This window comes from Helianthus annuus, chromosome 15 (assembly GCF_002127325.2).
Source record: "Helianthus annuus cultivar XRQ/B chromosome 15, HanXRQr2.0-SUNRISE, whole genome shotgun sequence".
NCBI classification, from domain to species: domain Eukaryota; kingdom Viridiplantae; phylum Streptophyta; class Magnoliopsida; order Asterales; family Asteraceae; genus Helianthus; species Helianthus annuus.
In genome coordinates this window covers 71,888,126-71,960,214 of record NC_035447.2, presented here as the reverse complement: position 1 = coordinate 71,960,214, position 72,089 = coordinate 71,888,126, and the positions used below count along the sequence as shown (strand labels likewise).

At 38.6% G+C, this 72,089-nt stretch overlaps 1 protein-coding gene across 2 annotated transcripts; it reads right to left on the bottom strand.

Annotated features, from left to right (window-relative positions):
- Nucleotides 1-51,817: 51,817 nt before the first annotated feature.
- On the bottom strand, nucleotides 51,818-67,005 carry LOC110911868 (receptor-like serine/threonine-protein kinase SD1-8). 2 transcript variants are annotated; one of them, XM_022156518.2, is made up of 8 exons: nucleotides 65,560-67,005; nucleotides 60,569-60,736; nucleotides 60,130-60,323; nucleotides 59,543-59,753; nucleotides 59,094-59,331; nucleotides 58,859-59,009; nucleotides 58,483-58,773; nucleotides 51,818-51,987 (listed from the first exon to the last, which is right to left on the bottom strand). In XM_022156518.2, the coding sequence occupies exons 1-8, from the start codon at nucleotides 66,860-66,862 to the stop codon at nucleotides 51,970-51,972; spliced, it is 2,574 nt and encodes an 857-aa protein (XP_022012210.1). In that variant the 5' UTR covers nucleotides 66,863-67,005; the 3' UTR covers nucleotides 51,818-51,969. The 2 variants fall into 2 exon arrangements, with proteins under 2 accessions (XP_022012210.1, XP_035839789.1); XM_035983896.1 differs by lacking the exon at nucleotides 51,818-51,987 and having other exon boundaries at nucleotides 58,411-58,773.
- Between the last annotated feature and the right edge of the window lie 5,084 nt (nucleotides 67,006-72,089).

The following is a 72,089-nucleotide window of genomic DNA, read 5'->3' as shown; positions in this document are numbered from 1 at the left end:
GCTAGTCAAGCTTTCTCTATTGATCTCATTCCCATAGTTTTGGGTAGTTTCGACGTCGTGATTGGGATGGATTGGTTATCCCAACACCAGGCAGAAATTCTATGCAGTGAGAAGATCATTCGTATTCCACGTTCTGGTCAGGAACCTCTCGAAGTTCAAGGCGACAAGAGTGGTGCAGTGGTTGGCATCATCTCTTTCTTGAAGGCTCAGAAATGCTTACGTAAGGGGCACACAGCCATTTTGGCTCTTGTTACAGACGCATCAGCAAAGGAAAAGAAATTGGAAGACATTCCAGTCGTACGTGATTTTCCTCAGGTGTTTCCTGAAGATTTACCTGGCTTACCGCCTCATCGTCAGGTTGAATTTCAGATCGAGCTCGCTCCAGGAGCAGCACCCATAGCTCGCGCACCATATCGTCTAGCTCCATCGGAATTGGAGGAACTGTCAAAGCAACTGCAGGAACTCTTGGAAAAGGGTTTCATACGACCAAGCTCTTCGCCTTGGGGAGCTCCAGTACTCTTTGTGAAGAAGAAAGACGGTACGTTCAGGATGTGCATCGACTACCGTGAACTCAACAAGGTAACGGTGAAGAACCGTTATCCTCTTCCGCGCATCGACGACTTATTCGACCAGTTGCAAGGGTCGTGCTACTATTCGAAGATAGACTTGAGGTCGGGGTACCATCAGTTGAGAGTCCGGGATGAGGACGTCTCCAAGACAGCCTTCAGAACTCGTTACGGTCACTACGAGTTTCTTGTCATGCCGTTCGGGTTAACGAACGCGCCTGCTGTATTTATGGATCTTATGAACAGGGTGTGCAAACCCTATCTCGACAAGTTCGTCATAGTTTTCATCGACGACATTCTGATTTACTCCAAGAGTCAGGAGGAACACGAGCAGCATCTTCGTCTGATATTGGAACTCCTTCGAAAAGAACAGTTGTACGCCAAGCTTTCTAAATGCGACTTCTGGCTTCGTGAAGTCCACTTCTTAGGCCATGTGGTAAACAGGGATGGGATCCATGTCGATCCATCCAAGGTAGATTCGATCAGAAACTGGCCTGCACCGCGTACACCGACAGAAATACGCCAATTCTTGGGTCTGGCAGGTTACTACAGACGGTTTATTAGAGACTTTTCGAAGATTGCTCAGCCGCTTACGCTACTGACACAGAAGGGTGTTACCTATCGCTGGGGAGAGCCCCAGGAGACTGCTTTTCAGCACTTAAAGGATAGGCTTTGCAGCGCACCTATTCTTTCACTGCCAGAGGGCACAGAAGACTTCGTAGTATATTGTGATGCATCCATTCGGGGACTGGGATGTGTGTTAATGCAGCGCGACAAGGTTATCGCTTACGCCTCTCGCCAACTCAAGGTTCACGAACGAAACTACACGACGCACGATCTAGAGCTGGGAGCTGTTGTTTTCGCGCTTAAGATATGGCGACACTACCTGTACGGCACCAGGTGCACGATTTACACCGATCACAGGAGTCTCGAGCATATCCTTAAGCAGAAGGATTTGAACATGCGTCAACGACGATGGGTCGAGTTACTTAACGATTATGAATGCGCTATCAAGTATCATCCAGGCAAAGCCAATGTTGTGGCTGATGCCCTCAGTCGGAAAGACACTCTACCTCGGCGCGTGCGAGCGCTACAGCTTACGATTCAGTCTAGCCTTCCTGCACAGATACGAGATGCTCAGATAGAAGCATTGAAGCCCGAAAATGTCAAGGCTGAAGCCTTACGCGGCTCACGACAGCAAATGGAACAAAAGGCAGACGGCGCCTACTATGTAACGGGGCGTATTTGGGTCCCACTTTATGGCGGTTTACGCGAACTTGTAATGGATGAAGCTCACAAGTCTCGCTACTCGGTACATCCAGGGTCGGATAAAATGTACCACGACATCAGCACTACATATTGGTGGCCTAGTATGAAGGCCCATATCGCTACGTACGTTGGAAAGTGCTTGACTTGTGCGAGAGTCAAGGTTGAATATCAGAAGCCAGCAGGGCTACTTCAGCAGCCTAAGATACCTCAGTGGAAATGGGAAGAAATTTCCATGGATTTCGTTACAGGCCTACCTAGATCCCAGCGTGGGAATGATACTATATGGGTCATAGTTGATCGACTCACCAAGTCTGCACACTTCCTGCCTATTAAGGAAACGGATAAGTTCTCCACTCTCGCAGACGTATATCTTAAAGAAGTTGTCTCGAGGCACGGGGTGCCCACGTCCATCATTTCGGATCGCGACGCACGATTCACGTCAGAACTTTGGCAAGCGATGCATAAATCCTTTGGCTCACGACTAGACATGAGCACAGCATACCACCCTCAGACGGATGGGCAGTCGGAGCGTACGATTCAAACACTTGAAGACATGCTTCGGGCATGCGTTATCGATTTCGGCAACGGCTGGGAAAAGCATCTCCCTTTGGTGGAGTTCTCGTATAATAATAGTTATCACACCAGCATTCAAGCCGCTCCATTCGAGGCATTGTACGGGCGTAAATGCCGGTCACCTCTCTGTTGGGCAGAGGTGGGGGATAGTCAGATTACGGGTCCAGAGATTGTAGTGGACGCCACAGAAAAGATCGCACTGATACGACAACGCATGGCGGCAGCACGCGACCGTCAGAAAGCCTACGCGGACAAGCGTAGAAAGCCATTGGAATTTGAGGTCGGGGACCGGGTTTTATTGAAAGTTTCACCCTGGAAGGGTGTGGTTCGTTTTGGTAAACGGGGCAAACTGAATCCGCGGTACGTCGGACCATTCGATATTATAGAAAAGATTGGCAAGGTAGCCTACAAGTTGAATTTACCAGCTGAACTCGGGGCAGTTCACAATGTTTTTCATGTATCGAACTTAAAGAAGTGCCTATCAGATGAAAACCTCATCATTCCTTTTAAGGAACTCACTATTGACGAGCGGTTGCAGTTCGTCGAGGAACCAGTTGAAATCACGGACCGGGATGTGAAGGTCCTCAAACACAAGAGAATCCCTCTTGTCCGAGTTCGTTGGAACTCCAAACGTGGTCCAGAGTACACCTGGGAACGCGAAGACAGGATGACAGAAAAGTACCCCCAGTTATTCGAAACCAATGCTACCACTACTGAGGCTGAAGCTACTACTTCGGAATTTCGGGACGAAATTCCAGATCAACGGGGGGAGGATGTGACACCCCAGGAAAATCAGTGAACAATACAGTTTACCTAGCTTCCTCAGTGAGTGCATACCAAATTTCGGGACGAAATTTCCAATTAGTTGGGGATAATGTGACAACTCGAACTTTAGACCTATCATTGTGTAACATACGTGAACGTTACAACTTTAGACCTATCATAATGTGACAACTCGAACTTTAGACCTATCAACGTGTTATGATTTTACAAACCGGTCACACAAGCCCTTTGGGCCACACTTTGAAATCGGACCCCATGAGGTAACCGAGTTGGGCTCGGCCCACTCCCCATTCGCAAACACAAAACCACTTGTGAGGGTTTGATTTTGATTGTTTTGCAAAAACATCACACACACACAAACCCTAGCTAGTTTTCTCTCTCTCTCTCGGTTTGTTTGGAACCCGACGGCATAACATCTCTATTCGGATCACCCTCTTCTCCTCTTTCACTCGGTTAGTATTTGATTATGTTCTTGTGATTGAATGATGTTATTGATACATGCTTTGATTAGAATGATGAGGACTGATTGTTATGATAAACAAAATGAACCGAATATAGATGGTCTTGAAGTTTGTATTGCATGATAATATTCTTGATGATCGATTACATGATGATGCTGATCCACTGTGATGTTCTGATTTCCGGATTGGTAACTTGTTAGTGTTTATTGAATCGGTTCTCATGTAGGATCACATAAATCAGATTCGTATGACATAATTAAGTTAAGTGTAGGTTGTTAATCGGCTGATATGTTATGCAATGCGAATGGTTAACTTGATTGATTAGTTTGTGTATAGGTTGTTGTTGATAACCGGATGCTTGTTTATGCAAATCGATAAGTTGGTGGTTCATACTTTGTTAGGGTTCATATGGATTTAGGAGCGATTTGCACTATTTGATCGATATCATGCTAATGATTTGTTGAAAATTATGTTAATTGATCTGGTTACCGAACTGACCAAACTGTTAGCTGAAATCACGGGGTTTAATTGACTAAAATTATGGAAACCAGTTACACACACGGTTGCGACTCGGTATCACTCGTTGCGAGTCGGAACCCCACTCGAGACCACAAACAGCACAAGCCGAGACAACGGTTGCGAGTCCCGTTGCGACTCGTAACCAGACCGTGATGAGTCGAGATCACCATTGCGACCCGCAACCAGCTGTTGCGACTCGTAATCTCCGGCTGTGACTCGTAACCGGGCCATGATGAACCGAGACCACCGGTTGCGACTCGAGATCGCTGGTTGCGACTCGAGGCCTTCTTTGCACGTACACTGTTTTGGGCCTACACTGTCACGGGCCCAATCCTATGACTGTTATATTGTTGGACTGATTGTTATTGGACTGCTTATATTATTTGGGCCGAGACCTCTATGTGGGACTTGTATAATTCTGGGCCGGGTGTAGTCTGGGATTAGACATTCAATTCACAAGTGATGTTTACGACATGTTGACTGTTTACGTGCATTACATGCTACTATGATTACTTGAACCGAACCTGACTTGTGTGGTAACCCTATTAGGACGTGGTTGACCACTATTAGTTCAAGAACCCTCTTTCCTTTGTGTATCTGCCGAGCAAACCAAGGTGAGTTCACACAGCCAAGGCATGGGATTCCCGGGTTGGGAATTGGGTTGGATATGTTATTGTAAAAGGAGTTACTCGTACTTACGCATATACCAGACTATAGACCATCGTCCTCAGGTTAGTCAGGACACGTTACGTAAAGCCTACGTAACCCAGTTTATTTGCCATTTGTCTTTCGGGTCGGGAGGACACGTTACGTAAAACCTACGTAACCCAATACCATCTACTGGCTTCCAGGTCGGAAGGCCACGCTGCGTAAAGCCTACGTAGCCCCCACGCGTACCACTGTCCTCGGGGAAGGGCACGTCACGTAAAGCCTACGTGACCCTGTACGTTTTCCTGTTCTCGGTAAAGAAGAACACATGGTCGGAAGTTAGTCTAGTAAGTACCGTTAATGAGAAGCCCTCATTAGCCAGGATAAACATGGGAAGCCCCCACCTTTAGTACTCACTAGTATGGGAAGCCCCCACTAGCTATACTTATGCATTATGTTATGAACTTACCTTCTGTGAACTCGCTCAACTAGTTTGTTGATTATTTGCTGCATGCCTTGCAGGACCTTAGGTACATTATGGAGCTTGCACAGGGAGGAGCAGGTCGTTGTGGGATTTGGATCATGAACGATGTTTGAACTTATAATTAATTGAGATTACATACTATGCTTCCGCTACTTAAACGATGTTTGGTTTTGAAACATCAATCATGTCATGAGGATTTACATTAATTACTTTTATTATTAATTGCTATGTTTGATATGATTGATGGCTTGATCCTGGTCAGTCACGCTCCCAAGCGGTGGTACTCCGCGGGTGGATTTTGGGGGTGTGACAAATTCCACGCATCGGAGTCGTCACGGCGCTGCTACTGTTCGACAAAGATTTGGGATTTGGGTATTTTGTATAGATTTGGGAATTTTGTATGGATTTAGGGTTAAAGGATTTTGGGTAGGTGGTGTGGCAACAGGTGGATTTGGGGGAAAAAGGTTGATTATGGTTACGAGATGGAGGTACGATGCTGCAGCCATGGTTTTAGAGGTTGAAGGTGGAGAGGGGTTGTGGTGGGTTTCAGATCGGGGGTGACGGTGGTTTTGGGTTTGATGAGCCCGGGGCCAAGGATCCGAACAAGAGGGACATGAACCTGGAAGAGAAATAGAAATTGTGGTCAGGGCTGCAAAGTATGCCACTAGAGAAGATGCCACAGTTGTTGCAGATCATACATAAGAGGAACGATCAGTTGGCACAAGAGGGCGATGAAATCGAGCTTGACATTGAGGCTTTCGACACAGAAACGCTCTGAGAGCTCGATCGGTTTGTCACCAACCAGAAGAAACTAGTGAGCAAGACGAAAAGGCAAGCGCTTTTAGTAAACAACGCAAGACAGTCGCCGGAGTTGGTGGTGGCCGGAGTTGGCGGTGGGTTTATTTGGTGTGACTTCTTAATACCATAGCAACAATCATAACAATGCTATATGAAGATAAAACACATGATAGTCATCCATTCATTAAGTTTTAAAAGTTACCACAACATCATTGTTTTGAAAGTCGACACATAAAACAAAATACAACCATGACATAATTAAAACATGTTCATATGACACAACTAAAGACTTTAATAAAATCACGGTTTAAGACTTGTAACCCGTCCAGGCAAGGGTCACACCTCCAAAACCTGGATGACATCATTATTGTAACACCCCGTGTTTTCGAATGTCAAAGTCAAAGTCAAAGTCCAAGTCAAGTTTGACTTCTTTGACTGTAGTTAATCTATTTTACATTTTATTATTTGTATTTTGTGGAGTAAGTGTTGTTTATCAAAGGAATCGAAGTAATCGAATGTTTAATCGACGCGAAACGCTTTACGACTGTGAATAGTAGGAAGTAACAATGCGATAAAGTCAATCAAACAATAATAATCAAGCTACTCGAATCATCAATCTAACTCGAAACTCGAATTATGCGAATTTGGTGTTATATTACGTGTGTGTGTGCCTTACGTGTTACCTATGCGTGTTTACTTTATCTGTGGTGATCAATCGAATCGAAACTCGAAACTCAATCAAACTCAATCGAATCGAATTATGATGAATGGTAGCGAAAGGATAGTGTGAAATACAGATGCTTGTATGTAGATATAATGGTTGGGATTAAAAGTAATTTGAATAGGAAACTCTATCGTATTCATATCGTCTTCAATCGAAATCGAAATATCAGAAATCGTCGCACCGAACACTCAGAGCAGGCTGTGAATCGATCAGGCTCCTAGCCGATCGAACAGCCCAGCCAATCGGACGGACTGTCCGATCGAGCAGGCTGTCCGATCGGGATGCCTGGCCGATCGGCTAGCTCTTTCCCCTTTTGAAAGCCTATAAATAGGCCTGTCATTGTCATTCTTTCCACTTTTGGAAACCCTCTGACCGACCAGCTCGTGTTCTTCACTATTTCTCAGATTTCTCTCAATTTTGGTAAGATTTCATCCTAAATCTTGTACGTTTTTTTATCTATGCACACTCCTACACCTTTCTATCTTTCAAATCTTGGTTTCTAACCGTGAAATCATCAAGATCTAAGTATTCTAGGATGATGTCATCATGGTGTTCTTCAAGAACATCATGTTTTGGCCTCAATCCACCAAGAATCACTTGGATCTGGCCGATTTCCACATAAACAAACTAAGATCTATCACAGATCTGAACATTTACATGGTGTGAAGGATTGAAAGAAGGATTTCCAACTTTCTTTCAACTCTTTTACACTCAATGCTCGTAAACCGGTAGAAACGGAGCTTGAGCCAACTCACTAATCATTCAAATAGCTGTGTGGTGCAAGATTCGGATTCTATCTACGAGGTTCACCGATTACGGGTTAAACTATAAACTCTGTTCCGAACCGTTCACCGGCCGGACTTGGGTGGTTCCTGTCCGAGCAGGAGAAACAAGTAAGAACGAAGGTTCCATGGTTCAGCTCGTTGTCAAAATACCTGGATATAACGTCAATCAATCAGAACAGCCAAGTGTTAGACGAACAGGCCGACCAGGTCAGAATGCTGGCCGATCGAACAGGTTGTTCGAACGAACAGCCCAACCGATCGGACATGTCAGCCGATCGACCAGGCCAGCCGATCGGCTAGCACATGGCCCCACACTTTGACAATTTCATGAAGTATGGTATTGAACGAAGTGATGATTCGATCGAACTACAGTTTGGGTTGAATTACTCTTCGGATCATGAGATACTATGTTTCAACCCTTCATCGATTTTTCAACTTGTTCGACGTATTGGAGTGCCACCCGATCGAACATGCTGTCCGATCAGGTGACATCCAGCTGAGGACTTACTACCGAAGTGTCTAACCGATCGGTTAAGCCGGCCGATCGAACGGCCCGTTCGATCGATCGACCTGAAAGGTAAGAACACTTCAATGTTCTCAAATACTACAACGAAAACTTCAAAAGAACAAGCCATCATACACAAACACATTCTACTAAAAAAGGAAGGAACAATCCACTCGAACAGTCCGACCGACCGAGCCTACCGGCCAATCGAACAGGCTGACCAAACGGACTGTCCAACCGAACGAACAACCCGTTCGATCGAACCTCCAGTTCGATCGACCAGGCTGTTCGACCCATCAGCACTTGTTCCCATTTTACGCGTTACTCATCATTATGCTATCAAACTATTCAGGCTAACCCTACTCTCAAGTGCTCCCTTCAATCCATTAATCAATCGCTGTGAGTATACTTGAACCCTTTTTGCTTTAGCACTTTTGGGTGTTACATACGTTACTTATCTAAAATCACAATCGAACACACTACTCAATTATTTAAACGCTAACCGTTCTACATGTATTACGTGACTAAATGAATGCTTGTTGTTATGTTTACAAGTGGAATGTTGTCTACCTGCCTTAACGACGTAGTACTATAGTTTGGACTCAACACCCGTTCACACGGGGGCTGTTAAGGACAATTACTTGCATGGATTACGGTGGTAATCATGTATTGCGAACTGTCTCTGACAGTCAACCCGCAGTCATTGGTATCGATAGATCCATGTCGATAATTAACATGCTTCGTTTTCCTCTGTGTACATGCTGGTTACGCGTAAACTATTTCGAACCCTATATGCTATTATCAAACTTGTATGCTCACCTTTACATTTTATGTATTGACTTTATTTTAACGTATGTGACAGGCAATTAGGATGCTCATCTGCTAGGAAGGTAAGCTTAGAATAAGCGTCTAGAGCATAGTTATCTGTAGATCTTGCAGATCAAGTCTCTAGAAGCATTTGAACAATTATATTATTTATATTTGAATCTGAGTTGTCGGAACAGAACATTTTACTAGTTGTTATCTGTAATAATTTGTTTTACTATTTGGGATACGGTATGGGACGTATTAATTAAACTAAATAGTAATGATAGTTGTTGTGGAAACTTCTGGACAATCTGTTTCGCTCAGTGCCATGCCCCGATGATCCCGCCATCGGTTGGGGTGTGACAGATTGGTATCAGAGCCATAACTATAGGGAATTAGGCAAGACACAACCTAGTTCGGGTCGCTGTCTTAGAGGCCTAAACTATAGTTAGGAACCAACAGACCAAGCTTATGTGCTATATCCTGTGTAACGCCCTGCGTTTTCATAACTTCTATATTTGGAAACTTTTGTTTATAATCCTATTCTTGGAAACTTTGTGTTCTTGTAATCGTCATTTCGATGTAACCTTTGTGGAATCCGAGACTAGAATCACAATGAAATTCTCGTTTGAATGAAATATTATTCAAGGATTCTTTACTTATCGACACTTGATACTCGTTAAACTGGTTAAAACTCCTAAAACAATGAGACTCGGAACCTTCGTGAAATGAATAAACGTTTAAAGATTTTATTCGTTATAAATATGATAATTATTCAAATGATTTAAATTAATTAAAATAATTACAATTATTTAAATTAATTAATTTTGTTATTTAAAAGTTTATTTTTATTAATAAACTAGTTAATATCGTTAGATATTAAAGTTAGTAAACTAACTTAGTTATTATAAAACTAAAATGTTAGCTTTCTTTTAATATAACTCGGTTAATTAAAGTCAAGGGTTATTTGTGCACTTTCGCTAAACTAAACCTCAGGGGCTGATTATGTAATTGTCGAAAGTAATATTTTAAAGCACAAAAACTGTCAAAAATAAAACTGCAGACCACGGGACTCGAACCCGGGTCTAAAATCTCACAAACACACGCGCACACCAACTGAGCTGGGAGTCCTTATTGTTTAAACTTGGCACCGTTAATTCCTTAAGCACTCGTCCAAATGCGCTGAAACGTGATCAGACCCATTTCAGCTTGATTGTTAGCGCGAATTTGGGACTTTTTTTGAGTTTTAAACCATTTTTAACATTAATTACATAACCACAACCTACCCTAACCCTTCCCTATAAATACCAAGTCATTCCCAAGCTCTAATCACTTTACAAACTCATCCAAATCACCCTCAAAACATCAAAAACGCAGCTGCAAATTGGTGTTCGAGCAGATTCATCCTACTTCACAAAAGTGAGCATATCTCACTCGTTTCTTGTCCGTTTTTGCTCATTCTTTTTCCTATGTGTTTGGTTTGACCTTAGCTTCGATTCCATGGGTTTTTCACAGTAAATAAATCCATGGAACTCTGGCAAAAAGGCGTTTTTGTTTTCATGAAATCTTTGTTAAACTTAACCAAACTTGAGTTTTCTCATCTCAAACCTATGTCCTAATGCTCATAATCAAATAAATGGTTAGTTGGGCTTAAAAACAAGGTTGAGACACTTAAAATCAGAGGATTAAACATCATAAACTTTCTGTTTTAGTTAGGGTTCTACCCACAAGAAGTGTTTAAGCTTGAAGCTTGGTAAAAGTGTGATGGTTAGACTAGCTTGGGCTATCTTTCATGAATATCCACTCACTTCTTGATGTTTTCTCATAGAATAGTTGTTCATTTCATTTCTTATGTAAGTTCAAGACCCTCCTTGAATGTTTTTACATCAAGTGTAGTGGTGAACATTGGAGGTGCCTAAATGGGAGCTTGTTCTTCTTACCTCATGTATGATTTCTATGACACTTTGAGGTGCCTAAATGAAGACCTTAGTCTTCTACCTCATGCTTGACTTATATGATATACTATACTCAATATAATACTTATGTAATATTCGAACAAATCGAACTCTTGGTGATGAACTAATGGACATTCGTCAAGCTAGTAGATTGTATCATCTTAGGCCTTGACAACTTGTCACGATTCTAATGGAACCTTGTTCCATGAAAACATTTAAACTCTTTTAGAGTTTCATAGTGTCATGAACAAGTGTCATATGTGTTAGATGATTATTTTCATATGGTTATTTTCATGTTATTTAAACTCCAAATCCCTAGAACCATATGTAAACACCCCTTGAACTCCAAATCGAACACATTCAACTTTCTAGTCTCAACAACTTTGTCACCTTGGATAATCGGAAAGCATATGCAATTTTGTGAGTATACTTGAACCCATTTTAGTTTTTAAATACTTTTGGGTGCAACATGTATTCTATGTAAAAACACTAAACACTTGAAACTTTTTGAATCATATTATATCCACATGTAAACATGTTCACCTCCCGCTAGTCTATTGGGAGTTAGTCTATGAACGATTTGATGCTTGTTAATCTCATATGCTATGTAAACTATTAGTGTCTATATGCTCATTAACTTCGTACAAGCCCACCTTAACAATTATAGCGCTACAGGAGTAATGCACCACCCATTAGACTTGGGGTATTGTTAAATTAAACATGTTATCACCCGCTAAACTCTTGGGATTAGGCTCTTTTAACGCATTGTATTCTCGGGTTTGAACATATAGTGACACAATTTCAGCGTATTAATAACTTGCATCATGTTATTTATGTTGGATATGAGCACGTCAAACATTGTTTTTTATTCTATTCTATGCTATGTAACAAAACTTGTATACTCGCCAACTTTTTGTTGATTATTTTAATACATGTTGCAGGATGATAGACAAGATGATGCTAAGTGAAGAAACAAAATTTAAGTGGACTTAGAAACACACCTAGATATAACTATTTTGTTGTTGTATAATCGAAACAATGTTGTTTATGTTGAATTCTTGTATTATACTTTAGCAATTTATGAAATTCAATTTAATTTATATTGTCACATAGTGTTATGATGTTTTGAGCAATTTGTTCGTCTCATCCCGATGTTTCCGCCATCGGTTGGGGTGTGACAGATTGGTATCAGAGCCATAACTATAGGGAATTAGGAAAAGTAGGAATGCTTTTACCTAGTCTATAGTTTTAGAGCCTTATTTTTACGTTTTGCTCGAAACTACTTGCATGCTACTTTAATTACTTCTTATTTATCATCTTTTTATCTTTTAAACATATGTGCCACTTATGTGTTGATACTTGATATGCCATTCTTATGTGTTAATACTTGTTTCATTATGTGTTAATATTTGTTTTAATATTCCATTCTTTATGTGCTATTCTTGACATGTTTATACTCGTTTGTCAAATCTTTAACATACGCTTTTCCTCTTACATTTTACTCGACTATTCTAAATCCGCAAACACTCATATCATACAAACGAGACAACTTCACCAAAATAGGCGTGAAACCCACAATTTGGTGAACGACTCTCAATCTACCTTTTATTTTTACACGAGATTCGTCACCAAGTTAGGAGTGAAGTCCTCATCTTGATGAAGTAATTCAATTTCAAATTCTAGTGGACCCTCGTCAACCTGTCGAAATTAAATTTTGACCCGACGAGTATCAACCACACTTAGGGCACGAAATCGTCAAGTTAGGAGTGAAACCCGCATCTTGTCGACTAGTCCCACTCCTTGATTTTCATAAATCCCGCCAAGTCTCGAATTTTCGATTGAATTGGGACATGTAGTAACCGGAAGGGTGAATACCGTTAACCTACGTGTCGGCCAGAGTATACCACCTATTAGGCCAAAGCATGCTCCTTAAATTCAAAAGACCTTTCGACCACTTTGGTTAGTCAACGTTCCGTTTTGGAACCGTCCAAGTTTTAATTGAATTTACGTTCTATTATTCTCAATCATTTATGATACAATCCCGTCATTTCGAGTTCGAATTATTTTCGAGATTTCACTTTTATGCATATATCGCACTAATACTTTTTTATACATTTATAGATTATTCACATACATGATTTCACATAATTTTATTTATATCCCTCGTAACAATAAATGGAGGCGTGTCATCAAGATAGGAGTGATTTCCTTACCTTGACGACTAACTCCGTTTCTTTTCTTACCTTACAACGACCTCACCAACGAGTTAGGGATGATTCCCTTACTTAGGTGATCGTTACCAAGACTTTATTTTAATAGAATTTATTATGTACAAACTATCATGTTTATACTCAAATTGATTATTATTAGTCAAGTTCTTATTCATCTCAACATGCATTATTTAAACTTACTTCTTATACTACAACCTATTTTCACATTCACCTACATACACGAAATTCTTAATCATACCATAAACGTTTTGTTACCCGATTTTCAAAACTTTATGAAATGCTACCTATCGACATAATCGGTCTGATAAATCTCATGCCCACGAACTTTATACCCAACCTAATCGCTAAAAATTCATTGTTAATTGTTCATTGTTCATTGATTGTTCATTGTTCATTGTTCATTGATTGTTCATTGATTGTTCATTGTTCATTACTTATATTCTAGTACCACGAACTTCATACTCGACGTAATCACTAAAACACACTCACATTATATCATTGTACTAAAGACATTTGTTCTCAATCGAAAACCAAACCAACTTTTCTTACATGCTTATAAAACCTTGTAGGCGTTATAAGATCATTTTGCTAAAACCCACTTTTCAAAATCCATAAATCATTTTGCCAAAAACTCTTTCCAAAGTCACTAAGTTCAAGTTTGCTAAAATCTTTTTCAAGGACTAAAGCTTTCGCAAATGCCTCTAAAATACAACTCTTCATATTGTGATACAAAATACTTTAATAATGCGAACTTGTCGTTTTCAAAAACCTTTTTCATACACCGCTCAATACACAATTTCACATTCAAAACACGTGGGCAAGAAAACTTCATAGGGACCGACAATCTTCAACCTATGTAAATTATTTTTTTTTTCAAGAATAGCATTTTCATTCTTTTACAAAGTACCATTTCATGCAACCAATAGATATTGTATATTCTCTACAACTTCACAACCTAGACACCACATTCCAAATCGACTCAATCTATTTTGACTCCATTTTGCTCAAATGACTAAACATACATACCATCTTACACGTTTCAGTCAATACATCACAACAATCGCACGCATACGATTTGTTTTCTTTTTTTTCCTACCTAAAACTTCGTGTTTAAATTCGTATATTACGATTAATATTGTAAACAAGAATCATTATTACTTACACTCATACTTATGCTTTTTTGTCTACACTTATATACATACTTACACATTTATGTTATAACCCAAAATTTATACATTTTACGTTTACACCCATACTCACAATTATACATTTACTTCATACTTATATTCACGTTTATATTCGTATCCATGTTCATACATTTTACGTTTATATTCACACTTACACACTTTTCACACTTAAACGTATTTTACACTTATATTCATATTCACATTCATCTCATACATTTCACTTACACCTACGTTTATACAAATTATGTTTGCACTAATATTCACAACCATGTTTATACTCATACCTCCTACTTATACTCATACTTATTCAATTATGCTTACACTTATCTTCATGTTCATACACTTTGTTCACACTTATACAATTATTCTCAAACTTATATTTACACTCATACATTTTATTCATACTCGAACCTTCATGTTTTTCACTTATGCTCACATGTATATTCATGCTCATGCACCTTATGTTCATACGTATACTTATACTCGTATTCATACTCACACGATTTGTATTTAGTACTCATCACAACACATTTTATACTCATATTTGTACTCATATTTACACTCACATTTTTACAATTTATGTTGTACTCGTACTTGAATATATACTCTCGTTTATATGATTTATGATTGTGCTCACGTTCTTTCGTTATGCTCAAATTTGTACTCACATTTATACTCGCTTTTCATATACGCTATATTTGTGCTCATACTCTTAACATGTGTTTTGTGTTTATGCTCGTATACACGTTCATATTTAAGCTTATACTATGCTCATGCATTTTACTAAAAATTCATACACTCGCACCTATACGCAAGCGAAACCCGAGGGATTCGCTTACATTGGCCTTTTGATATTTGGAGCACAAACATGCTTATATGCTACATTGCTATATGCACGCGATCTTATTTTCAGAATTTATGTATACCTTAATTCATACGCAACTAGTACAGGCTATGTGTATCATGCGGCAATCAATATAATCGTGGGTGCACACGGGATTATAATGATAGGCGTACGAGAACCATAGAGTGTACTACTGCGAATGGTAAAACACGGAATGTAACATTGCACCGACTAACGAAACGGATGTAACATGGTGGATACGCCGCTGGTACATCATATATATAAGTGTGTCCATCGTATTACTAAACTTTCGTAGAACATGCCATGAGTAATTCAGTGCTTTGCAAACCTTTGGACCTAATTCAACTTTAAACAACTCACAAATGCATTATATCCGATTATCCACAACGAGACTTCATTCTTAAGCACGCTACTTCCGTCTATCCAGCACTTATGCTATTTCTGACACTCACATGCATGTATTCAACATCAATCGTTCACTTTTATACTCTCATTATTCTCCCTTCTTCCTTGTCCTCTTATACGAACCTCGTTCACCATCACATCGGTTTAAACATTCAAATCCTAACTTATCTCTTTACCTTTAAAACCATCTTCCTATTCTTTACTCTTGTGTAAACATACTTAGTAGACCGATATCACTCTATTTAAAGTACCCAAACTTCTCGTTCCTCTTAATAAACATTTTTTTTTCAAATATGTGATTTCATACAATCCATAAAACTTTCTACGCAAACTACCCCACTTTCATCAAATACAAACCGTTATGATTCAAAGATCTCCTTCGGGAATACAATACGCTTTTTAATCAACTCCAAATTTTGTTATTCAAAAACTTGTTTAACTTGTTTTACCTATACACGTTTCACTCATGCTTATGACTCAAAACCATTTTAGCCAAACAAATTCTCCCACAAACCTAATTTGTTGTTCTCCAAAATTCCTCATTTTTCAAACATTTCAAAATTTCCAAGTCTCATTTTTCGCCTTTTACCAAAAACGTTTTCAAGTCTTCCCCTGAAAATAAATTTCGAGACGAAATTTCCTAAAGGAGGGGAGACTGTAACGCCCTGCGTTTTCATACCTTCTATATTTGGAAACTTTTGTTTATAATCCTATTCTTGGAAACTTTGCGTTCTTGTAATCGCCGTTTCGATGTAACCTTTGTGGAATCCGAGACTAAAATCACAATGAAATTCACGTTTGAGCGAAATATTATTCAAGGATTCTTTACTTATCGACACTTGATACTCGTTAAACTGGTTAAAACTCCTAAAACAATGAGACTCGGAACCTTCGTGAAATGAATAAACGTTTAAAGATTTTATTCGTTATAAATATGATAATTATTCAAATGATTTAAATTAATTAAAATAATTACAATTATTTAAATTAATTAATTTTGTTATTTAAAAGTTTATTTTTATTAATCAACTAGTTAATCTCGTTAGATATTAAAGTTAGTAAACTAACTTAGTTATTTTAAAACTAAAATGTTAGCTTTCTTTTAATATAACTCGGTTAATTAAAGTCAAGGGTTATTTGTGCACTTTCGCTAAACTAAACCTCAGGGGCTGATTATGTAATTGCTGAAAGTAATATTTTAAAACACAAAAACTGTCAAAAATAAAACTGCAGACCACGGGACTCGAACCCGGGTCTACAATCTCACAAACACACGCGCACACCAACTGAGCTGGGAGTCCTTATTGTTTAAACTTGGCACCGTTAATTCCTTAAGCACTCGTCCAAATGCGCTGAAACGTGATCAGACCCATTTCAGCTTGATTGTTAGCGCGAATTTGGGTCTTTTTTGAGTTTTAAACCATTTTTAACATTAATTACATAACCACAACCTACCCTAACCTTTCCCTATAAATACCAAGCCATTCCCAAGCTCTAATCACTTTACAAACTCATCCAAATCACCCTCAAAACATCAAAAACGCAGCTGCAAATTGGTGTTCGAGCAGATTCATCCTACTTCACAAAAGTGAGCATATCTCACTCGTTTCTTGTCCGTTTTTGCTCATTCTTTTTCCTATGTGTTTGGTTTGATGTTAACTTCAATTCCATGGGTTTTTCACAGTAAATAAGTCCCTGGAACTCCGGCAAAAAGGCTCCAAAGTCCACTGATTATTTTTATTTTCATGAAATCTTTGTTAAACTTAACCAAACTTTTGTTTTCTCATCTCAATCCTATGTCCTAATGCTCATAATCAAATAAATGGTTAGTTGGGCTTAAAAACAAGGTTGAGACACTTAAAATCAGAGGATTAAACCTCATAAACTTTCTGTTTTAGTTAGGGTTCTACCCACAAGAAGTGTTCAAGCTTGAAGCTTGGTAAAAGTGTGATGGTTAGACTAGCTTGGGCTATCTTTCATGAACATCCACTCACTTCTTGATGTTTTCTCATAGAATAGTTGTTCATTTCATTTCTTATGTAAGTTCAAGACCCTCCTTGAATGTTTTTACATCAAGTGTAGTGGTGAACATTGGAGGTGCCTAAATGGGAGCAATTTCTTCCTACCTCATGTATGATTTCTTGACACTTTGAGGTGCCTAAATGAAGACCTTAGTCTTCTACCTCATGCTTGACTTATATGATATACTATACTCTATATAATACTTATGTAATATTCGAACAAATCGAACTCTTGGTGATGAACTAATGGACATTCGTCAAGCTAGTAGATTGTATCATCTTAGGCCTTGACAACTTGTCACGATTCTAATGGAACCTTGTTCCATGAAAACATTTAAACTCTTTTAGAGTTTCATAGTGTCAAGAATAAGTGTCATATGTGTTAGATGATTATTTTCATATGGTTATTTTCATGTTATTTAAACTCTAAATCCCTAGAACCATATGTAAACACCTCTTGAACTCCAAATCGAACACATTCAACTTTCTAGTCTCAACAACTTCGTCACCTTGGATAATCGGAAACCATATGCAATTTTGTGAGTATACTCGAACCCATTTTAGTTTTTAAATACTTTTGGGTGCAACATGTATTCTATGTAAAAACACTAAACACTTGAAACTTTTTGAATCATATTATATCCACATGTAAACATGTTCACCTCCCGCTAGTCTATTGGGAGTTAGTCTATGAACGATTTGATGCTTGTTAATCTCATATGCTATGTAAACTATTAGTGTCTATATGCTCATTAACTTCGTACAAGCCCACCTTAACAATTATAGCGTTATAGGAGTAATGCACCGCCCATTAGACTTGGGGTATTGTTAAGTTAAACATGTTACCACCCGCTAAACTCTTGGGATTAGGCTCTTTTAACGCAATGTATTCTCGGGTTTGAACATATAGTGACACAATTTCAGCGTATTAGTAACTTGCATCATGTTATTTATGTTGGATATGAGCACTTTAAACAATGTTTTTTATTCTATTCTATGCTATGTAACAAAACTTGTATACTCGCCAACTTTTTGTTGATTATTTTAATACATGTTGCAGGATGATAGACAAGATGATGCTAAGTGAAGAAACAAGATTTAAGTGGACTTAGAAACACACCTAGATATAACTATTTTGTTGTTGTATAATCGAAACAATGTTGTTTATGTTGAATTCTTGTATTATACTTTAGCAATTTATGAAATTCAATTTAATTTATATTGTCACATAGTGTTATGATGTTTTGAGCAATTTGTTCGTCTCATCCCAATGTTTCCGCCATCGGTTGGGGTGTGACATCTTGTTACTCTTCGCTATCACTGCCCTCGAATTTTCAAATAGGATCAAGCGATTTAGTCAGCATTAGGTGTGAAAACCGCAAACTCCCGACTAAAATTGCTTGGTCAACGCTGATTTTATCAATAATTTTTCAGAACCAACGAGGAGAATTATACCAAATCAGGAGTGAAATCCATATTTTGATGAATAATCTCCTCAAATTTTACTAAAACCAGGAAGAAGTTGCTAAGCTAGGGGTGAAACCCTAACCTTGAAAACTTGTTCCGGATTTTTTATTTTATCTCACCAAAGCCTCGACGGACTCCAACGACCTGAACTCATGAGTATGACCTAGGTAATGTGTGTTGAATGCCCAAGAATCGAGGCAGAAACACGAACCTGAAAGTCGAAATGTGACGACAAGTCTATTGTGAATAGTCGAATCGCTTTGGGTAGTCGACGTCTAATAGCCGCAGACAATCTATCTCTCGATTTTATGTGTTTCGATCCTGAGCCTGCAATTGCCTACTCTGATCATTCGTCAATTTTATATGTTTAATGTGTACTTACCTGTTATGTGTTTGAATTTTTGGAGAATTATTCGATTTTGCCATCGCTTCGATCGACACACACGACTCGTATTGCTATCCTATCTCAAGACGCTAACAAGTCGCTACAGTTTTAGACAATATTATGCTATGATACACGATTATACTATGCTACTCGACACGCTATACAACTATACGATACTACTCGATATACTATACGAACGACACACGAGCTTTGAATGATAGGTTTCTGTATTCTGACTACCTCTGTGATTAAATGCCTATGTGCTTATGTGCTTCTGTGATTCTGTGCCCTACGTGCTTATGTGCTTCTGTGACTATGTGATTTTGCGCCTATGTGTTTATGTGATTCATGCCTTATCATGTTCCTGAGCTTTAGTAAGTAGTAGACGTGTGAGGTGAGATTCGATTTGTTATGTCTGAGGCCTACGACAATGCCTGTTGCAGACCATGTCGTCATCTGGACACCGAACCCCTCTCACTCGCCAAGAGAAGAGAGACAAGCGTCTCGCTGCTATCATCGCCAAGCAAGTGGCAAAAGCTGTAAGCGAGGTGTATGAAAACGTCAGCAAATCGTCTGAGGAGTTGCAAACCGATGCTCCTAAAGATGCTAACAAGACCGTTTTCAGCTTCAAACAGTTCAAGGCATGCGGACCAAAAGAGTTTACCGGAGAAGATGGCCCTACCGCCATGTTTCAATTGTTTGATTCGGTTAAAGTCACTCTGCGCCAAAGCGGCTGTCCTGAAAATCTCTGTACCCTCAATGCGACCGGTGTCTTCCAGTCCCGAGCACTAGACTGGGGGACGGCCGAACGAAACAAACGCGGGAATGATGCAGCTTATGAGCTGACTTGGTAAGAGCTGAAGGCCATCATGATCGACGAATTCTGCCCTCCCCATGAACGCCAAAAGCTGGAGGACGAGTTTTGGAACATCAAGCAGAAGGATGGAGACAACGCTGCTTTAACTGCTCGCTTTAAGCAGCTTAGCATTATCTGTCCCGATCAAGTCAAGACGCCAGACATGGCCATCAAGAAGTACATTCGAGCTCTACCTGATTGTGTTGCCGACTTTGTTCATGCCTCCAACACATCATCAATTGAGGAGACTTACTTGCTTGCCACCAAGATCAATGACAAGCGAGTAAAAGCTGGTTTCTGGGATAAGCCATCCAAGTCTCTGCATCAAGCTACTACTGCACCAACCGCCGACACCACCACTACTCAGCCATCCAAGTCATCACACCGGAAGAAGAAGTACAACAACAGCAGCTCCAACAACAAGAACTGTGCAATCGCAACAACTGCTGTTCCTCTGCAAGCCGTACAGGCTCAGCAGCAGTCTCATCACCGACCAGCTCCAGTGACCAATGCACCGCCAGCAAAGCGTGCTTACACAGGTCCCCACACGCTCTGTCCGACATGCTCATATCATCATCCGGTGGGAATCGCCTGTCGTTTCTACACTCACTGCAATCTCTACGGTCATTTCACTGCGAACTGTCGCTATGGTCCCCGTAACACCGCAGCTCCTGCCGCCGCTCATCAAGCTCTACTCCCAGCCGCTCAAGGCCAACCCGCAGCTCAAGCACCCGCGGTCAATGCTCGAGTCTGCTTTGCATGTGGTGATCCTAACCATTTTACAAACATGTGCCCGAACAGGGTGGTGAAACAAGAGCCCCAGCAGCAGCAGCAGCAGCCTCAACAGCAACAGCAAGCAGCCCGTGCCAGAACCTTCAACATCAACGCCCGTCAAGCTCAGGCTGACAACAACGTGGTTAATGGTACGTTCCTTGTGAATGGTATTTATGCATCGTGTTTGTTTGATACTGAAGCCGATAACTGCTTTATTTCGTTTGAATTCGAGAAGCTCCTTAGTCGTAAGCGCTCTTATCTCCCCTCGTCATTCGAAGTCAAAGTCGCTACTGGAAGAACTGTCGTCGTTAACTCTGTTCTCCGTGATTGTACCCTCGAGCTCAACAATCATATTTTCCCTATCGACCTTATTCCCATGCAACTCGGAAGCTTCGACATCATAGTAGGCATGGACTTTCTTCGCGAAAACCATGCTGAAGTTGTGTGTTTTGATAAGATGATTTGATTCTCGCTCGCTAATGGTGACCTATTATGTGTGTACGGTGAAACAGCTTCAAAAGGTCTCAAGCTCATGTCATGCATCCAAGCTAGCAAGTATCCCCGCAAGGAATACAGAGCTTTCTTGGCCAACATTGTAGTAGCAGAGAAGGAAAAGAAAAGGAAGGCCGAAGTCAAGGATGTTCCAAGGGTCCGTTAATTTCCTCAGGTGTTCCCTGACGATCTTCTTGGACTATCGCCAAGTCGTGATATCGACTTTCGTATCGACCTTATTCCTAGAGCTAACCCTGTTGCCAAAGCCCCTTATCGACTCGCGCCATCCGAAATGCGGGAACTTTCGAACCAACTCCAGGAGTTACTTGAAAAAGGCTTTATTCGCCCGAGCACCTCTCCTTGGGGCGCGCCGGTCCTTTTCGTTAAAAAGAAGGATGGGTCGTTCAGGATGTGCATCGACTATCGGGAGTTGAATAAGTTAACCATCAAGAACCATTATCCTCTACCTCGAATCGACGATTTGTTTGATCAGCTACAAGGTGCTACGTGTTTCTCGAAGATCGATCTACGTTCGGGCTATCATCAATTGCGCATTCAAGAGGAAGACATCTCTAAAACCCTTTTGGTTTAACTAACGCACCCGCGGTTTTCATGGATCTGATGAATCGCGTGTGTAAGCCATTTCTAGACCGTTTCGTTATCGTGTTCATCGACGATGTCTTGATCTATTCCAAGTCGAAAGCCGAACACGCGCAACATCTACGTTTGGTTCTCGAGCTACTCCAGGGGAATCAACTCTACGCCAAGTTCTCCAAGTGCGAATTCTGGCTGGTTCAATTTCTAGGTCACATCGTTAATAGTCAAGGTATTCATGTCGATCCCGCGAAGATTGAAGCAGTTAAGAGCTGGATTACGCCTAAGAACCCGTCCGAAGTTCGTTCTTTTCTCGGACTAGCAGGCTATTATCGACGATTTATCGAAGGATTCTCTAAGATCGCTGTGCCACTTACCGCTCTTACTCATAAAGACAAGCCATTTGTTTGGGGAACTGAACAAGAGTCTGCCTTTCAAACCCTCAAGCATATGCTTTGAAATGCTCTTGTTCTCACATTGCCCGATGGAAACAACGATTTCATTGTCTATTGTGATGCTTCCAACCTTGGTCTTGGCTGTGTTCTCATGCAACGGGACAAGGTTATAGCTTACGCATCTCGTCAGCTCAAAATCCACGAGAAGAACTATACAACCCATGATCTCGAGCTAGGCGCAGTTGTTTTTGCATTAAAGATTTGGCGACACTACCTGTATGGTACCAAGTGTACGATCTTCACCGATCACAGGAGTTTACAACACATCTTTAATCAGAAAGAACTTAACATACGTCAACGTCGATGGGTAGAACTTCTTAACGATTACGACTGTGAGATTCGTTATCACCCAGGCAAGGCAAATGTTGTTGCCGACACGCTCAGCAGACGGAGTTATTTGCTCAGTATTCGCAATACCCAAGCCCAGCATGATCTCGAAACCCTCATCCGCGAAGCCCAGCATGCTTGTTTTAATGAACGCACTTTGAAGAAAGAGAGGATCTATCACGATGGAGCTCAGCTGGTAAGCAAAGCAAATGGGATTTTCTATTATCTGGACCGAATTTGGATCCCTAAGCGGACCGATTTGCGAAAGATTATAATGGACGAAGCCCACAAATCCCGATATTCTATTCATCTCGGTGCCGATAAAATGTACCAGGACCTTCGTTACAAGTACTGGTGGCCGGGCATGAAACGGGATATCGCTCTTTATGTTGGAAGTTGCCTGACTTGTGAGAGAGTTAAGGCTGAACATCAACGACCTTCTGGCTTACTCGAACAACCTCCAATCCCCATATGGAAGTGGGAGAGTATAGCTATGGATTTCATAACCAAACTTTCGCCCACGCCATCAGGTCACGACAGCATTTGGGTTATAGTTGATCGTCTGACCAAATCAGCCCACTTTTTGCCAATACGGGAAGCCAATAAGGTAGAACGACTAGCCCGAATCTACACCGACGAGATCACTTGTTATCATGGTACGCCCCGTGACATCATTTCAGACCGTGATGCTCGGTTGATTATGGGAAACATTTCAAGCAGCTCTCGGTACGACGCTTAACCTGAGTACCGCATTCCATCCTTAAACCGCCGGACAGACTGAAAGAACGATCCGTACTCTTGAAGACATGCTCCATGCGTGTGTCATAGACTTCGGTGGTAGTTGGAACAAATACCTACCGTTAGTCGAATTCTCGTACAACAACAGCTATCATTCCAGCATACAAATGGCACCATTCGAGGCCTTATATGGAAGAAGATGTCGTTCGCCTATTGTGTGGCACGATATCGGCCACTCGCAATTAACCGGTCCCGAGTTACTACAAGAAACGACTGACAAAATCCTCCAGATTCGAGACAACTTGTTGAAAGCCAGGGATAGACAGAAAAGTTACGCCGATAGAAGACGCTGTAGGTCCCTTTCCGGAGGATGACGAACCTAAACCTTGTTATACAAACCCACTAGCGAGTGCGGAATCCAAGCTAGCAAGCAAACCGGGATGAGACAAGTATAAACACAAACACACAAGGGTTCACCGATTAACACCACTGTATTAATACGAATGAAGGTTCCGGTTACAAGCACAATGTTTACAAATCTAACTTGCAAACTCTCTAGTGTGTGTGTGTGTGTTTGGATAGAATGCTCTCAAACTCTCTCTATGTGTGCATCTATCTAACAAGCCTCTCAAGTCTCTACTAAAACAACACACTTCATGGGTATTTATACCCATACACAGCAGGTCTGACCGAAGGATCCGATAGATGGTCCGAAGGATCATATTTCGAATACAATGCTTTCGAAGGATCAGCAAGGACCTCGAAGGATGATCCTTCGAGGTCTATCAATCGAAGCATATCTTTTGAGGTGATCGAAGGATCTACATTATCCTTCGATCACTCATCCTTCGAGTCAGACAACTTACATCAAATTTACTAACTGTTGACTGAGTCAAACCAGGAGGACGGTTGACGTGGTCAACTTACAAGACTGACAAGGACATCGTTTACATATAGACCGAATACAGACAAGGTACAGACACAAGTGCATCAACAAACTCCCCCTTGGCTGTAGCTTTGTCTTTATCTTCTATAGTTGTAGACTCGTCTCGAACTTCGATGGTCTTTGGTCTTCGAGTTCTCAAAACTCTGATGTCCTTTCAAGTCTTCAATGTCGGAGGATCTTCAAAGTCTTCACGTATTGAAAGCAGAGAGTGTATCAACAAACTACCCGTATCATGTAGGAAGTGTGTTAACAAACTCCCCCTTAACATAAGCTCCCCCTTGAGTTATGCTCGTGAAATACTTTATCTTTATGAAGTGAGATCCTTGTGGTGTTGACGATGGTCAGCGGCAACTCGATCATCTTCATCATTTGAGTGCCTTCATGTCGTGTCTTCATTCCAAAGCTTTGTCATCGACCATGTTCTCCTAGCCTTTAGAATCTGCACATGCAAGAAATCTAAACGCGTAATGAGAACAACTGCTTGGAATATAGTTAATCATAAACAAGTGACACACGGATGACCATGTCACCATCAAACACTGTCCGACAGTTTGAAAGTTTTTCAAATTTATCAATTTCAGATTTCAACTTTCAAAACATGCAAATTTCGACCGTTTATGAAGATTTAGTCATTTCGGTTTTCGTTCAGGTTTCAGGCAACGAAGACTCGAGTTCCAACATCGTACGATCGAAAATAAAAAAGAAATAAAATCTTTTTGGCTTTTATAAAGTTTAAATTAAAACACACCTAAAATCTTTTTGGTATTTTTGACTTTTCTAAATGTAAATACTGAAAGCAGTAAATAAATATATACATACATTCTTTTTGCGAGTTTCGAGGGTAAGAGAATCATATCAGTGTACGGTCATGCCAAAACACTCTTGTTGTTCAGTTAGTTAACATTAAGATAAGCATCCTATAACAATTATCGGTATTGTTGTCCACTTAAGCTCAACTTATCAGATGTAATCATGTTTAGGAGATACATTAAGGTATGATTTAAACTTACCGACCGGTGTTCATCCACATCATGACACATTCCCGTATCAAGGTATGCACGAGGGTTCATCTTACCGGTGAGTATACCGATTATCATCTGTTTGACCGTATATGCTGTGAGATACTCACTTATTTTGTTTTGAAAACAAGCCCTATGTGATATAATCACTTATTGATGAGGAACTTGATTTTCATATGCATGAGGGCACAGGAGCAAGTCCGTGAACAGGTCAGTACTTCCGTACAGCAGAGAGACGAACTTGACTCCCGGATAAATGTGATATTTTATCACTTATTTGATTTGGACATGTGATTGTTGATCACTTATTGAGGTCGAATGCAGTATGAGATATGTACACGTATGTATGGTATCATGGAAGATCTAGACTTGCGTCCCCGTTATTTTTCGGTAAAAGATACAACCATGATACCCAGATGATAAGCAGCATAAAGACCGAATATCTCAGAACCTCGGCAATCTATCAAACGAAATTTCGGTACTAAGACCATATGCCAATGAATGGTTCCCACCTGGTCTTCAGTCGGTTTAAGATTTATATCTCCCTGCACACTTTAAAATGATTGTGAGCCTACCGATACATCTTATATAGAGCTGCTTATCGTTTTTCATTTAGGGTTTAAAGAGGCTTGGATAGACCACTGATGTACTATCATTTTCTCTTTTGCTCGCCAGGAAACTCATTTTTGATTTTCTATTGTTTTTGTGTTTTTGAAATTTTTCGATGTTTTTGGATTTTCAAATTTTTGGATTTACTCCCCCTAAAATCAATAAACTAAGACAAATTTAAAACACAAAGATATTTACAAAAATGATTTTCCGATGTTGGTTTTACTCTTGCTTGACCTTAATGCCGGTTACCCAAATTAAGTTTTTATCAGAAAAGATTTATCGAATTTTGGGAAAATCAGTTGGCACGTCGGTAAGCGGTGCGGACCATAACAACATTGACGAGTTTCATAAAGAAACAATCACGTGTGAGGTGATATTCGAGATCAACGTGTCAGGCCAAAGAGTGTTGTACGAGACGATATAAATCATATAGCAGCCTAAAAATCAACAAGTATAGGAGAGATTAGAAATTTAAAAACCGTATCCTGCAACTGCTTCGTGCATTGCAAGGAATCTGAGCACTCTCCCAAACTGACATCCACTGGATGTGGACTTCAAAGTCGATTTTGTAGCTACTGAAAAATCTCTTCACAGCAACACGATCAAAAACCTTTGGTTCCGGCTGGTCTTCCACATTGCACCAGCAAAAGGTCTTTGTCTTTCTCTTTCAGAAGCGGTGTGCGGATGTTCAATCTACACCACGACATCTGCACATCATTCATTGTATTCTTTCCTGAGAACCTGATTAAAAACCATAGCAACCAAATTTTGGCGCGTTCTTCATCTGGTCGAATTTTCCAACTTCATTCAACCACGTTCTTCTTCTTTCTCTTTTTCTTTCCTTTTTCTTTCCTCTCTCTCTCCATCAATTGCAACAACATTCTCCTAGATATAACAATATTTCGGAGTAATATGTCGCCAATCTTGTGCATGGACGCTCCACTATCAACAATTCTAAAACTATCAATAGTTCCTCCTGGAACATCCTGCACACTCATTCAGAGATTAGTTGGAGAGGGGGACCCAAGCCTTCACAGACTTGGGTTGTCCGTCATCATCGAGAATTGTAACATCCATTTCCCGATGATTCGGAATTGATGCAGCTCCCCCTGAAACAGTTACCGGTTTTGGTATCCAAATCTGTTTCTGTTTTTCATGTTTAACATCCGATTTAACAGATTTTGTTTGGATGACCTCCGGTTTTAAAACTTTTTCAACTTCTTTTCTTTGTTTCTTTTTCTGTTTCTTTTCTCGTTGTTTAACAAAACGAGGGTCCTGTTTTGGTGAAACAGGTCTTTTATGGTAATTGTTACCATGGGGGGCATCAACTTTTGACTTTCTCTTGGTGAGATATGGACAATTCTTAATGATGTGTCCATACTCACAGCATTCAAAGCATGATCTCCGCTCAACAAACCTCGGAGTATCATAACTGTAACAGCTGGATGATGAACTTCGTGATCTTGAGGTACTTGGTCCTACATCACAACCGTTTGTTTGTTGTGTATAGTTGTTTTGACTGTTTCTTTTCAAAATTTTACTTTGTTTAACAGAATCCTTGTTGGATTTGTTTTTGAAAGTATCAATTTTATCAGTCCCTCTTGATTTCACGAAGTTTATCTTCCGATCCTTTTTCTTGTTTTCGCCCTGTTTGCCTTTTCTATTCTCTTGGGCGGCATGATGTTGTTCATGGGGATCATCAACCTTTGCTTTCAACTTATGAAGATATGGACAATTTCGAATTATATGTCCAATTGTACCACATTCAAAACACATTCTCCGCTCTACAAGCCTCGGAGAAACATGTTGATGACCAGACGGAGAACCAGACACTGAACTTTGTGATCTAGATGTGCTTGGACCTAAGTCACATCCATTTGTGTGTTGGGTATAATTGTTCTGATCATTTCGTCTTAAAATTCTAACTTGTTTTACAAAATCAATGTTAGATTTATTTTGAAATGTTTCAAGTTTGTCCGTACCCTTTGATCCAACAAAGTTCACTTTCTGTTCTCTTTTCTTAGCTGGAGCTCTTTTGTTTTGCACCCTTTGAACCTTAGGTTGCCCAACCTTAGATTGTTGAATTTTAGGTTGTGTAGCCTTAGGTTGAGTAGCCTTAGACTGCTCAACTTTAGGTTGTTGAACCTTTGGTTGTTCAGTCTTAGGCTGCTGAATTTCTGGTGCTTGAACATTCTTGTTCTGAGCCTTCTTTCCCTGTACTTGGCCCTTACCCTTCCCAGAATTGACTTGTTGTTTTCGCTCAACCGGTAGTTTTTGGTTTCCCTATTGTTTTCTAACTTGTTCACACGGAATTGGTTCACATTGGGTTACGGTTACTTTGCTACCTTTGTTTCCCAAAAACTTATCAGTACGTCCTTCAAAAATTTGTTCAATTAAATCTTGATTTACATTCTTAATTGAAAAATCTTTGTCAGAGTAGATCTTGCTATCTCCTTTGAGCGTATACAACAAGTTATTCCCTTCAGGGCTAACTACAAGGGATTCCATTGCCTTTGACTTTTCAGTCTTACTCGGTTTCACTGGTGGATCACACAGAATGTGATTCTCGATAGGAATATCTGTTGTAACCGAGTCAGACTGTTGCTTCACAATTTCTTCAGATTCATCGTCCGAAGAATCAGCATCCTCAATAATGGGAGGACTCTGTTCCTTAACACACGATGTATCTGTCACGTTGTCAGATTCTGATTGCCCCGAGGATGATGTACCAGTTGTGAACCCGAGGCCTGCTGCAAAGTCATCTGGACCGAGTGGCACAGTAGGTTCAAAACGGGGCATATCCTCGTCATTAGGCAATTTGGAATAATTGTGATTCATTGGGGGAGGACATGATTTGTAACCAATACATTTGGTATCCCTCTTTTTCTTTTGAACATCAATGATGTGATCCAATACAAAGTGGGAATTGGAATAGCTTTCCAATTTCTGCTTGATTGTCTCACATTCACATCGAGCTGTTGCTAACTCTCCATTTGTTTTTCAATTGTGTCAATAAGATTATTATTAGCATGTTGTTTCCGCAAAACAGCCTTTTGTAATTCAGAAACATCATATTTTAATGACGCAATTGTTTCTTTAAATTCCTTTTCATTTCTGGTTAAAAATAAGTTAGCTTCGGTTGCTTTAGAAAGGTCCACAATCAATTCTTGATTGTGTTTCTGTGTGATTTCAAACAAACTCTCCTTTTCTGCATATTCTAAACACTTAGCACATTCAACAACAGCAGAAATAGAATCAGGTTTAGAATCACATACCTGACTGGAATCACTCTCAGGTGTTGGCCTTTCTGCATCAGAATTAATAACCTCCCTTGATGATTCACATTTAGATCCATCCTCGCTCGAACTTGAACTTGAAGTTGTATCACCCTCAACTGAAGTTGAGACATCTTCATCTGAACTTCTGTCATGTTCAGAACTGTCATCATTTCCCGAGGATTCACCATTGCTTGCATCTTTGACAATTTCAGCATACAACGCCGATTTTGTCTGACTACTGTTCTTTGGATCAAGAGATGATGGTTCTACAGTAGAACGATGGTGTTGTAAACCAACTGGGGGTAATGGATTTCCACACAAGTCTGTGGTTGGAGCCGACTTTACAGGAACTTGTATTGGATTGCCAAAACAATCTGTTGTTATTTTCGGTTCACTTTGCCTTTGATTGGTAACTGATGCCCACTGATTTGCAGATATCATGGCAGCTGAAGGTGGGGCAATAGCCTGCATCCAAGCAGTCTTGAAATCTGTTGCAGATTGAGAAGCAGATGATTGCGTATCAGATGATTGCGGAGACAAGGATGTTGTAGTCCACGCGGATGGATCCCATTGACTGTCTGGAGCTGGAGTTCCCCACCAACTCTGATTCATCTTTGATAAGAAAACTAAATTCTATATCAGATCGACGAAGGATCAAATTATCGAAGGATAGTGCACAACAACCAACAAATGTCGGTGCTTTGGAAGTAAACACAGACAACAAATAACAAAAAGTTATTTGTTACTTGGGCTATTTTTGACGGTGCAAAACTATTGACCAATCACTTGTCACTTGGGCGGTGGAATGGTCGGTGAACCCAACAACAATCAACCAAAGTTCATTGATCACTTGGGCGGTTCACAAACAATAATTAACAAAATGTATTGGTCTGTTTGGGGCGGTGACTTGGGCCGAGAACACACACAACAAATAACCAAGTTTATTGGTCACTTGGGGTGGTGTCTAACAATCAACAAAAGGCAGTTCAGTTGGGCGGTGCAAAACAAACAAGAAACAACAAATTTATTTGGCCACTTGGGTGGTGCACACCAACAGCAAACAACCACTTGTCTTGGGCGGTGCACTACAACCAACAAGAAAGTGGGCTGATGCCTTGGGCCGTGATCCTTGTAGGTCCCTTTGGGCGGTGCACTACAACCCACAAAACATGAACCCTTTCATCATCATGTCATGATCCACTAGTACCCAAACACATTATCAGCAGAAGCCATGATAGGTTGTTGATTAAAACACATCATGTAGGCCCCTTTGGGCGGTCAGCTTGTTTTAATTGAACCCCAACAACAAACAGATGGTTGTGCTTTGGGCGGTGCACAACAACCAACAAAAAGTCTTTCGATTTGTTGATCTGAAGGTGGGCGGTGAAAACAAACAACAAACAACCAAATTTTTTTTTATTTTCTTGTGGGCGGTGAACTCAACATGTCTGGGCGGTGCACATGGGCCGATTGAAACTTTATTCTCTTAGTGGGCGGTGCCTTGGGCCCTGAATACAGACAACAAACAACAAAAAGGTTATTTGTTACAGTGCACACCAATCAACAAGAAAATGGCGGTGCATTAACTGATCCTTCGAAATTTTAATAATTGATCCTTTTATTTTCTTGGAATGTGGATCCTTTGATACACAACAAGACTGGATAAAGATGATCTTTCGAACTTGATCTTTCGAAAATCTTGTTTGAGGGGTAAAGATGATTCTTGATTCTGTTCAGGTGACCCTTCGAAGTTGTTTAACTGTGAAGATGACCTTTCGATTCTTTAGTTGATCCTTCGAGATTTGTTGCAATGACCCTTCGAAACCAGAAAGATGACCTGTCGAACTCAGTGGATCTTTCGAAACAGAAATCAGATCCTTCGAAGTACAAGATGGTCTATCGAAATCTTAAATGATCTTTCGAAATATGAAGATCTGTCACGAACATCAAGAACACATCAAGAACACGGTGACTGTTAGATCTGCAGATTTGACGAAAACTGACCAAGACTTGAACAAAAACCCGGTTTTAAACAAGGTAAAGAGCCAAGCTCTGATACCACTTGTAGGTCCCTTTCCGGAGGATGACGAACCTAAACCTTGTTATACAAACCCACTAGCGAGTGCGGAATCCAAGCTAGCAAGCAAACCGGGATGAGACAAGTATAAACACAAACACACAAGGGTTCACCGATTAACACCACTGTATTAATACGAATGAAGGTTCCGGTTACAAGCACAATGTTTACAAATCTAACTTGCAAACTCTCTAGTGTGTGTGTGTGTGTTTGGATAGAATGCTCTCAAACTCTCTCTATGTGTGCATCTATCTAACAAGCCTCTCAAGTCTCTACTAAAACAACACACTTCATGGGTATTTATACCCATACACAGCAGGTCTGACCGAAGGATCCGATAGATGGTCCGAAGGATCATATTTCGAATACAATGCTTTCGAAGGATCAGCAAGGACCTCGAAGGATGATCCTTCGAGGTCTATCAATCGAAGCATATCTTTTGAGGTGATCGAAGGATCTACATTATCCTTCGATCACTCATCCTTCGAGTCAGACAACTTACATCAAATTTACTAACTGTTGACTGAGTCAAACCAGGAGGACGGTTGACGTGGTCAACTTACAAGACTGACAAGGACATCGTTTACATATAGACCGAATACAGACAAAGTACAGACACAAGTGCATCAACAGACGCAAACCCCTTGAATTTGACGTTGGCGACTACATACTCCTAAAGGTATCACCTTGGAAGGGTGTGGTCAGATTCGGCAAGAAAGGGAAACTAGCGCCTCGATATGTTGGACCTTTTAAGATTCTGGAAAGGATCGGCAAAGTCGCCTACAGACGCGAACTACCGGAGGAACTTAGTAACGTCCAGCCGACTTTCCATGTGTCAAACCTCCGAAAGTGCCTAGCTGATCATGATCTGATTGTACCTCTCGACGACCTTCAAGTAAACGAAACGCTACACTTCGTGGAAAAGCCTGTCGAAATCATGGATCGCCAAACCAAGCAACTTAGACGCTCGCGCATCCCTATCGTGAAAGTCCGATGGGAAGGCAAACGAGGCGCGGAGTTTACTTGGGAACTCGAAAGCGACATGAAGGCTAAGTACCCGTAGTTGTTTAAATGAAAATATGAGGCGAGAAATTGGTAAGATCATTCACGGTGATGTGCATCTTCCAGCCTAATTTTGGGACGAAATTCCCTAAAGAAGGGGAGGCTGTAACACCCCGTGTTTTCGAATGTCAAAGTCAAAGTCAAAGTCAAAGTCCAAGTCAAGTTTGACTTCTTTGACTGTAATTAGTCTATTTTACGTTTTATTATTTGTATTATGTGGAGTAAGTGTTGTTTATCAAAGGAATCGAAGTAATCGAATGTTTAATCGACGCGAAACGCTTTACGACTGTGAATAGTAGGAAGTAACAATGCGATAAAGTCAATCAAACAATAATAATCAAGCTACTCGAATCATCAATCGAACTCGAAACTCGAATTATGCGAATTTGGTGTTATATTACGTGTGCGTGTGCCTTACGTGTTACCTGTGCGTGTTTACTTTATGTGTGGTGATCAATCGAATCGAAACTCGAAACTCAATCAAACTCAATCGAAATCGAATTATGATGAATGGTAGCGAAAGGATAGTGTGAAATATAGATGCTTCTATGTAGGTATAGCGGTTGGGATTAAAAGTAATTTGAATAGGAAACTCTATCGTATTCATATCATCTTCAATCGAAATCGAAATATCAGAAATCGTCGCACCGAATGCTTAGAGCAGGCTGTGAATCGATCAGGCTCCTAGCCGATCGAACAGCCCAGCCGATCGGACGGACTGTCCGATCGAGCAGGCTATCCGATCGGGATGCCTGGCCGATCGACTAGCTCTTTCCTCTTTTGGAAGCCTATAAATAGGCATGTCATTGTCATTCTTTCCACTTTTGGAAACCCTCTAACCGACCAGCTCGTGTTCTTCACTATTTCTCAGATTTCTCTCAATTCCGGTAAGATTTCATCCTAAATCTTGTACGTTTTTGATCTATGCACACTCCTACACTTTTCTATCTTTCAAATCTTGGTTTCTAACCGTGAAATCATCAAGATCTAAGTATTCTAGGATGATGTCATCATGGTGTTCTTCAAGAACATCATGTTTTGGCCTCAATCCACCAAGAATCACTTGGATCTAGCCGATTTCCACATAAACAAACTAAGATCTATCACAGATCTGAACATTTACATGGTGTGAAGGATTGAAAGAAGGATTTCCAAATTTCTTTCAACTCTTTTACACTCAACACTCGCAAACCGGTAGAAACAGAGCTTGAGCCAACTCACTAATCATTCAAATAGTTGTGTGGTGCAAGATTCGGATTCTATCTATGAGGTTCACCAATTACGGGTTAAACTATAAACTCTGTTCTGAACCGTTCACCGGCCGGACTTGGGTGGTTCCTGTCCGAGCAGGAGAAACAAGTAAGAACGAAGGTTCCATGGTTCAGCTCGTTGTCAAAATACCTCGATATAACGTCAATCAATCAGAACAGCCAAGTGTTAGACGAACAGGCTGACCAGGTCAGAATGCTGGCCGATCGAACAGCCCAACCGATCGGACATGTCAGCCGATCGACCAGGCCAGCCGATCGGCTAGCACATGGCCCCACACTTTGACAATTTCATGAAGTATGGTATTGAACGAAGTGATGATTCGATCGAACTACGGTTTGGGTTGAATTACTCTTCGGATCATGAGATACTATGCTTATACCCTTAATCGATTTTTCAACTCGTTCGACGTATTGGAGTGCCACCCGATCGAACATGCTGTCCGATTAGGTAACATCGAGCTGAGGACTTACTACAGAAGTGTCTAACCGATCGGTTAAGCCGGCCGATCGAATGGCTCGTTCGATCGATCGACCTGAAAGGTAAGAACACTTCAATGTTCTCAAATGCTAAACGAAAACTTCAAAAGAACAAGCCATCATACACAAACACATTCTACTCTAAAAGGAAGGAACAATCCACTCGAACAATCCTACCGATCGAGCCTACCGGCCGATCGAACAGGCTGACCGAACGGACTGTCAAACCGAATGAACAACCCGTTCGATCGAACCTCCAGTTCGATCGACGAGGCTGTTCGACCCATCAGCACTTGTTTCCATTTTACGCGTTACTCATCATTATGCTATCGAACTATTCAGGCTAACCCTACTCTCAAGCGCTCCCTTCAATCCATTAATCAATCGCTGTGAGTATACTCGAACCCTTTTTGCTTTAGCACTTTTGGGTGTTACATACGTTACTTATCTAAAATCACAATTGAATACACTACTCAATTATTTAAACGCTAACCGTTCTGCATGTATTACGTGACTGAATGAATGCTTGTTGTTATGTTTACACGTGGAATGTTGTCTACCTGCCTTAATGACATAGTACTATAGTTTGGACTCAGCACCCGTTCACACGGGGGTTGTTAAGGACAATTACTTGCATGGATTACGGCGGTAATCATGTATTGCGAACTGTCTCGGACAGTCAACCCACAGTCATTGGTATCGATAGATCCATGTCGATAATTAACATGCTTCGTTTTCCTCTGTGTACGTGCTGGTTATGCGTAAACTATTTCGAACCCTATATGCTATTATCAAACTTGTATGCTCACCTTTACATTTTATGTATTGACCTTATTTTAACGTATGTGACAGGCAATTAGGATGCTCATCTGCTAGGAAGGCAAGCTTAGAATAAGCGTCTAGAGCATAGTTGTCTGTAGATCTTGCAGATCGAGTCTCTAGAAGCATTTGAACAATTATATTATTTATATTTGAATCTGAGTTGTCGGAACAGAACATTTGACTAGTTGTTATCTGTAATAATTTGTTTTACTATTTGGGATATGGTATGGGACGTATTAATTAAACTAAATAGTAATGATAGTTGTTGTGGAAACTTCTGGACAATCTGTTTCGCTCAGTGCCATGCCCCGATGATTCCGCCATCGGTTGGGGTGTGACAATCATTCCCTACGCAGCTTGACACGATTGCACACTTCGCCAGATCCATTAATTTCCTGAAATACATGTAGTTTGAAAAATCAACAAAAGTTGAGCGAGTTCATGTAAAAGTGAGTATGTATAAACCTTTCATGTATGAATAAAAGTCCCTGGTATGTAGCAATAAGGAAAAAGAGATCACCAATGGGTTGCAAAGCCACTGGTATGTGTGAGAAGGTGCAGGATAACTCAAACCTAGCAAATTTGTTACCGGGCTTCGGCGGTAAGACACAGTCACCTCTATGGGCCGCCCTGGCCTCACGGGTGTAGGCTCGCTACACCTAAATAGATCTATCACTCTTGTGTCCCTCGGTCCTAACAACGAGGATTAATGGCCTTAAGTGTTGTACCCACTCGTCACATGATCTAGTAGTAAACCCTCCCTACGCTAACAATACCATGTAAATAAATGTTTGTAATAATTGTCGCATGTATTTCACCCCCGAAGTATAAAACTGAAAACAGTAAAGAGAAAAGGGGGACATGAACTCACGGAAATGTGTATCCTGTAACGTCAACCTCAAACTCGATCTGCTGCGTGACGACCTACACGTACTAATGTCTATTAGACGAACGGGCCGTGCCTTGGCTTAGGGTTTAGTGTTTTGAGTTGCGTTACTTTGATATTATACTTGTTAAAATAATAATAATTATTTTAACTTAACTTTTGTTTTTAGGAAAAATAGTTAGGCAACTATTTCGTATCCACAATTCTCAATCTTTTATATGTGTATTTCCTTTCCAAGGATGGGGGTATTTATACATGTACACTTGTAATTCCGAAATATATATTCTAAATATATATTTATCAAATTTTATTTACGAAAATCAACCTCCGGCACTTAGTATTTTTGTAATAAAAATCATGGCGAAGTTTATTTTGAAAACCAAGTTAAAAATATATTTGTAACACTTGTTAGAAAAATATTTTCTAAGTGTTGAAATTTTAGAAAAATTTCGACAAAGTTTCCTTTGTAAATGGAGGCGTCCATGCTTACTAGCATATCATTTTCTTTTGTAAAATCATTCAATCAATTATCAATCATCAATCATCAACATACAATCTCTATTTATCAAACTTTGTCAAAAACAAGCATAACTATAAACTCATGAACTTGAATATTTATGAAAACATGTAGTAACTTACTAGCACACTTAGTAAGTCTTGTTACCTTCCAAAATGTGATTAGTTCTTTAAAATCTTCATTTTTAAAGAGTTTATATTTTCACAACTTCTAGTCATATTTTCTAAAAATATTTCTTTGTGAAATTTTCTTTTTACACAAGTGTTTCTACACTTGTTTATCCACTAAAAATGTGCTAAGTTTATGTAAGATCCAAGTTTTAACAAAACTCATACTTTTCACTTGGTTCTTTCGAAAAACCACTCATGGATCTTTAGATCTACAAGATTATAACCTACTTTGATCTTTATTTTTCAAGAAAACATTTGTTTATTCAAGTTCATAGTTTATGTGTGGATGATTCCATCATCCTACATATTTCTAACTTTCACATCTTGCTAGATCATGTTTTTAATCATGATCTAGCAAGTCCATATGATGATCCATATCATTTTTACTAACAAACAAACATTCAACAAACATCATAACACAAGAATAACATGATTTCATCACCATTTTAACCATACTTCATCACTAGTAAGTTTATGTTCCAAGACTTTGTTTATGGTTCTCTAGAGTTCTTATCATTTCATCATTCTTTTACTATTAACCATCAAAAACATGAAGAGGATGGAGATCTAAGACACTTACCACTAGCACAAGGCTAGGCGAGTTCAAGAGTGTAAAAGTGGAGGATAAAAGAAGATGAAAGAGGTCCTTGTGCTTCCGAACACACCAAGCTTGTTTGTATGATCTCCAACACCCTTGGATGCCCTTAGAATGGATGATGAAGCTTGAATGATGGTGGTGGTGATGGGGGTTGTGTTCGGCCGAGATAGAGGAAGAGAGAGTTTGTTTGATGTGTGAGGTTATGAATGAGGATTACCTAGTGGTTTAAATAGAAGTCTTCAACAACTATGGTCCATTAGTTAACATGTTCCCCCAGTACCATGCATACATAATAAACAAATAAGGGAAAATCAAGGGTGGGTCTCCACCCTTGTAACCGGTTTCGGGGGGGGGGGGGGGTATTGGGTTGGGTTGCAACTTATTGTTAGTGATTTAGTTACTAATCTAGTTTGAATTCAAGTGTGTAGTTAGTGTCTTTTGTGTGTTATGAAATATATAGTGTGTTAGGGTGTTCGGGGGGCCCTAACTAGCTTAGAAAAATAAAAACAATGTGTTTGACAATATTTTTGTGTTCCGGGTAAAGTCCGGTTGTTCGGTTGGGTGTTGTCCGTTAAAGTGCTAAATTAATCCATAAGATGTCTTTTATAATACTTTTAGTGATACTTTTAATTTCCAGCACTTTGGAAAGTATCTAGGACTAGTTTGTCAAGTTTTTGCACATTACTAGCATCATTAAATGCTGAATTTTTGTTATTAAGTGCAGAATTCTGCATTTGAAGTGTGTTTTAGGCACTTTCCGGCACTATAACTATCACCTAGTGACGCAGTTTTATGGTCCTCACTTCCCTACACTCCCTACTAGTGTAGTATTCTATCTCTGGCTCATACTGGCCTCAAAAACATTGTCTGTCTAGGTGCTGGCATTGTCAGCATGGTTGTAAAAGTCCCGCCTAAGCTCCGAGTATTCCCCGAGTACTCGCTACAAGGTAGGTTGCCGAGGCACGAGTACTGGTCTCCCAGGCCAATTACTCCCCGAGTAATCTCCGCCTAAGCCGAGTACTTCCCGAGTACTCCCGAATCCGACTAGGGAGCGCCTAGCGACTTTTGCAACCATGATTGTCAGCATGTTTTCTGGGTTATCCGTTTAGTGTGCTAACTGTGCTTTGTGCATCAAGTTTGTCACTAATGTTTGTATGATATAAATGAAGTGACAGTATGAAATGTGATGCATATGTATGTATGTAACAAAAAACAGAAAGCAGATTAATCACAGTTGTAATTTAGCACAGTCATTAAGCACAAATTAAATATTAATTAATGGTACGGATACCTGTAAATGTGAGGGTTGTCACATTCTCCCCCCGTTAAGAAAATTTCGTCCCGAAATTTTAGGTTCTGCTTCTAGTTGCAGGGGTCTTGGGAAATAAATGGGGGTATTTCTCCTTAATACGATCCTCACGTTCCCACGTGTATTCTGGCCCGTGTCTTGCATTCCATCGAACTTTGACGAGTTTGACACTACTCCGGCATGTCTTTTTAATCTTCCAATCGGTAACCTCAACTGGTTCTTCGACAAAGTGGAGCGTGTTGTCGATATGAACTTCGTCGGCGGGAATGACTACTGTCTCTTGTGTTAGACTCTTTTTCAAATTTGATACGTGGAATGTATCATGAACACCATTAAGTTCGGCAGGTAAGTCCAATTTGTATGCTATAAGTCCGATCCTTTGCAGGATTCTGAATGGGCCAATGTAACGTGGATTCAACTTCTCACGCTTTCCAAAGCGTGCCACACCCTTCCAGGGTGAAACCTTCAATAATACCATATCTCCCACCTCGAATTCCAGAGGTTTCCTTCTTCGGTCCGCATAACACTTTTGTCGATCGCGAGCCGCCTTGATGCGCTCTCGGATTTGTGCAATCTTGTCTGTCGTTTCCTGGACCAATTCTAGACCAACTAGTTATCTATCACCTGCGTCAGCCCAACAAATCGGTGACCGACATTTGCGTCCATAAAGAGCTTCGAACGGTGCGGCTTGAATGCTTGCATGATAACTGTTATTGTATGAAAATTCGACCAATGGTAGGTGAGTGTCCCAACTTCCACCTAAATCCATCACGCAAGCTCGCAGCATGTCTTCTAATGTCTGAATTGTTCGTTCACTCTGTCCATCAGTTTGCGGGTGAAACGTTGTACTCAGATTTAGCTGAGAACCAAATGCTTCTTGAAAGGATTTCCAAATCCTTGACACGAATCTTCCATCTCTATTAGAGATGATTGAGAGAGGCACTCCATCTCGTGCAACGATCTCTCTCATGTATATCTCTGCTAGTTTACTCGTGTTGTCTTTTTCCCTGATGGGAAAAAAGTGCGCAGATTTCGTTAAACGGTCAACTATTACCCAAATCGTATCGTGGCCTTTGGGCGTCCTTGGCAATTTCGTTATGAAATCCATTGAAATCTGTTCCCATTTCCATTTGGGTATTTAAGGTTGCTGTAGAAGACCTGAGGGCTTTTGGTATTCGACTTTTACCTTGGCGCACGTTAAACACTTGCTAACATATACTGCAACATCGCCTTTCATCCTAGGCCACCAGTAGAAATCTTTAAGGTCTTGGTACATTTTATCCGCTCCTGGATGAATCAAGTACCGTGACTTGTGAGCCTCATCGAAAATAACCTTTCTCAATCCACCAAACAGAGGAACCCAAATTCGTTTCATGAAGCATAAAGTTCCTTCCTCATTTGGTACCAATTGCTTCTCCATCCCACGGAGGTACTCATCCTCAATATTCCTTTCCTTGAGAGCTTCTTTCTGCGCGGCACAAATGCGCAATGAGAGGTCTGTCTGGACAATCATTTCCAAAGCCCTAACCCTTATGGGCTTGATCCTTTCTTTCTGACTTAGGGCATCGGCGACCACATTCGCCTTCCCTGGATGATACTTGATCTCACAATCATAGTCGTTCAACAGTTCTACCCAGCGTCTTTGCCTCATGTTAAGCTCCTTTTGGTCAAATATGTGTTGCAGGCTCTTATGATCAGTGTAGATTGTACATCGCGTACCATACAAATAATGTCGCCAGATTTTCAACGCAAATACCACTGCGCCTAATTCCAAGACGTGCGTGGTATATTTTTTCTCGTGAACCTTTAACTGGCGTGACGCATATGCTATAACTTTCTGTCACTGCATCAACACGCATCCTAAACCTTGACGTGAGGCGTCACAATATACCACAAAATCGTCCGTTCCTTCGGGTAGCGATAAGATTGGTGCATTACAAAGCTTGTTCTTTAACAACTGAAATGCTTCTTCTTGTTTGTCTCCCCAATCAAACTTCTTGTCTTTCTGGGTAAGGGAAGTCAAAGGTTGAGCGATTTTTTAGAAATCCTCGATGAACCTTCGATAATAACCAGCCAAACCTAAGAATTGTCGAATCTCGGTTGGTGTCTTTGGAGTCTCCAAGTTCTTTATCGCTTCGATCTTTGTGGGATCCACATGGATTCCATTTCCATTAACCACATGTCCAAGAAATTGGACTTCGCGTAACCAGAACTCGCACTTCGAGAACTTGGCATACAACTTCTCCTTTTTAAATAGCTCCAAAATAGCTCTTAAATGCCGTTCATGCTCATCCTTCGTCTTTGAGTAGATCAAAATATCATCGATGAACACAATCACGAACTTGTCGAGGTACGGCTTGCAAACTCTGTTCATTAAATCCATAAAAATGGTTGGCGCGTTTGTCAACCCAAACGGCATAACAAGGAACTCGTAATGTCCATATCGAGTTCTAAAAGCAGTCTTGGGAATACTTTCCTCTTGTATTCTCAACTGATGATAACCAGATCGCAAATCGATCTTTGAGTAGAAGCTTGAACCTTGCAATTGATCAAATAGATCATCAATTCTCGGCAGAGGATATCTATTCTTGATAGTCAACGGTAGTCGATCCACATGCGAAAACTACCATCCTTCTTCTTGACAAACAAAACTGGAGCTCCCCAAGGCGAGAAGCTTGGTCTGGTGAATCCTTTGTCTAACAGCTCCTGGAGCTGTGTTGACAACTCTTGCATCTCCGAAGGCGCAAGTTGGTAGGGTGCCTTAGCCACAGGCGCAATGCCTGGAACTAAGTCAATGTGGAACTCGACTTGTCTTTGCGGCGGTAATCCTGGCAAGTCTTCTGGAAAGACTTCAGGATATTCTTTCACGACTGGAATGTCTTCGATCTGTGGCTCAGTGGCTTCTTTATCCACGATGTGTGCCAAGAAGGCAACACATCCCTTCCGTAAACATTTTCTAGCTTTCAGACAACTAATGATTCTCAGAGGCGTATCGCGCTTTTCCCCATGGACTACGATCGTCTCTCCATCTTCTAGTGGGATGCGGATGGTCTTCTCGTGGCAAATAATCTCGGCTTTATTGCTTGATAACCAATCCATCCCTACCACAACTTAGAAACTTCCCAACTCGACTGGTAGTAGATCCAAAGTGAACTCGCGTTCTCCCAACTCAATTACACATCCTTGGACAACTTCATTCGCTTCAACTAGCTTTCCATTAGCCAGTTCAATTGAGTACGGAATATCTAACTTACTAGCAGTTAATCCAAGCATGTTCTTAAATTCTAATGATACGAAACTATAATCGGCATCGATATCAAACAGAACAGATGCAAAGCGTTGGTTTATAAGGAACGTACCAGTGACAACGTTTGGATCCTGGCGCGCTTCCCTTGCGCCGATGTTGAATACCCTCCCACGAGCTTGATTCAGTTTTGGGCATTCCCTCTTAAAGTGCCCAACATCTCCACAATTGAAACATCCCGGTCCACGACCATTACCATTTTCATTTCCACCTTGAGTGTTGTTTTGGTTGCGATTTCCATTCCCAGCTTGATTCACAATATTTCCATGGTTCCCATTTCCGCCACTTCCTCCCTGTTGGTGGTTTCCATTACCATTCCCATAACCTCGATTACCACCACGCCTAGCACCAGTTCCAGCCCAACACGTATCCTTCGTGTGGCCGTTCTTTCCACATGCCTCGCATTTCCTCAATCTGCACTGGCCGGAATGATGGCGCTGGCACGTATCACACTTGGGCAGAGTACCCATGTAACCCTTTCCTTTGTTTTCGACACCGGTCGTGGCTCTGGCCAGTGTGCTTGACTCACCCTTCTTGTTCACATTGCTGGTACCTTGCTTGAAGTTGGAAAACTTCCGTTTGTTGTCACCAGATGACTCCACGTGAGTCTCCTTCTTCTTCGGTTCAGAAATGGAAAACTTGTTCAATCTAATGGCTTCCTCAGTAAGTGCCACACTGAGATTGATGGCTTCTATGATCGTTGTAGGCTTGGACGTGGTAACCATGCTCATGATCTGGGGTGCCAATCCCCAGATGAAGCACTCAACACGTTTAAACTCGGGCATGACCATGTACGGCACCACATGGGACAAACCATGAAACCTTTGAACATATTCTGCAATCTTAGAACCCTCCCTTCTTAAGTGCCAGAACTCAGTCTCTAGCTTCTGTATTTTAGCACGCGAACAATACTTCTTCCTCATGAGCTCCTTCAGCTCATTCCATGATAACGCATAAGCTGCCGCTTCTCCAAAAGTTTGCACTTGCAAATTCCACCACGATAGGGCACCATCCAGAAACAGTCCTGAGATGTAGGTCACTTGTTGCTCAGGAGCACACTTGCTCATCCTTAGGACAGAGTCTGTCTTTTCAGCCCACCTGACAAACGTAACGGCACCTCCTGTGCCGTCGAAATTCACGGGCTTACAGTCGAGGAATTGCTTGTAGGTGCACCCTACACATACATTAGAGTTTACAAATGGTATTAGCGGGCGTCCTATAAATATCCAAATGTATCGTAGTATATCTCAAACGACTTAACATTACCATTGGGTGGATTGTTATTGCCGTTGTTGTTCGAGATATTTTCGCTTATCTCTGCATGAGAGGCTACATACTGGGCTATAGCTGCGACGATTATCCCTTGGAGTTCCGCCTCAGTAGTAGGCATACGCGAGTCGCGTCGTGGAGGCATCTTCTAAAAGATGATCATATTGGTCAGGTCATCGTAAGTATATAATATGCGTACGTAATAACATTCATCAATCACATAACATCACATGTTATAACATAAAGTAAATAACTCAACAAAGCATGTAGTGAGAACGTTGCCATTGAGCTTTCATTAATCATGACCACAATATTGTTTTACATGTTTAATAGTACATCATACATTCAAATGATATCATAGGGTCACATCACCCTCAAAATACAAGTCAAACTACACCTATCATATACAAAAAGTGTGATCTCTCAAAAGTCTTCATATGCTGGCTCAATCACGACTTTCTCACCAAAATGACCGACCTGCATCAAACCAAAAATATCTATGCTGATGGCGGAGGAGGAGGAGGAGGAAAATGAGAGAAAAGCAAGCGACGCATGTGCATCCAGTCCTCCTCTAAGGCACGACAGACGCGCAGCACATATGCAATCTGCTGCTCGGATGTCAAGAAACGAACATCTGAATCGGGGGAAAGCGGACGGGGAGTGTGTGGTGCTGCAAAGGGGGTCTAACAGTGACAAGGCGGGCGTGGAGCTCTCTCTAACTCCTGAATACGATGGCTCAGTGCGTCCTGCTGTAGCTGCAGTGACGCAAGTATATCCTCCGTAGTGTACCCCACATGAAATGGGTGGTACGGGTCAGATAATGGCATAACAGGGGGCGTAGTCCATAAAAACGGCTCGCCCGACGGAATGAAAGATGGTGCAGGTGGTACAACATGAGGAAACTGTGACAGGAACGGAAAAGATGATGACGGTGGGGTGGAACAGAAACAGGCGGCTGCCTCGATGAACCCTCTCCAGGACGAGGTGGCGGTATGTCCTGGAGGAATGTGATGGGAAGATCAGTGCGATGGACATCAGAGGTGTGTGGGTGGAACAACAGAATCTCAGAAGGTGCGGGAACAGGTGCTACGGGAGGAGTGACAGGTAGCACAAACGGTGGGTAGTCGTCATCATCCTCGATCCACCCGTTACGGGTGTCAGCATAACAAGGATCTATGTGAGCGGCGAAAGGTGCACGGTCAACCAATGCCGGCACGGGATCAGGTAAAGGTGCATCAACAACAGGATCATCCACCAATGGTGGTGCAACAATGGGAAGGTCAGCAATGGGTGGTGCAAGAGCTGGCGCATCATCAAGAACAGGGTCGTGCTCTGGTGCAGGATCAGGAGCAACAACAGGCTCTGGGGCCATGACAGGCTCATGTCAACAAGGTCCATATCAAAATCGGCAGGAATGTCAAACAACGGATCAATGGGAACCACTGGCGCCTCTAAGGGCTGGTCCAAATGAATAAACTCGATATCATGGTCAGGATCGAAATCAGGGGGAAAAACTGGATCAAAATCGTCATCGATCTCGTGGTCAAACTCAAACTCGTGTGACGGACCAGGTGCAGCTGACATCGCCATGTCGGGGTTGGCGTCAGGAGAGTGATGCTGCACACCCTGGTCGTGCAGGGACGCGGATGCCACAGACTCCAACGAGTCTGGGACAGGTGAATCAAGAGGAGCCTCCTTTACATGGGCCTCAGCAATAGGAAGGACAGCATCAGCATCAATCGGGGCCCCGCCCCCATAGTCGTCCTCAGGGGGACCCTCCTCGAATAGATCAATGTCGTCATCGGATACGACATCGAGTGGCACATCCGCCACGGGGAAAGCAGCAAGCGGAATGGGAGCAAGGATCACCGCAAGAGGTAGATCCCCAGCAGGAATGCCATCAGCAGGTTGTACCTCAACTCTGATGTCTAGCAGAGCGAAAGGCTAAAAATCATCGTCATCTGTACTCGTGGTATCTGATGTGTATACGTTTCCCTCTGATGGTATCTCATCGTCTGACACAACTGCCATGGGTCCACTGTGTCTGATACTCCTGTGTCGGAAGAAGAAACCATGATGTCTGTAACACAACCACACATATGCACATATATCAACATGAAATCAAATAAACATGTAAGTCACAATAAAACAAACGAGTAATCCTCCTAGTCTTCGTAGACTACCCTCCAAGCCTCTCAGACTAAACTCCCTAGCCTCTCAGACTAACTCCCTGGTCTCTAAGACCAACCTCCCAGTCTCTAAGACTAAACCTCCCTAAACTCTAAGATTGAACCCTTCAGTCTCTAAGACTGAACCTCCCTCAGCCTCTAAGACTGAACCTCCCCAGCCTCTAAGGCTGAACTCCCTCAGTCTCTAAGACTGAACTCCCTCAGTCTCTAGGACTGAAATATAATTTTTGAAAAAGTGTATTTGTGTCTTTTTGTTTGTAAAAATGTTTTGTACCCTGGATCTGGACGTTTAATGTATGCAATGTAAAAATGTTTTCGTGAGAGCCCTAGTGATCATAGTCTAGACTTGAGAAAGAATCCTAGTTCGCTATGATCGAGGCTCTGATACTAAGCTGTCACACCCTGGCTTTTGCGGAAGCGTGGGTTTATTTGGTGTGACTTCTTAATACCATAGCAACAATCATAACAATGCTATATGAAGATAAAACACATGATAGTCATCCATTCATTAAGTTTTAAAAGTTACCACAACATCATTGTTTTGAAAGTCGACACATAAAACAAAATACAACCATGACATAATTAAAACATGTTCATACGACACAACTAAAGACTTTAATAAAAGCATGGTTTAAGACTTGTAACCCGTCCAGGCAAGGGTCACACCTCCTAAACCCGGATGACATCATTATTCCCTACACAGCTTGACACGATTGCACACTTCGCCAGATCCATTAATTTCCTGAAATACATGTAGTTTGAAAAATCAACAAAAGTTGAGCGAGTTCATGTAAAAGTGAGTATGTATAAACCTTTCATGTATGAATAAAAGTCCCTGGTATGTAGCAATAAGGAAAAAGAGATCACCAATGGGTTGCAAAGCCACTGGTATGTGTGAGAAGGTGCAGGAAAACTCAAACCTAGCAAATTTGTTACCGGGCTTCGGCGGTAAGACACAATCACCTCTATGGGCCGCCCCGGCCTCACGGGTGTGGGCTCGCTACACCCAAATAGATCTATCACTCTTGTTTCCCTCGGTCCTAACAACGAGGATTAATGGCCTTAAGTGTTGTACCCACCCCTCACATGATCTAGTAGTAAACCCTCCCTACGCTAACCATACCATGTAAATAATGTTTGTAATAATTGTCCCATGTATTTCACCCCCGAAGTATAAAACTGAAAACAGTAAATAGAAAAGGGGGACATGAACTCACAGAAGTGTGTATCCTGTAACGTCAACCTCAAACTCGATCTGCTGCGTAACGACCTACACGTACTATTGTCTATTAGACGAACGGGCCGTGCCTTGGCTTAGGGTTTAGTGTTTTGAGTTGCGTTCCTTTGATATTATACTTGTTAAAATAATAATAATTTTTTTAACTTAACTTTTGTTTTTAGGAAAAATAGTTAGGCAACTATTTCGTATCCACACTTCTCAATCATTTATATGTGTATTTCCTTCCCAATGATGGGGGTATTTATACATGTACACTTGTAATTCCGAAAAATATATTTTAAGTCCCACTTAGAAAAATATATTTAAATTACTTGTCTTAAAACATCTTAATTCAAAATATATATATTTTTCCCAAAACTATTATATTTTACCTCATAGATTTTCCAAAATAATATTTTACCAAAAGTATACGTATAAGAGTATTTTTCCGAAATATTACATAAGTCACGTTTTAGCGTTTCGTATTGCAATAAAAATTGCGTAACTTAAATATTTATTTCATGAGGGTTTTGGTATTATTTTGGAGTCAAAATTTTATGGTATATAATAGTTATATTATTTTATCCTAAAAATAATATATCTAGTTCACATAATAAACAAATAATCACATAAGAGTTTTAGTATAAAATATATATTCTAAATATATATTTATCAAATTTTATTTACGAAAATCAACCTCCGGCACTTAGTATTTTTGTAATAAAAATCATGGCGAAGTTTATTTTGAAAACCAAGTTAAAAATATATTTGTAACACTTGTTAGAAAAATATTTTCTAAGTGTTGAAATTTTAGAAAAATTTCGCCAGAGTTTCCTTTGTAAATGGAGGCGTCCATGCTTACTAGCATATCATTTTCTTTTGTAAAATCATTCAATCAATTATCAATCATCAATCATCAACATACAATCTCTATTTATCAAACTTTGTCAAAAACAAGCATAACTATAAACTCATGAACTTGAATATTTATGAAAACATGTAGTAACTTACTAGCACACTTAGTAAGTCTTGTTACCTTCCAAAATGTGATTAGTTCTTTAAAAACTTCATTTTTAAAGAGTTTATATTTTCACAACTTCTAGTCATATTTTCTAAAAATATTTCTTTGTGAAATTTTCTTTTTACACAAGTGTTTCTACACTTGTTTATCCACTAAAAATGTGCTAAGTTTATGTAAGATCCAAGTTTTAACAAAACTCATACTTTTCACTTGGTTTTTTCGAAAAACCACTCATGGATCTTTAGATCTACAAGATTATAACCTACTTTGATCTTTATTTTTCAAGAAAACATTTGTTTATTCAAGTTCATAGTTTATGTGTGGATGATTCCATCATCCTACACATTTCTAACTTTCATATCTTGCTAGATCATGTTTTTAATCATGATCTAGCAAGTCCATATGATGATCCATGTCATTTTTACTAACAAACAACATTCAACAAACATCATAACACAAGAATAACATGATTTCATCACCATTTTAACCATACTTCATCACTAGTTAGTTTATGTTCCAAGACTTTGTTTATGGTTCTTTAGAGTTCTTATCATTTCATCATTATTTTACTATTAACCATCAAAAACATGAAGAGGATGGAGATCTAAGACACTTACCACTAGCACAAGGCTAGGCGAGTTCAAGAGTGTAAAAGTGGAGGATAAAAGAAGATGAAAGAGGTCCTTGTGCTTCCGAACACACCAAGCTTGTTTGTATGATCTCCAACACCCTTGGATGCCCTTAGAATGGATGATGAAGCTTGAATGATGGTGGTGGTGATGGGGGTTGTGTTCGGCCGAGATAGAGGAAGAGAGAGTTTGTTTGATGTGTGAGGTTATGAATGAGGATTACCTAGTGGTTTAAATAGAAGTCTTCAACAACTATGGTCCATTAGTTAACATGTTCCCCCAGTACCATGCACACATAATAAACAAATGAGGGAAAATCAAGGGTGGGTCTCCACCCTTGTAACCGGTTTCGAGGGGGGGTATAGGGTTGGGTTGCAACTTTATAGTTAGTGATTTAGTTACTAATCTAGTTTGAATTCAAGTGTGTAGTTAGTGTCTTTTGTGTGTTATGAAATATATAGTGTGTTAGGGTGTTCGGGGGGCCCTAACTAGCTTAGAAAAATAAAAACAATGTGTTTGACAATATTTTTGTGTTCCGGGTAAAGTCCGGTTGTTCGGTTGGGTGTTGTCCGTTAAAGTGCTAAATTAATCCATAAGATGTCTTTTATAATACTTTTAGTGATACTTTTAATTCCCAACACTTTGGAAAGTATCTAGGACTAGTTTGTCAAGCTTTTGCACATTACTAGCATCATTAAATGCTGAATTTTTGTTATTAAGTGCAGAATTCTGCATTTAAAGTGTGTTTTAGGCACTTTCCAACACTATAACTATCACCTAGTGACGCAGTTTTATGGTCCTCACTTCCCTACACTCCCTACTAGTGTAGTATTCTATCTCTGGCTCATACTGGCCTCAAAAACATTGTCTGTCTAGGTGCTGGCATTGTCAGCATGTTTTCTGGGTTATCCGTTTAGTGTGCTTTGTGCATCAAGTTTGTCACTAATGTTTGTATGAAATAATGAAGTGACTGTATGAAATGTGATGCATATGTATGTATATAACAGAAAACAGAAAGCAGTTTAATCACAGTTGTAATTTAGCACCGTCATTAAGCACAAATTAAATATTAATTAATGGTACGGATACCTGTAAATGTGAGGATTGTCACAGAAACAGAAATTGAGGTCAGGGCTGCAAAGTATGCCACTAGAGAAGATGCCACAGTTGTTGCAGATCATACACAAGAGGAACGATCAGTTGGAACAAGAGGGCGATGGAATCGAGCTTGACATTGAGGCTTTCGACACAGAAACGCTCTGGGAGCTCGGTCGGTTTGTCACCAACCAAAAGAAACTAGTGAGCAAGACGAAAAGGCAACCGCTTTTAGTAAACAGCGCAAGACGGTCGCCGGAGTTGGTGGTGGCCGGAGTTGGTGGTGGCAGGTGTTGGTGGTGGTGTTTGATGAAGAAGGTGGGCCTTTTTGTAAGATTTTTATTTTTTAAAAATGTTGGTTATTTATATTATCTACATAATTAGTCCCTGTAAATATGAATTAACAAAAATGCCCTCATGTGTAAAGCACATGATCAGATTTAACAGAAAAAATTAACTGAGTTTGGCTTAAAGGACAAAATGTGTATGATTTGAAAACATAAAGTACAAAACTCGTCAATTTTGAACATGAAGGACAACGCCTGAAAATGGGTATAAAGATAAAGGACAATCCTTGAAATTCACTCTAAAAAAACATGAGTGGGATTATGTGGGATTAGAGATGGGTCAAGATACCTAGTGAAGGGGAGGAACAGACAGAGATGGAGCATTTAAAAACACGACTGAGTGTCAGATGTAGTTAGAAAGAAGAACCAAGACTGGGTTTCATAGTTAAATCGGTAAGACGGGAATTGACGGACCGTTTCTATTTAAATATGGCAAGTAGTACATTTATTTGGAACATGATTGCGACACAAAAGGCGAATTTATGTGTTTGGAGAGTTGTAGCTTGTCGCATCCCAACAGCAAAAGCATGGAATCAAGGGGGATACACATACAAAATAACAGATGCACATCATGTGAGCACGATGTCGAGTCAGCGGATCATGTCCTTCCAAATTGTAAAGTTATGGTGGAAGTTTGGCAGCAGTTGATATTATGGATGAATGTTCCTGCGGGTCGGTCACATTTTACAGTCGAAGATATGTTGCAGAACATCAATGGGTTGAATATTGCGAAGAACGGGAAGAGGATAATACATGTGGTCTTCATTTTGGCTATGTGGAATATTTGGAAAGCGAAAACGGGAAAAGATTTGAAGGTGTAAATGTAAGCAAGCGCAAACTCGTGGAGGAGATTAAAGAGATGGCTTCCGATTGCATGGCAACCAATCTAAGTTCTAAGAAATATCTTGGCAGGATTGGCGTACTTGTAATATACAAGTGTAATAGAAAATGTGAAGTGGAGGTTTTTTTGGTGTAATGTGATGTAAATTGTAATCAGGCTGATAGCAACTTGATATGGGTCTTTCATGGTATAAAAGTTAGTGGGCAAAAGATCAAATACAAATAATCTTAACATACTAAATATACAAATTGAAGGAAAACCCAAAAAGACAAGGTGGTATTTTTGTAATTACCACCAACTATCAAAGTTACAACCAAAAATACCTAAAAAAACACAAATTTTTTTTTTAACATTTTTTATTAAAAAATCGCTACATTTCGTTAGCAAAAAAAAAAAAAAAAAAAAAAAAAAAAAAAATTTTTTTTTTTGCTGCTACTAAAAGTAGCGATTTTTTAATAAAAAATGTTAAAAAATAAAATAAAATAATTTGTGTGTTTTTTTTATTTTTTTAGATTTTTTTAGGTTTTTTGGGGGGTTTAGTTTTTAGCATTTTAGCTTGGGGGGGGGGGGGTTAGGTTTTCTTAGGTTTTTTTTTTGGGGGGGGGGGGTTAGGTTTTTTTGGGGGGGGGGGGGGTGGGTTAGGTTTTTTTTAGGTTTTTGGGGGTGGGTTAGGTTTTTTTTTAGGTTTTTGGGGGGTGGGGGGGGTTAGGTTTTTTTAGGTTTTTGGGGGGTGGGGGAGGGTAGGTTTTTTTTAGGTTTTTGGGGGGTGGGGGGGGGGGGTTTAGGTTTTTTTTGGGGGTGGGGGGAGTGGTTAGGTTTTTTAGGTATATTTGTAGAGTAACTTTGATAGTTATTGATAATTACAAAAATGCCACCTTGTCTTTTTGAGTTTTCCTTCAATTTGTATGTTTAGTATGTTAAGATTATTTGTACAAGAACTTTACCCAAAGTTAGTGTTATCTTTCAAAAATATATATAAACAAAACTATACACGTATTTGGATGGCAATTAAACTAGTTCGATAGTTGGTGTATATAATAAATATATTAGTGAGAAAATAGAGATAACCAGTGGCCTTATTATACATTGTCTCTCGTAGGTAACTCCGTAACTCGTCTTTGATTTCTTAATTCTCTTTGTTATGTGTATTAAAGTTTAAATTAACACATCACAAACAATGTGTGAGACATAATTATCTATAGCCATTCATTGGTTGTGTAAAATGTGACATAAAGTTCTCTTTTCTCATGAGGAAAAAAAAAATAATGCACAAAAATGACTGAGAAAAAGAGGGAAATACAATATACATTCGTTAATTGTATCTAGCCTAGTTTTGGCTACCTGCCATCTAGTATCGTCATGTAAGAATAAATAAATAACATATTTATTTATATATGGCCATTATAATCATTCACATTATATGGATCAAAATATATAACAATCCATTAAATAATTAGTTGGTAATTGTTGATGGGCCTTATTACCATTATTAACTAATTAGGGTTTCCTCCTGGGTGCTTATATAAGGAGACTTATGTGGAGGTTAAGGGGTTACTCAGTTACACAATCAGACACCCTATTAGCCATAACATCATAATGTTCGACCTCCCTCTCCTACAGCCGATACCCTTTTCGGTTTTCTTAGTCACCATCATTAGATTGCACCCTAAGGAGGAACCAGACCAAACTGACAACTATGTCAAACACTATTGCTGCATCTACATCTGGATTCTCTACTGGCCTGTACTGATGCAATCAAAGGTATGTTTTCATGTTTTCCTTCATGTATAAACAGAACTGAACCAACATGTGGTATCAGAGCATATGTTGATTAGTCAGTTCTGTTCTTGTATCCATAATTCTGGGATTGAAACTTGGAAAACGGAATTTTTTGAAACCTTATGAACATAACAGCCGATTTCGAGTCATGGAGATCGACTCGAGATCTCTGTTTTCGGGAAAAGATTAATTATTTGTTCACCGAATTAACTGGATTATGTTTTTTTAACCGAAATCTATTTAGAAAAACTAATAAAATTCAGGTTTCGGGTTCCAGAATTTATGTTTTATGTTTTAGGGTTCATCATGTTCTTGAGAAAATTCGAAGTATTCTGTTATGTTTTGGAATGATTTAGGATTAATGGGTGTTTTTTCCATGTTTGATCTAATTTTATCTTTTAATTTTTATTCGAAACTGTTATTAGATAAACAGTTATTATTTTCGAAATATGTTGATAAAATTAGATCACTTTAAAACAGGAAATAATATCCCATAATCCCTTAATTTCGAATTTTCGGTTATGATATCACAATTAACAGCTGTGACAGGAAGTTTCGAGATCATCAGGTTGCGACTCGAGACCGTAGTTGCGACTCGCAACCATAACGTCATTACTCGAGACCGTAGTTGCGACTCGCAACCATAACGTCATTACTCGAGACCGTAGTTGCGACTCGCAACCATAACGTCATTACTCGAGACCGTAGTTGCGACTCGCAACCATAACGTCATTACTCGAGACCGTAGTTGCGACTCGCAACCATAACGTCATTACTCGAGACCGTAGTTGCGACTCGCAACCATAACGTCATTACTCGAGACCATAAGGTTGCGACTCGAGACCGTGGTTGCGACTCGATACCTCATCATGACTCGAGATCTCATAAGATATAGTAGTCGAGACCATGGTTCCGACTCGTGACAACAAGGTTGCGACTCGAGACCTCATAACTGACTCGAGATCTCATAACTCAGTCGAAACCTGACTCGAAACCTCATTATTTTAGGCTGTTTAATGTGAACTAAGATTTAGCTCGGGGCTCCGCCCCGAACCCCGTGCGGGGGCACGCTGTCCCCCTGCACCCCCCGGCAAACTCACCGCGGAGTTCGATCCGCGCTAACGAGTGATTTGCTATTAAATGATTGGTTTTTGTAATTATTTAGTTAATTAATGAGGATCAAATAATGTTTTACAAAACCAAAATGGCTTAACTTGAATGAGTTTTTGATATATCATTTCTGGCCAAAGCTGACTTGATACATCTACTTATCGTTCAAGTATTACGAAAGCTATGTTAAGTATGCATCATAAGCATGAATGTTTTAATATCTGGCCAAAGTTGATTTAATTCATTCATAGATGGCATACTTAACAAGTGCATAACTAAAGTGATTGTCTCAATTTCTGGCCAAAGCTGATTTGTTACAACCACTTTGCACATATGCTTAAATGATTACACTTCTGGCCAAAGCTGTTTTGTCTTCGTTTAAGTAGAATTTTAAGTAGTCTATTATTTTGATGTTAGTAATAGACATATCACAACATCTTCACATAATGATCCTTATATTAATGATCCTCAATTAATTTTTGTGATCATTTTGTCTGTCTTATTCTTAGTACCCATAATTTTTTCTCACTATAATTTTTCTTCTATAAATCTATATCTTATCCACTCTAATTCCTAAATCTAATATGTTTTGCTTAAAGTTTCTATAATAATTAGCTCTTAAAATTAAATCCTTGATTATTTCTTAAGACACGATAATTCTATTGCTCTCTTCTGATAAAGCACTACATAAGAAAAGTAGAGCATGATGATTAGGATAAATCGAATATGATGTCTCTTATGATAATCAAGAATAAATGCTATCACTAAAAGGTTATTCCAGATTAAGTCTTTCCTAAGACTAATCTATAATTGTGGAATAATCACAAGAACTCCTAAGGTGCATGTCTTCATTTAACTAATTATAAATTTTAAGCTAAGTGGTATATGTGAATACACAACAATGTACAATACCATGACCCATAAAGTTAAGGGTTTACGCATGGAAATAAGTACATTTTCCAGTACATTACATACTAAGTTTTCATTTGTACAATTTGATGCATTATAAATCAGCTATAACGAGTATGTTGATAAGCAACATATGTACATAGAAATAAATGTTTGAAACTGGAAAATAAGATGTTATTCACCTTACAACCACTAAAACCTTAAGAGAGGATTGTTCTAAGGTCCATAGACAAATTACAAGTGCTAATCCCAACGTTAAGGTTCTTCAAGGGAAAATCTCACTGCATAATTATGTCATTAGACTAGACATAAGCAACGAGACTATCCATTATTCTAAAGAACAGTTGGGCAAATTAATTAGATAGTCACTTACTAATGATATTTAAGTCTGATAATTTTAATATTCCAATTAACACATGATTAGTTGACTCTAGTTCCATACGTTTCCTTACCAGAACTCGACAAATAACTAACATGAGAGTTAGTGACAAAACTAACTGTTAAGGCTATAAGAACCATAATAAGCAGTCTTTTAACAAAGCTTTTCGATACGTTACATATTCTGAAGATTAATCAGAATATAGTATCATAATTAAGAAATGTTATGAAGATTGTGAGGTTTGCATAGTCAACATAAAGTCACACTTATCTCAAACTCTCCTCTTATTTGTTCTAAATATCTGGATAGAAACATTACTAAGATGAAACTAGATGATACCTTACTTTTTCACACCTTTTGTCATCATGCTAATGAGAATTTGACAACAGGTAAATGAGACTTATAAATTTCATCCATTATAACCAAAATTCATGAGAAATCATAACATGGTTAATGAGGATGATTTTTTCATCTAATCTCATTTTAAGTGATTTTAAACCATGACGTTAAAGCCCTAAAATATGACTTGGCTTAAGGAATAAGCATGGGTCCATCATAAGTCATTCATTGACATTCGTGGAACTTATTCCAAATGGAATATTCAGACATAATTCATTTATCATTGAACAGACTATCAACTTGTATCTAAACTTTTGTCGCATATGGCACACGATCTTAGAAGAAATCTATTCATATATATACTTAATAAGATTTCTATTAGATATATCCCTAAAGTTTCTTATGATATCTGGACATTAAAGAAATCAAATAAAGTCTAACGTATATGTGATAGGTTCCTACGTCACGTAGCTCATTGAAACTTCTCTTGTAGCATTCTAGAGATATTAAAGATCAGTGGGAGCATTAAGTGTCTTAATAATAACTTGCAATAGTTGCAAGAGGTGGGGGAGTGAATCTTTTAAATTTACACCTCTTGTACAAGACATCGCTCCATCACGACACTGTTCTATCAAACCTTATCTCCTTAAATCTAATGTTACTCTTACAAAAGTTTCATTGTTGCCTAATTGTGGGCGCACTTAGATTTCTTACCTAAACTAACATAATCCTCAACAAGAGAAACTACAACGACTAACGTCATTAACTTGTTTCTCTATTAGAATTTGTTGGTCGTTACACATTGACCCTACGCATGCTGAGTTCCTAAAGATTTCTAAGCTCGGTGGGAGCAGTCAAAGTCCTTATCATGATTTGCAAGGAATACAAGAGGCGGGGGGAAGAGTGTCATTAAATTTCACTCCGAATTTAACTCCGATTACACCTCTTGTATACCATACTGCACCAACTCTTACAAACTTAGAATGAAAAATGATAGCAACCTAACCAAGAGCTAATCCATAAAACTGAAACTTCTAATGAACCCAATAATCAACTCAGGAGGTCATCTAGGTTTAAAAGCCTACTAACTTTGATGATTACATAACCTCCCTAATTGAAGTTGAAATGGATTTTGGAAAAGTTTACTGATCCTATCTCTTCAAATTAAGCCATTAGTGTCAATCAATCCTCTGAATGAAATAAAACTGTTTTCTAGTAAAACTGATTTTATGTGTTCGTGTAACATTTGGGATTTGATTGAATTACCTAAGAGTGTTCATAACTAAATCAAATCCTAATATAAGCGTTAAGACACAAAGAGGCATGATTGGTTGTCAAAGGTTGTACTCAGGAAGAGATAAATTATTAAAGAATCTTTATTACATATCTAACAAAAGATTTCTTTAAGGATCATCACTGTTCTAGTAGCTTATAATAGTTTAAAGCTACATTAGATGAACATTAAAACGATTTTCCCTAACAAATGGCTGACACATTTGCATGTTCATTAGATAACAACCTAAAGTTTCAAACTGAAGGTTAAAGAACACTTTATTTATAAGCCAATAATATCCATGTATGGGTTAATGCAAACATTATAATGTGATGAAAAGCTAACGTAATTATTTTCATCAAGAATCAAGTGGATTAGTGAACCTACCTCAAAATGAGTGGGAGCAACTAAGATAAACTTGTCTATATAGATGACATTCTTTTGACAAGTATATGTTACATAAGTCAAAGCATTGTTAACACAAAGTTTGATATAATAGATCTCAGAGATGTCTCTTATGTAATAGATATCATAACGTACCGAGATAGACCCAATGGGACATTCGTTTCGTTCCATAAGTTTAACATTAAATGGGTCCTTACATATGTAACAATCAATATTGCTCTCCTTTAAGAGGATAATAGGATAAATGATATTATTTATTTACGCTTCATTAATTGGAAGCCTTATGTAAGTTTAAGTCTATACTCGTTTAGATATTACTCACATTGCAACACACTAGATATGTCTAGATTAATGTGTAGCATCTAATGGAGTATTAAAATATCTTTAAAAGAAACGAGAGACTACAATTTAAAGAAGAAGTGAGAATTAAAACCGGTTTATTACTCTAACTTTGAGATATTCAAAGATGATAAAATGTAATTTCGGGTATATCTTTATGTCAGCAGACAAAACCTATTTCATGGAGGAGTCATAATGCACTGATATTAACAACCTAAGTTATAAAGACATAATATAGTCACTAAATGTTGTTGGAAATTTATCAGTGGACTCATAAGTTTATTAACTCCATATAATTAATGTTTTGAAGAATTAGTGTGATAAAGTCAGCTACCATAACTCCTTGAACAGTAACAGTTCAAGAGGTGCTGCATTAAGTTTCGATACGCAATTAATTATTCGTTTATGAACGAATTGAGGAAACTAAGTTTTGTATCGAATACATTCATGATATGCTTAAGGATCCTATAACTAAAGGGCTATTACCCATAAGTCTTATTAAGAGAGCTCATAGACAGGTATTAATTAATAGTCGTGCGCAATTGCATATCGTATTATGAATGACTAAGTATTAGTTAATTTTCCTCATCAGTTTGATTTTGTATGTCTCTAAGAATATGTCAAGCTAGCATAATGGCATATAGACAAATATAGTTACAAATCAAACAAAGGGCTTACGCGTATTTTGATCATAATGATTAGGTTTTAAATTAAGGCTATAGTATGATTAATGGGGGTCCTGAGTCGCATAATGATTCAACGGCTGTATTTTTCTGCTATAGTACTTGTTTAAGGCTAAAATGAGTGTTAACTCCTGATCAGGCTTATCTAACACTCATAGTAAATGATTACTCGGCCAAGTGGGAGAATGTAAGAATAAATAAATAACATATTTATTTATATATGGCCATTATAATCATTCACATTATATGGATCAAAATATATAACAATCCATTAAATAATTAGTTGGTAATTGTTGATGGGCCTTATTACCATTATTAACTAATTAGGGTTTCCTCCTGGGTGCTTATATAAGGAGACTTATGTGGAGGTTAAGGGGTTACTCAGTTACACAATCAGACACCCTATTAGCCATAACATCATAATGTTCGACCTCCCTCTCCTACAGCCGATACCCTTTTCGGTTTTCTTAGTCACCATCATTAGATTGCACCCTAAGGAGGAACCAGACCAAACTGACAACTATGTCAAACACTATTGCTGCATCTACATCTGGATTCTCTACTGGCCTGTACTGATGCAATCAAAGGTATGTTTTCATGTTTTCCTTCATGTATAAACAGAACTGAACCAACACGTCACGGTTAGTTCGTTCATGGTTAGAGATTCATCTTGTTTGCTCGACGATCCTTTTTCAGAATCTCTTTTTCCAAGACCGAATCCAGGATATTTTGGTTGTGGCAAATTTATAACGTCACTGCTCAACATTAACAACACTTTTGACATATTTGGTCTATCTTCTGCGTGTTCTTGAACACATAATAATCCAATTTGTATACATCTCAATACTTCATCTTGTGAAAATTCAACCCCTATTGATTCATCTACTAGTTCTAAAGCATTGCCTTCTTTCCATAGGTTCCATATCTGAAAAATTATGTTTCTTTAGTAAATAACACACTAAACTAAAAGAATAGGGACCCAAAATCCAATATATAGTGTTTGTACTTACATGCCCAATGAGGTTAAGTTGGTTACTTGCATAGTAGAATCCTCTATTCTTTTTACCACTCACTATCTCTAGCACCAAAACCCCAAAACTAAAAACATCTGATTTTATTGAGAAAAGACCGTCCATTGCATATTCTGGTGACATATAACCGCTGGAGATAAAAATACAAACTACATATAAATAAAATGTATTGGTTTCAAGAACTCGAGTGATGGTATAAAGGAATGATACTTACTGTGTTCCAACTACTTTCTTTGTTTCCGCTTCGGTTTGATCTCCCCCAAAGATCCGCGCCATGCCAAAATCAGATATTTTTGGGTTCATTTCTTTATCTAGTAATATATTACTTGCTTTAAGATCCCGATGAATGATTCTAAACCTTGAATCTTGATGAAGGTAAAGAAGCCCTCGCGCAATCCCGGATATGATGTCGAATCGCTTTTGCCAATCAAGTTGGTGGCTTTTCTCTTTATCTACAACGAGTTCAAGAAGCATGTCAAATTTCACCTATGAATCAAGCCCTTTAATCAAATTGTTGAGCTATGGGGTGTGGGCCGGATCAGGCTCAATGGGCCAAACCTACCAAAGATCTGCCCAAACAATAAGCCCAATCCAACCTACGCCTTCATTATCATTATCAAATTATTAGAAAAGGAAAAAAAACAAATCTCATAAAAAACTCACCGAAAAGAAAGGTATTGAGACTTTTGTGTTCCATGTATTCATAAACCAACAACTTTTCTTCAACCTCAATACAACAACCTAGTAGTCTAACGAGGTTTCGATGTTGAAGTTTCGCGATCAATCGAACCTCGTTTTTAAGTTCTTCAACTCCTTGGCCCGATGTTCTCGAAAGCCTTTTTACGGCTACAACTTGGCCTTCCATTAAAATACCCTGATTTCATCAAAACATTCAACGAAAATGTCACGTGTGTTTTCTTGACATAATGACACACAAATGGTGACATATAACACATGCTATTTAATATTTGTACAAGGTACTAGAGTGAATACTAGTGTATTTGTGAACTAAGTGAACAAATCTTGGTCATTGATTTATATCATCAAATCGTAAAATATACTAGTGTATTTTCATCATCAAATCCTAGCCATTGACTTACACTTACACTTGTATTGATAATCAAAGGCTAAGATTAATTCACACGGTATCAAGAGTATTGATAATCAAAGGCTAAGATTAGTTTACACAGTATCAAGAGTATTGTTCACAAATGAACATAACCCTTGTACAGTATATATAAGTATTTTACCTTGTAAACACACCCAAACCCGCCTTGCCCGAGCTTATTTGTATTTGAGAAGTTGTCTGTGGCTATAACCAAGGTCGTAAAATCAAACGTGGGCAACTCTAGGTCATCAGTTGTCGTTTCACCCGAATAATCTCTTTTACTCGCCGCAATAACCCCCTCGTTTATCACAAAATCGTGGCTTCTTTCGTCTGGACCTATATCAAGAACATATGATCATCATGATCTTTCAATGTCTATTTTGACTTCAGAATTCAAACTTGCATATTTTTATATTCAAAATTTACATCAATATATGAATTTTGTTTGCTAAAAATAATTATGGTGGTGTGAAGTGTCCACAAATGTGATTATGAATGACTTTTTTGGATTTACTTTGATTATACTTGCTACCTTTTTAATTGTAAGCAAAGATGTTTGACTCTTGAAAGTCAAAATATACCTTTTCTGTCTATGTTGGATTTTTTGGACCGTTGCATTTTCTTCCTCCATAGGTAAAAGATTACCAATAGGATTATTACAACTGCAAGAACACTTATTGTAATGGAGATAATTTTTACAACATTGTTGCCGGAGCCATTTCCAGAAGTTCCAATTGTAGGTGATTGGTCTGCAATGAATTCAAGAAACAAAAATTGATATCAAAAGATTTTAAGTTATGTTTTTTTAATACAATAAAAAATATTAAAGTGTTACTATTAAATTACGATATTAATAGTTAAATCAATTTTTTTAACGACCAATAAAAGCCCAATCATCCGGGTAAACTCAAGGACAACAGGCCACTCACACCCACAAACAAAAACGGCATTGGTGACCCGTTCCGTCACCGTTCCAAAGGAAAATCACAGTTCGAATGCCTACTATGGTAAAATTTCTGGCTCAACCAAAGCATTTTTGCTATAGGTGAGACTTGAACTCATGATCTCTGCATTGAAAGGTCATGAACTCATGAAGCTCCCAATGCACATACTAAAAATTAAATTAATAATCAAGTGTGTATTTTGCTAACACTATGGGTAAATTTAGAAAGGAAGTTACCATCATTTTCAAATTTGTAACCTATAAAGTTTGAAATTTACATGCTAACCACACACTTCTTCAATTATTGTCATAAAAAATTTATGAAAGGTAGTCGAGAGAATGGAGCCCCAATGTAAATTGGGATTATTTGAACGGTCAAAGTAGAGGACCCCACGATTTTAACATTTAAAAAAAATATATATTCAATATTTAGGGCAAATTTGCTAGGTTGAAAATGAATACAACTAGTTTTTTTACTATAGCCGCGTTGCACGAACGTTTTTTGTTGTTTAGTCTGTGTTTACATGTGTTTTGAAATCACTACGAGCGCGTTACGCACGGAAACCGCTGACAAGAATAAAAAGAAAATATAGAAAAAAACACTAAAAGATAACCAAAAGAAAATCAACTAAAAAAGTTATATGGTAATAATGTTATTCGTATGAAACCTGTGTCAGAGATTAGCAAATGATACTGAGTACCGGTACCGAATTTCCTGAATCGAAAAATCTTAAGTACCAATTCGGTACGACTTTTGGCATTCCTAGTACCGGTTCGCTACCGTTTTTTACCTTCATATACAGGTACCGTAATTGGTATTTTCGGTACCAATACCGATTCGGTATTGGTTGACACCGAGCTCATCCATATCCCTTAAACTAAAAAAGAAATCATTAAAAGTTGAAGAAAATAAAAAAAAAGTTGTACTATACCGTTGCTGTTCATACGACACCCGTGATCAGAGATAAGCAAATGGTACCGGGTAGCAGTACCGAATTTTCCGAACTAAAAGATTTTCAAAATCAATGCGATACCGACTTTTGGTGTTTTCTGTACCAGGCTGGTGTCGGTTTTTACCTTTATATACCGATAACTATACTTGTATTTTCGATATCAGTACCGGTTGACAAAAGCTTATCTAACTTAAAAAGTAATAAAAAAAGATAATAAAACTATTAAATCATATATATTATTATAAATTTTACTGTTAAAAGCATTGTGTTATTAATATATAGAAGAATTGAAATAAGAATTCTAAGGGATCAAATATTTAATTAGAGAAAGAAAGAAATTGTAATGAGATAGAAAATTTCTCAGGATTATTTTCAAACAATAAATGAACAATGTTGTTGGCATCGCGGTCAGGCAAACCACCACCACCCTCATCCACTCTGCCACTATCTCCTCTCCCACAGATGTTACAATTGTCGTCACCACCAAGACAACACCACCCCTGCCTCTACCACTACTATCAAATTCTATCTACTTTAACAAATTTACAAACCAAACATGATTATTTTGTTGATAAAATGTATCGCAGATTAAAATTCCCTTTACGAATGTTGTTTTTTTAAATTTAAATTATTTTAATGTATTCTGGCTTTTTTTAATTATTTTATAAAACAAACACCTATTCTAGGTTATGAGGAAAAAATTAAATATATAGTCGGTGAGACGTATGTAAGATGTTTAAAGGAAGATAAGAAGAAGACATGGGGTGTTAGATATGTTGAAGATGTGATTAGTCTGACTAATAATTGTGATAACCATTTTTGTAACTTCGTAAACAAAAAGTTCAATTTTGTTTTCTAAATTTTGTGTCAATATGGTAATATATGAAGAAGTAATGGATTACTAGGTAAAAGAAATTGAACATTAACTAATCACAACTAGTGAGGTGAATAATTAGGCATACCAAAGATTGAGTCATACTACCCTTTGCTTTGAAGTTCCTAGATTTAAAATATGAAAACAAAAAAGGTAAAGATTTTATCATTTGATTTAAAGTAAAAGTAGAAAAAATGGTCAAAATGTAATCAAGATGAAAGTTATAAGGTGATTAGAAACTTTAAGAATTTAGACAAAGACACAAAGTAATAAAGGTTAAAGTTGGAACTAAATGGACCGAAAATGCAACTTTCCACATTAACATGTCGGCAAGGGTCATTAAGACAATTTCACATGTAAAATTAGTAGTCCAAAATTAGCCACGAAACTATGTTAGTCATATAAATATTTATAATTTACCGGAAAAACAAAAATTCCGGTGACTATTTGTTTAAATGATTAGTTACAACGAAAATGCAACTGCCCACGACCTGGTGACTATTTTTACCGGAAAAACAAAAATTCCGGTTGGACCGACCTATATTACGTTAGAATTCCAATATAGAACTAGTATGGTTTATTTATTTATTTTGTTTTATGTGATGATTAGAAGAAAATATAGATGTGTAAGGGTTTAATCTTTTTATATTTTTTTGATTTTTTTGTTGTTATAGACTTGTAGTTAAATGATTTTGTTGTTTTATTTATAGCTTTGTTTGTTTAAATGATTAGTTACAAGTAATCAACATTTAATATTAGGGCTTGAATGTTTAAAAATATAATTGAAAGTTATGGGCTATGGTTGAACATGATTGTTTATTTTGTTTAAGTGTTTAGTGTTGTTTTATGAACTTGTGGAGCAAATTATATGTGTTAGAACAATGAGTAAGAATGTAATGAACTTATGGCGTGTTTAGTATCTTTAGATGATATTTTGGATATATTTCAAAAAAAAAAAAACCTGTAGGGCACAATTTTAAATACGTTTATAATTTGTAATGACGTTTGACGGTTTTTTGATGATTTATAAATTTTAGTTTGATGTTCTTTTGTCTTACATGATCCGATCCGACCCGCTATGAACCGATATTTTTATACAGCTAGGAGCCTAAAATCTTTGAAAATATTCCGCACCCCTAGGAAAAAATTCCTAGGTCCGCTACTGTTTATAAATATTATAGTAAGTTTTATAAATAAGATAGTTATGTAACTATATAATCGTTACCGTTTTTTTTTTTCTTTTGTTCTTATTTTATCTTTAAAACATGACGTACAAATGCAAATGTTTAAACAATTTCTTATTTAAATTTAGTTTTGTAATGAACACACTTCTGGCTTTTATGTTAAAGAAAAAAAATATGTTTACATGATTAAATCCTTAACTTATCAAAAAACTAAGAAGAAAAAATGTTATTTTAAAATGATTAGATATCTAAACTCTATAATAATAGTGTTTATGAAGTTTTGAAAACATGAATATTTATTAAACAATAATGTATACTTTTTATACATAGGAATTAAGTAAAAAAAACTCATATTTGAAACAATTACTCATCCTTATAGTAAACTCCTTGCAAACCCTATTATTTTTCACATGGAAAAGAATAAAAAGCAGTATGAATATATCTACAATAGATAACGGTTGTATGTTCGTAATTTGAAACAAATCAAACAATCATTTTCATCATTTTGAAATAAAAATATCTCGTCACCAAATTTGAATTTGGGGAAAGGATTTTTCAACCCAAGTCGCATCATTTTCATGTCATTTAAAATTCAACTTTAGTTTTAAGATTTGATGAAAAATAATAATCCAAACTTATTGAGCGATAATTAGACCATGCGTAGTGGTATAGGTGAATAATGCCCTCACTCTTGAGCGTTTTCCGCCATGTGGCAGTACAGTCAGCAAGGGGCATTATTGGGCGTTTTTCTAAAATGGATGTAGTGGGAATGTGGACATTATGTTAAAAGTGAAAATTAAATAAAAATAAAAATTCCAACCAAAAAAGCTATTGGCCAAAAAAAGGAAGCTGTGATTGGCCAAAAAATTGTCCCAAAAGCGTGATTTAAAACACGCCAAAACAAAAACAAAAAAAAAAAAAAAAAAAAAGAAAAGAAAAGGCCAAACACGCCAAGGGGTGGTTGGTCGGCGTGATTAGGCGAGATTGGGCACAAAAAACGCCCATTGAACAGCCACTACGGGTGGTCTTATGGACGAGTTAAGAAATGTATGTGTCAATTTGAAAACAAGACAACGGATTTGTTTTGTTAAAACTCCACCAAAAACTAATACATGTATAAAAGTCTGTCTGGGCTTAACTAATTTAGAAATGATAGATGTTGATATTGTATTTCTGATTAATAAAAAAAAGTATTATTTATTTTCTCTTTTAAAAAAATAATATTTATCTTCTATTTTTATAATATATATAACATAAAAGTATATATTATTTTTATGCAGTTATCATATTAGACGCGACCCTTCTGTTACTCAGTCTAGTTTCATGCTAGTCGGGTTTTTAACTCAATCAAAAAAAAAAAAAAAAAAACATCACTAGTGCTCTAGTGGTGACTATGAGCATTTAAGTTCCACCTATGGTGGGTCCCGGGTGAGTTTTTCCCTTCAGGTCTCAAGTTCGAGTCTGGGTGATAGGGGTTTCTCATTGAGTGATTTGAATTGAGGATCTATTATGCGAGCAGGCTCTCTAGCAGGGACTCGGTTAAGACAATGTATGCTAGACCTCCCGACGCGAATAATTCACACCTTAAAAAAAGTGTAAAAAAAAGTTATATACGTACCCGAATCAGAAGCTGCAGCTCTCACAAAAAGATCTTGACCACCTTCAGTATCAGCATACTGTCGCATATCCAAAAGATCCACAGCCCAAATCACACAACCCGACCCGTTTTCACTAATATTCGTATTAGCATAAGCAACACAAGAACAATTTCTTTTGCAAATCTCACCACACTCACTCAAACTCAACGTTTGATCAACAAATGCTTTTGAACCCTCCGGCAATTTCATGTTCTTCATTAGCCGAAATCCGTCCGACCCGCAATCCATCTCGGAGCTCCGAACACACCCGTCTGACCCGTCTCGTAGATCCCACGCTTGTTGGTTTTTCGGGCGGAACCCCTTCATACATTTACATAAGGGCGAGGTGTTTGCATCACAAACGCCCCACGGCCCACATTTCCGGTACTCATCGCACTGGTCACGTGGGGCGAACCAGTATGGGTTCCATGTTTTTGATGACTCGATCCACGTGAACCTTCGCAGAGTACCGGATGAAGTCATAATTAACCGCGAATAATCTGACTTATTCGCCATTTCATACGAATAAAACACCTCATTATAGTTATTTTCAAACTCGAACTTGATTACGCTCACGCCTTTCATCTCCGGTACACCGCTAAACCGTTTCCCGTTCCACGGCCCACTCCGGTACACCGGTTTCACCCCGGCCGATAAAAAAATCTCCGGGAACCCGTCCACGTTCATTTTAAACGTGTAACTACCCGAACCCGGATCCATACCCGACTTCCACGACCGCAAAAACCGATTCACACCCGTTTTTCGGTCCCACCCGAGCCTCATTCCGGGTAACAAAGTATCCGTTGGATTCTTAAAACTTTCCCATATATAACTCTCCGGTCTCTCATCACCCTCCGGTCGAAGCACGAAATTACCCGAATCAAGAAGCTGAGCAACCGTGTTCACAGCCCGAACCGAATAATTCGAATCATTCGACATCCAGACCGCGGTTTCCGGTTGGTTAAAAAGTATTATGTTGCCATTTCCGCCAATTGTTAACTTCCCAGAAGATGAGTTAACCGGGTTATCTCTGTTAGCCACCCATACATATGTTTTGGGCTCAATTTGTTTGTACCATATTCCTATATACCAATTATTATTATTGTTGTCTAAACTAAAGAACCCGAGTTCGAACACTTGTTGATTGGAGACTAGAGTTTGATTAAGGGTAATTGGTGTTGTGGATGTGATGGTATCTAGAGAGAGAGTAGGGAGTAAGAGAGAGAAAATGAAGATGATGGTGGTGTGAAACTGAAACTGAAACTGAAAATGGTGTTTTTGCATTTTTTGAATTGTGAGAGAGAATGATGATACATCAATTTTTGTTAAGTTGTGTGTATTTGGGTATTGTAGAAAAGATAATGAAGTGTTTGCTAGCTGACCTTATAGTTGTTGGTAGGTAATAATAGATTATTATTGTCAAGGTTGGCTTTTTTGATAGATCTTTAAAGTTTATAGGTGAGAAAAGGACATAGAATATTAAACAACTAACCTAGTTAAACACACTTTTGGATATAAAAATGCACCGTTAAATCTAGATTTTGTATACTTTTTAATTTTTATGTATAAAACCTGGGTTTTCGGTTTTAATAAGTTGGCATGTAACTTGCTACGACGGTACGTCTAAGACAATCGTAGGTATAGCGTCTGTACCTTTAGTAGAATATTTGTCGTACATTGTAACTTGTAAGCTTAGCGTAATGTTATAATTGGTTCTGACACACATATTTAAAGCGGTGTCTTAAAGGCATACAATGGTGTAATTAAACCATTAAAACATTGTGAGAAACATAACATTCCAATGTTACCATTGTTCAGTAATTTGTTTTTACCAGTAAGTTTATAATGGTGCGATAAACATATACAACGTTGGATCCAAACCTTCAAAACTGATAACTTATATATTGCAAAGTTATTACTTTTTTCCAGTGTTGTAATTGATTTTGACGCACAAATCAGTGGTTCGTCAACGTGTACAATTGATGCATCCAATTTTATGGGTTTTAGGCACTGTTGTAATTTGTGTTGTTGCACAGTGTTTTTGTTACGGGGTGTGGGTAGGGGTGCAAACGAGCCGAGCCGAGCCCGAGCTCGAACAGGCTCGAGCTCGACCTCGTTTAACATATGAAAGCTCGAGCTCGAGCTCGGCTCGATTCGAGCTTTATTTCTTAAGCTCGAGCTCGGCTCGAAGGTAATTTTTCAAGCTCGAGCTCGGCTCGGGCTCGACTCGTTTAGTATTTATTAATTAATTTATATTAATTAAAATTATTATTTATATTAACTATAATATTTTTTTATATTTATATAAATGTTAATTATTATTTTTATAAATATATGTTTAATATATTAATAAAAAATATATAAACAGAAAGCTCGTTTAGGCTCGCGAGCCGGCTCGAGCTCGATAAGCGAAGCTCGGGCTCGGGCTCGTTTACTAAACGAGCTTGTTTTTTAGGCTCGGGCTCGAGCTCGAGCTCGTTTAAGCTCGGCTCGTTCGAGCTTTTTTTCGAGCCGAGCTCGAGTAGCTCGCGAGTAGCTCGGCTCGTTTGCACCCCTATGTGTGGGTTACTAAGGGGGTACCACTTCTTAGGGTTAACTTATTGTTGAAAAAAACTGTTTTGTTAAAACAATTTATACAATTTGCCTCTATGATACAAATTCTAAAAATTTGGTTGCAATCATGTTTAATGGGCAAATTCAAAATCAATTTTGTCAAATTCAGTATCTTGATTTTTTAGTTTTGAGTTTTTGACACTAAAAAAATAAGGGATATTTGATATAACTAATCTCAACTTTCATCAATTAACTAATAGTGCTCCTAACTTTCTAATTGTATCACACTACTCCCAACTTTCAACTTATGTTCCTCCCCCCTCTCAAATAAAATGAACCCTAACCCAGTTAGTTTTTTTAGTTTTTGCTGATGTGGAACTTTTATGTGACGTGGCCTTTTTTGCTGACGTGGCATCTGACATGACACTTATTTAGTGATGTGGCAGCCGACATGACAGCTGGCGTGGCATTTTTTGATGACATGGCATCTGACGTCAACTAACTGGGTTAAGGTTCAATTAGTTTGGGAGTGCCACAGGAAAATAAGTTGAAAGTCGGGAGTGATGTAATACAAATCGAAAGTTAGGAATGCTATCGGTCAATTGATATGAAAGTTGAGGTTTTTTTAATCCAATATCCCAAGTGAATGGCTCTATGTATTATAATTCTGTAAAGACTATCAAAAGTTTGATATGATAATTCATACTACTTTACGTGACATTGTGATCTCAGTATATATAAGATGAGTTTGGTTTGTTTACGCGATTCAAATTTCCAAAGTACATATTTGGTCTGTATTTTCTAGTGTAATCGTTGCGTAGGGCATAGGCGGTGTAGCTATCAATGGAGCGAAGGTGGTCGAGAGCGTTTAGCGACAATAGGGAATATGGAAGAGGTAGTGGTGCTCGACCATGAGAGTAATATTACAACAAACATGGTGTGTTTACTTCTATCACACTAATTTTAAGAAAGTTTGTAAAAATTTTAGTATTTGAACATAAAATAGACATGTAATGCTAACATAATAACATAATAATAACACTTTGTTATAGTAATAATGTTATTAATCTACTAAACATGTTTTGTAGCTTGAATACAAAACCGTGTGTTTTGATAGTAAATGATACTTAAATGACATTGATTTTGGTATTGAGTAATCTACATCAAGTTTCTAAGTGGATCCAACAACATGAGTGGTTCAAGATGGGTTCATTCACTCTTGTTTATTATTTTCTTTAAACAGTCACTGAATACTATACACCTCCGGTCACCCGGGCAAACCCATTGGCGAAAGGCCACCCACACCCTACGAACACATACAACATTGGTAAATAGGCTCACCCACCATTCCAGAGGAAACCCACTGCCCGAAACCCTACTGAGGTAAAACTCATGGCCACCTGGAAAGTATTGCACCAAGCGGGACTCCAACCCATGACCTCCAGTCCTCCACATTGGAAGGCCATGGGGTGTCTCCTCCCAAACTAATTGATCTAGGACTAGTTGGCTTTTTTTTTGTATGTATTCTTTTGTTATTTTTAAGCAGCTAGCGGAATATTATAAAAAAACGAAGGGATCACTCTAGCAAGAGGCTAGAGGACCCAAACAGTACAACAAAGACACTACATTAAGTGACAACATCATCAATATCAAAATAACACGCCAATGAGCTTTTACTCAACTGGCATTGGAGGGGAAGTGAAAATATGGACTGAATGCCACAGGTCTGAAGTTTGAATCCGATCCCAACTGAGTTTTGCCACAGGGAGCTTGGACTATCCGGCGATGTCTGTGATCGCATGCGTATGTCGTTACCTTTTACCATTAGGTTACCCCAGGTAGCTAGGTTTTTATTCATTGGCCGTTCAAAAAATATCAAAATAACACCATTTGGTCCGCGAAATTAAGATCTATTCATGAACCAAAGAAAGGCCAAATCTTTAATGTCATGCAGTCTAGTGGCTAAGAAAACATGTTAGAACCTTCAGTCTCGTGCTAATGCAGCTGCAAAGAAGTTTCATGGCAGCTTGTACCATCAATGTAATTTAAAGACTAGTAAATGAGCTGCGTTGACTTGTTCACTTTTTTCGTCTCCATATTTGACTTCTCTAAATGAATTTTTTTCCTTAGTCCTAAACCTGCCCGAAATGGCTCGTCTGGACCACACCAGTACACCAACTTGGTAGAGACTTATAACACATTGATTATTGGAATTGTTACATTTTGATGACTATGTAAACATTTGTCACGATGGAAATATGAAGTTCGACGTATTAAATGTAAATAGACAACTTAGCGAGACCAAACGGGTAACAAAACAAAAGATAAAGATTGCAGGTGTCGGGAGTACTAAACGCTTCATATGTCTGTAAACGTGTGACAACTTTGTTGAACGTGAAGTGTTTTTCATGTACCCGGACTATACTATACTTGGAGTATCGACAAAGTCCAAATGAGTGAATAAAATTACAACAAACATGGTGTCTTTTAGCTCATGATTCTATATATCACACTAACTTTAGAGAGTTTATTGTCAAAATTGTAATATTTTCTTCAAATAATATATAAAAAAACATGTAATGCTAACAATATTAATATAAGAAAAGTTATATAATTGTACTATATTGAAACAATATATATAGACACTACACATGTTTTGTAGCTAGGTTGGATATAACCCATGTTCGTAATTTGGTAGTAAATTAATGATCGGATTGAATGACAACTATTAATGAAAGTTATATGTCTAGTCGTATACATGTGAAACATTGATTTACATTACGTTTCCAAGTGGACCCAACAACATGTTACATGTGTGGTTCAAAATGGGTTCATTGAGTCCGGTGGCTAAGAAAACATGTCTAACCTTCGGTCTCGTGATACTGCAGCTGCAAAGAAGCTTCCATGGCAGCTTGCTTGTACCATAAATTTCCTTTAAATTAATTAAGACTAGTATACAACTAGCTTCGTTGACTGACTTGTTTACTTCTTTCTACTCCATATTTGTCTTTGCTATACAAGTCTTTTTCAAAGTCGTAAACAGGTCCAGAATCACTGCCTAGCGTCTTCTGGACCACACCGGTACGTAGACTTGGTAATCATGATGATGAATACTTGTTCGTGGTTGGAAAGAAGAAAAAACAAAGCGGGTGTTAGATTTTGATCGATGAGTCGTAAGTGTTTTGTAATGACTGGAATATTAAGATGTGTTGTATGAGAAAAGACAAGTTGGTGATATCAAAAGGGGTAAATCAGCCGAGTGACAAGCACAAGATATAAGATTGCTGATTTCGGGAGTGTAAAAATGTGTGTGTGAATTGTTATGTTTTGAATGTGAAGTATGTTTCAAGGGTAAATAATGATCAGTGAAATGTCAATGTATATACTATATAACTAAATACTTCTACTCTAATCAGTGGCGGACCTAGGAATTTTTCCATGGGGGTGCGGAACATTTTTAAAAATTTTAGGCCCCCTAAATATATGAGTAAAAAAATCGGTTCGTATCGGGTCGGGTCATGTAAAACAAACGAACATCAAACTAAATTTATATAATAATAAAAAACATGTAAACTTTGTTACAAACATAATTAAAACGTCGACGCCCTACGGGTTTTCATTTTTTGAAATCTATCCAAAATATCATTTAAAACTAAATTTTTAAACAATTCTTTCTCTATATAACATAAGTCCATCGCTCCATAACATAATGTTTCAATTTTAATTTTCAACTATTCAAGCCTAGAAATCATAACGTTAGTTGTAATCACCCTAAAAATATATAAACAACATAATCACCCTAAAAATCATCTAAAAAACCATAAACAACGTCAAAACACACAAAATTTCAAACCTATTTAACAACTTTATTACCTTTTTTCTCCTATAATATCAACCAAAATCATCAAAATAACAAAGAAGTTTACCGTGTTCGGATTCCGGTTAGATTTGGCGTCAA

What these genes read in the sequence shown, in the direction of transcription:
- LOC110911868 (XM_035983896.1), bottom strand. Translation starts at nt 66,862, where the DNA reads ATGCAAAAACACCATTTTCAGTTTCAGTTTCAGTTTCACACCACCATC. An exon ending in GGTTTGGGTGTGTTTACAAG is followed by an intron (nt 59,754 to 60,129) that starts GTAAAATACTTA and finishes TGATGAAATCAG; the next exon opens with GGTATTTTAATGGAAGGCCA. An exon ending in AACTTAACCTCATTGGGCAT is followed by an intron (nt 58,774 to 58,858) that starts GTAAGTACAAAC and finishes ATAATTTTTCAG; the next exon opens with ATATGGAACCTATGGAAAGA.